General features: G+C 51.9%; 5 protein-coding genes across 11 annotated transcripts in view; 4 read left to right on the top strand and 1 right to left on the bottom strand.

Moving 5' to 3' along the window:
- The window catches only part of C2 (complement C2), an 11,643-nt gene extending 8,622 nt beyond the window's left edge, over positions 1-3,021 (bottom strand). The window contains exons 1-3 of the mRNA XM_029241914.1: positions 2,882-3,021; positions 2,511-2,720; positions 1,077-1,262 (exon numbers count right to left, since the gene is read on the bottom strand). Of these exons, the coding sequence (XP_029097747.1) occupies positions 1,077-1,262; positions 2,511-2,720; positions 2,882-2,927 (442 nt within the window). The 5' untranslated portion in view covers positions 2,928-3,021. The remainder of the gene's footprint in view (positions 1-1,076; positions 1,263-2,510; positions 2,721-2,881) is intronic.
- Positions 3,022-20,011: 16,990 nt separating this feature from the next.
- ZBTB12 (zinc finger and BTB domain containing 12) lies at positions 20,012-22,459 on the top strand. Its single transcript, XM_029241919.1, has 2 exons — positions 20,012-20,248; positions 20,756-22,459. Exon 2 carries the CDS (start codon positions 20,776-20,778, stop codon positions 22,153-22,155), a length of 1,380 nt encoding a protein of 459 aa, XP_029097752.1. The 5' UTR covers positions 20,012-20,248; positions 20,756-20,775; the 3' UTR covers positions 22,156-22,459.
- Positions 22,460-23,749: 1,290 nt separating this feature from the next.
- Positions 23,750-38,879, top strand: EHMT2 (euchromatic histone lysine methyltransferase 2). 6 transcript variants are annotated; one of them, XM_029243570.1, is made up of 28 exons: positions 23,750-24,412; positions 25,059-25,125; positions 25,222-25,440; positions 25,536-25,789; positions 26,469-26,553; positions 26,642-26,682; positions 26,845-27,000; positions 29,069-29,206; positions 29,327-29,441; positions 29,600-29,701; positions 29,922-30,070; positions 30,160-30,303; positions 30,390-30,625; positions 30,706-30,888; positions 31,012-31,094; positions 31,569-31,675; positions 31,756-31,878; positions 31,966-32,067; positions 33,879-33,983; positions 34,082-34,236; positions 34,322-34,489; positions 34,893-35,037; positions 35,415-35,492; positions 35,868-35,983; positions 36,088-36,174; positions 37,674-37,752; positions 37,896-38,071; positions 38,398-38,871. In XM_029243570.1, exons 1-28 carry the CDS (start codon positions 24,263-24,265, stop codon positions 38,576-38,578), a joined length of 3,744 nt encoding a protein of 1,247 aa, XP_029099403.1. In that variant the 5' UTR covers positions 23,750-24,262; the 3' UTR covers positions 38,579-38,871. The 6 variants fall into 6 exon arrangements, 5 of the variants coding, with proteins under 5 accessions (XP_029099403.1, XP_029099404.1, XP_029099405.1 ...); XM_029243571.1 differs by lacking the exon at positions 29,600-29,701 and having other exon boundaries at positions 24,347-24,412; XM_029243568.1 differs by lacking the exon at positions 23,750-24,412 and having other exon boundaries at positions 24,843-25,125; positions 38,398-38,879.
- A 498-nt stretch (positions 38,880-39,377) lies between these two features.
- SLC44A4 (solute carrier family 44 member 4) lies at positions 39,378-52,920 on the top strand. 2 transcript variants are annotated; one of them, XM_029243023.1, is made up of 21 exons: positions 39,378-39,411; positions 41,003-41,051; positions 41,518-41,591; positions 41,726-41,804; positions 42,754-42,853; positions 42,936-43,061; positions 43,217-43,277; positions 44,813-44,897; positions 44,981-45,064; positions 45,342-45,577; positions 45,667-45,766; positions 46,265-46,357; positions 46,627-46,729; positions 50,604-50,857; positions 50,930-51,024; positions 51,144-51,247; positions 51,359-51,432; positions 51,641-51,711; positions 51,810-51,904; positions 52,020-52,104; positions 52,701-52,920. In XM_029243023.1, the coding sequence occupies exons 1-21, from the start codon at positions 39,378-39,380 to the stop codon at positions 52,817-52,819; spliced, it is 2,121 nt and encodes a 706-aa protein (XP_029098856.1). In that variant the 3' UTR covers positions 52,820-52,920. The 2 variants fall into 2 exon arrangements, with proteins under 2 accessions (XP_029098856.1, XP_029098857.1); XM_029243024.1 differs by lacking the exon at positions 42,936-43,061.
- Positions 52,921-53,209: 289 nt separating this feature from the next.
- On the top strand, positions 53,210-57,184 carry NEU1 (neuraminidase 1). Its single transcript, XM_029243186.1, has 6 exons — positions 53,210-53,513; positions 53,952-54,144; positions 54,869-55,131; positions 55,744-55,926; positions 56,114-56,336; positions 56,442-57,184. Exons 1-6 carry the CDS (start codon positions 53,352-53,354, stop codon positions 56,666-56,668), a joined length of 1,251 nt encoding a protein of 416 aa, XP_029099019.1. The 5' UTR covers positions 53,210-53,351; the 3' UTR covers positions 56,669-57,184.
- The last annotated feature ends 10,304 nt before the right edge of the window (positions 57,185-67,488 follow it).

Raw genomic sequence — 67,488 nt, 5'->3', positions numbered from 1 at the left:
GAATAAAGGAAGACAGATGCGAAAGAGCACATTCTGTATGATTCCACTTCTGTGAGGTGTAAGAATAAGCTAAACGAATCTGTGGAGACAGAAGTCCGAAGAGTGGTTACCTTGTGGGAGGGGACAGGAGGCAACCTCCTGATATAATGGACCCTCGGTCTTGGGTGGTGATTACGTGGGTGGATACACGTAAAAGGATACTTGTGGGTATAAAAGTTCATCAAGCTGAATACTTAAGATTTGTATGCTTTAGGTAGTTTAAACCTCAATTTTCAAATGAATTATATTTATGTTTGAATAAATGGCTATTGTCAAAGAATCAAGGACGTAAATATGGAGCCAACAGCTGGGCACCAGGTGAGGGTATGGTCCTGCCATCTCGTGGACTCTGAACCTTCTGTATTGTGTATTTAGAACTGTGATCCAGGAAGCTTCCAAAGCCCACAGGCCAATGTGGCTCCAGGGAATCCCAGGAACCCCACTTCTGTCAAGCAGAGCCCCCCCCATCTTTCACAGGGGCAGTAATGACCATGACAAAAGTATATGTGACGCTTAGTACATTCCAGGGGCTGTTCCAGATGCAACTCACTTGATCAACACGGCAACCCCATGCAGTCAGTACTCTTACCATCCCCATTTTACAGATGTGAAAACTGAGGCACAGAAAGGTTAAATAACCTGCCTAAAGGCTGTCAAAATCAGAGCCAGGCTTGGAACCCAAACTTGCTCCTGAGGCAAGGCACCTAAGCGCGACACTTGATCCCCTTCATCATATCTTCCCTACAATAGCCCAGGGCGCCCAAATACCAATCTGGTTTTGAGGCATTTGGAAAAGCTGGACAGAGTATTTGGAGCCTTTGTGTTGGATCTGAAGCTTAGCACCAACTTCCTTGAGCCAGGATCCCCACAGGCCAGAGATGTGTGATTATAGACCTCAACTGACCAAAATCTAGGAATATGATTTTGGCACCAGAAACACCAGGCCCTGTCCCCACAGAGGCTCCCTAAACACATATCTGGTTCCAGGGCTCCTGGGAGACCCCTGCCCCCATGCAGCCATCTGTCAGGGCACTCACCGCCGTTGTCACACACAGCTGTCTCCCCATCCCACATGCCATTGGGGCGACAGTGCCGCACCGGCGAGCCCCGCAGTGTGAAGCCATCCTCACACTCGAAGCTCAGGTTGCCGCCCACAGGGTGGGACCCCAGCCGTGGGGTGTATACGCCGTTCTCAAAGGTAACAGGGGCTGGACAGCGAACAGCTGGAGGGAGAGAAGGGCATGAGAATATAAGGATGGAGGGATAACAGCTGGGCTGGACACTAACTGGGTGAAGTTCAGCTTGGATGCATGGGTAGAGCCAGCTGGTTGTCAAAACATTAGGTTGATGCCTGTGAAATTGCTACTTTGGGCAGTTGGTTGAATATTGACAATTTCACACAGTTCAACCTAATAGATTGAGAAACAGCCACTTCTGTCAGCCCCCTGAGGGCCATGTCCACCCCAGCCCCTCCCCTGGGGTCCTCAGACGTCCCATGAGTGGATAACTAGATGGGTGACTCCTGGTACAACAGGGGATGCCAGGACCATTCAGCATCCATCCCGAATGGTCAGTACTGTGCAGTTAATTGTTCAGTATTCTAACAATCATCCCTGGGCTTCCCTGGTGTCACAGTGGTTGAGAATCTGCCTGCCAATGCAGGGGACAGGGGTTCAAGCCCTGGTCCGGGAAGATCCCACATACCACGGATCAACTAAGCCCACGTGTCACAACTACTGAGCCTGTGCTCTGGAGCCCGCGAGCCACAGCTACTGAAGCCCGCGTGCCTATAGCCTGTGCCCTGCCACAAGAGAAGCCACTGCAATGAGAAGCCCGCGCACCACAAAGAAGAATAGCCCCCGCTCGCTGCAACTAGAGGAAAGCCCGCGTGTAGCAACTAAGATCCAATGCAGCCAAAATTAAATAAATAAATAAATAAATTTATTTTAAGAAAAAAGAGTCCGCCCGCCAATGCAGGGGACACGTGTTCCATCCCTGGTCTGGGAAGATCCCACATGCCACAGAGCAGCTAAGCCCCTGAACCACAACTACTGAGCCTGTGCTCTAGAGCCCGCGAGCTACAACTACTGAGCCCACGTGCCACAACTACCGAAGCCCGTGCACCTAGAGCCCGTGCTCCGCAACAAGCCACCACAGTGAGAAACCCGCGCACCGCAACGAAGAGCAGACCCCACTCACCGCGACTAGAGAAAGCCCGTGGGCAGCAACTAAGACACAACTCAGTCAAAAATAAATAAATTTATTTTTTAAAAAATCATCCCTGGCTTTGGTACCCCACAATCTACATCAGAGCCTGCCTCCGGTGCCTTGCTATTGGGCAGTTGACATTTTCCCACTATTTTGAAAAGCCCTGTGGAAAAGAAGCTTTGCCACCCCATCTAGTCATATTAAGCCCCACCCTGAGTAAACTAAATAGAAGTCCTGGGGTGGCCGCTGGTGGGAAGCCTCACGTTTGCAGACCGCCTTTGTCCGCTGGGTGGATCTCGGGAAATGCCACCGTCCGTTGCTCTTGCACAGGCTTGTCGCCACCGGGTACGGGTAAAAGCCCAGGGGGCAGGAGTAGGTGAGGATACTCCCAGGGGCCCAGCCGTTGCTGAGGGTGAAAGTGCCCCGAGAGATATTCACGTTCTGAGGGCAGGAGGGAGTGGTCGTAGCCAAGCCTGTGGGCATGGGGACACGACACAGAAATGAAGAAAAGAAGGAAGGCACGGATAAGAAAAGGAGAGCAGAAGAGACAGTCCGTTTCACACATGGAAACTCAATCTGGGTAGCACTGGCCTTGCCCCACAGGACCCCAGCATCCCCCCTCCCCTGCTCCTACCTGGGTACAGGGGCAGCAGGCAAAGGACGGCCATCAGTGGGTCCATGGTGTCTACCCTAGGGGCACGGACAGGCAGAGAGCCGGGAGAGGGAAAAGGTCATCTGACTTCCCGAAAACCAGAGCTGGCCCAGCAGCTGCTTTGTCTGCTGCCAGAGAAAGAAAACTAGGGAGTGGCAGAAGGTAGGGGGCATGTTCTCTCGTTAGGGGAAAAATAATCAGGGATTGGGGACTGAGCTGAGGGCGTGAAGCTTCCGGTCTGTCTCCCTAATCCTGACACATCCAGAGTCAGTTGATCTGCACCACAGGCTCTGTACACTGCTCCCCACTTCCACCGTCTCACAGACACAAGTGCACGCATGCTCTCACATGAAGAGTCTAAAGCACACAAACCCACAAACCAACCGAGATATTGCAAAACGTTTTATTTAAGTAAAGTTTCAGTTTTCTTTTGGGTTTTCCCAAGTGGATTTTACTTCCTCAGAGTCTAGAGTCGTACTGTCTTCTTGAACATAAACTCCCAAGGGATTAAACTAGAAATTCTTAGAAATTCTTGATACTTAGGAGGATTCACCATCTTTTTCTTCGCTGCAGTCCTTCCGCAGAGAGAATCTAGGGAGAAAAATGAAATCAACACTTAGTTTTAAGAGACTGGGAAAAATATTGAGAATGTTTTTACGGGAAGTCCAGTAGATAAAATCCCCAACTTATAAAATAAATAAATCTGGGGTTGGTGATTCAAAGGAATGAAAGTATTTTTGGAATTGGGATGTGCCTTTAAATTACAACTGGCCTTTTGTATGAAATGCAGAAAGCAAAGAAACTCTAAGCTAGTGTGTTAGCCTCCCCATCCCACAGAAGTCTCTTTAATATTTGTCAAACAATGTGGGGTGTAAGTAAATAAGATCAATCAAAGATGAAGATGAAACGTCTCTGAAGTGATCAGTTAAGTTTATGAAAACTCTTTTGATTTACAAATAACTTCTCAGAAACGCACATACACAAAGTGAACATACACAAAGTCAGTTCCTTGGACAGAATCGACTGAATGCAGGAAGACCATGACACCCCTGGTGTTGGGGGTCCCAAAGCTGCCTCTGCGACTGAGCTGCTGGTGCCTCCCTTGCACCCAGTATCTGTTCTCCCTCCTTCTACAGTAAGAGATGTTTAGCAGAACACACAGTCACCCAGATAAAGACTACATTTTCCAGCTTCCCTTGCAGCTAATGGCCAGGTGACAAGACTCTGGCCAATAGAATGTGAGTAGAACTGATGTGTGTAACTTACAAGTAAGGTAAGTAAAGTAACATCCCCCCACACACACTCCCATGGGCTGGAATATAAATCTGATGGTGACTCAAGAGCAATATCCTGGAGATGATAGAGCAAAGAGACAGAGGAGCCTGTGTCCGTGACACTGTGTTGATGTCATACCAGCCCTGCCCACCTGCTCGGATTTTTACAAGAGAGAAATAAACTACCTTCAGAGCGGTGAGTATTAGAGACGTTCTGGCTTCATCTCCTTTCAATCACATAGTAGGTTTGAACTTCCCCATCCACTTGCTTTGGCCAATGAAATGTGACTGTAAGTGACATGGACTACTTCTAGATGGAAGTTTTATGAGCCAATGCAGTCTTCCTCGTGCTCTCTTTCCCTCTTTATGGCACGTTTGAGATGGTGGCTGCTCTGTCAGCCCTGGGTGACTCCAAAAGCAGAACCTTTGCTGACCCTCAGCAGGTATGCAATGTGAGCAAAAAATAAACCTTTGTTGTTTTAATCCACTGCATTACCACTGCTGTAGGAAAAAAAAATACCACCCCAAATTTAGGGGCTTAAAAAGATGATTTATTCTTTCTCATGATTCTGTGGGTTGGCCAGGCAGTTCTGGGCTGGGCTCACCCACGCAGCTACAGTCAGCGGAGGGCTGAGTTCAGTGGGAACAGGAGGACCCATGGTCTATCACCCATAGCCCCTCGCAGCATGGCAGTCTCAGGACAGCATTCTAAGAAATCCAGAGCATAAGCTGCAAGGTCTCTTGAGGCCTGTCCTCAGAAGTCACATGACATCACTTCCACCATGTCCTATTGGTCACAGCCCAGATTTAAGGTTAGGGGAAACTACCTCTTGATGGGAGGAGTGGCAGAGTCACATTGCAAAGAGGCATGCACACCAGAATAGGAGAGATTTATAGCCATATTTTGCAAGGTACTATGGCAACCAAGATTGGGGGGCTGTCATCAGGACATAATCAATCCTCACCTGACTGAATACTTAAACCGCTGAATTTTGGGTGCCTCTTAAAGCTGCTGCTATGGACTGAATTGTATCCCCCCCCAAATTTGTATGTTGAACACCTAACCCCCAACGTGACTATATTTGGAGATAGCACAGCCTGTAAAGGGGTAATTAACCTTAAATGAGGTCATAAGTGTGGGGTCCTGATCTAACAGGCTAAGTATCCTTTAAGAGATACCAGAGAGATTTCTCTCCCTCCCTCTTTCTTCCTCTCTCCCTTCCTCCTTTCCTGTCTCTCTCTCTCTCCACACACATAATATCCCGCCTGCTCGCATGCAGAGAATTGCCTACAAGCCAGGAAGAGAGCTCTTACCAGAAACTGACCTTGATCTCCTCCTTCCAGTCTCCAGAACTATGAGAAGATAAATTTCTGTTTAAGCCACCCAGTCTGTGGTGTGTTTTTTTAATTAATTAATTTATTTATTTATTTTTGGCTGCGCTGGGTCTTCGTTGCTGCGCGCAGGTTTTCTCTAGTTGTGGCGAGCGGGGGCTGCTCTTTGTTGCGGTGTGTGGGCTTCTCATTTCAGTGGCTTCTCTCGTTGTGGAGCATGGGCTCTAGGCACACGGGCTTCAGTAGTTGTGGCACGCAGGCTCGGTAGTTGTGGCTCACAGGCTCTAGAAGGCAGGCTCAGTAGTTGTGGCGCACGAGCTTAGTTGCTCCGCGGCATGTGGGATCTTCCTGGGCCAGGGCTTGAACCCGTGTCCCCTGCATTGGCAGGCAGATTTTTAACCACTGAACCACCAGGGAAGTCCCTTTTTTTTTTTTTTAATGGCAGTCCAAGCAGAATAATACATCAGCCCAGCTCATATCTAATAGCTGCCTTGAAAAGAAAGGGCCTTTCTTTCATGAATTTCTCCCAATATTGGTTGAGTTAAATAAACTCTGCAGAGCATGTCAGAATCCACTCTCCCTTCTTTTTTTTTTTTTTAAGATTTTTTTGATGTGGACCATTTCTAAAGTCTTTACTGAATTTGCCACAATATTGCTTCTGTTTTTTTGTTTTGTTTTGTTTTGTTTTGTTTTGATTTGCGGTATGCAGGCCTCTCACTGTTGTGGCCTCTCCCGTTGCGGAGCCATGGCTCACAGGCCCAGCCGCTCCGCGGCATGTGGGATCTTCCCGGACCGGGACACGAACCCGTGTCCCCTACATCAGCAGCCGGACTCTCAACAACTGCACCACCAGGGAAGCCCTTGCTTCTGTTTTATGTCTTGGTTTTTTGGGCGCGAGGTATGTGGGATCCCAGCTCCCTGATCAGGGATCAAACCCACATCCCCTACATTGGAAGGTGAAGTCCTAACCACTGGACTGCCGGGGAAGTTCCTCCCTTCTTTCTTAAGTAGTAAAACTCTCAAGTTTTTTGCTGGACCCATGGAGTATGCTCTTGAGAAAGGGGTGTGCTCCTCAATTTTTCTTCTCCCCTTCCCACTGGCTAGCTGGAATACAGACAGACTGGTGGAAGCTGGAACAGCCACCCTAAACCACAAGGTGGAAGTCATGTTGATAATGACAAACAATAAAGTTCCAGAAGCCCTGCTCCCCAGTCCTCTAGAGCTCTCATAAATGCCCCGGAATTCTTATGCTCAGACCATTTAAGCCATTGTTATTCTAGCCTTTGTTTTAGCAGCCAAACCTTTACCTAACTCATATTCTTAGCCAGAAATCAACATGGGAGCCAAAGGCAACACCCAGAGACATGTGTTTATCAGGATATAATCTAAACTGCTGCAGTAGGGACTTCCCTGGTGATCCAGTGGGTAAGACTCCGCGCTCCCAATGCAGGGGGCCTGGGTTCTATACCTGGTCCGGGAACTAGATCCCGCATGCATACCACAACTAAGAGTCTGCATGCTGCAACTAAAGATCCCACATGCTGCAACTAAGACCTGGTGCAGCCTAAATAAATAAATATTTTTTTAAAAAAAATAAACTGCTGCAGTAAAGAGAACTCAAAATATAGTGACTTAAATAAGACAGGGGACTTCCCTGGCTGTCCAGTGGTTAAGACTTCACCTTCCAATGCAGGGGGTGCGGGTTCTATCCCTGGTTGGGGAGATAAGATCCCACATGCCTCGCGGCCAAAAACCCAAAACATAAAACAGAAGCAATATTGTAACAAATCCAATAAAGACTATAAAAATGGTCCACATCAAAAAAATCTTAAAAAGAAAATAAGATAGAAGTTTACTTCTCTCTCAAAGAAGAGCCTCAGTGTAAGCAGGCAGGGCTGATACGGCAAAGGGTGGCCCTGGCTGGAAGGGCAGTGCCTCTCATCAGCAACATTCAGGACCCCAGGGCTCCTTCCATCTTGTGGCTTTGCCATAACCATTGATAACTGTCCTTGTCTGTGTGGCTGAAACACGTTTCCATCAAGTCTGCATTCCAGTCCCAAGGAAGTGCCATGAAAGAAGAAGCAGGAGGCAAGTAACGATATGGAAATTCACTTAACTCTTCCACTCATATTCTGTTGGAAAAAACTTGGTTAAAGGGGAGGCTGAGAAAGGTGGTCTCTAGTTTGTCTATCATGAGCTCAACTAGAACTCTGATACTATATAAGAAGAGAATGGATTTGGGAAGACAACAAGCAATGTGCAAGAGGAGGTCAACTTTGATGGGAAACTGTCCACGGGAGCATCACATTGCACGGTGGCAAATCAAGGTGAACAAAGGGAAAGTGAGTCACCAGAGTGGGTCCACTGGTCCAGTTCTCCATGGGGCCCAGTCCAATGTGGAAGGGCCATGACCTGAGAGCCCCTGGGGCTAAAGACACTAGATCTTTATTCCCCTCTCTAGGCTCCTAAGTAGATTTTCAGTAGACCCCCATTAGGTGAAGGTGGCTTATCTATTTTTTTGCCCCATTAAAAAGCCTGGCAAATGGGCTTCCCTGGTGGCGCAGTGGTTGGGAGTCCGTCTGCCAATTCAGGGGACGCGGGCTCATGCCCCGGTCCGGGAAGATCCCACATGCCGCGGGGCGGCTGGGCCCGTGAGCCATGGCCGCTGAGCCTGTGCGTCCGGATCCTGTGCTCCGCAGCGGGAGAGGCCACAACAGTGAGAGGCCCGCGTAAAAAAAAAAAAAAAAAAGTGTCTTTGGTTTCTATTCCTTCCATTTCTTTTTGAATAAAAAGATTTACTTTGGGTCAGTCCCCACCCTCTTCTTCTAACACACCCTACTGTCAGAGCACTAGGCACACAGCCACACCCACGCTACTGTGCATCAGCCGACTTACTTTGAACAAACTGCCCAGGTGGGACCTGGAGAAACCTTTCACATTAATCACCCTTAGAGAACCCAGAAGAGGGCTACGCCCAGCCCCTGGCCCCTCCCCCATCCCCAGGGTCCTCCAGGCCCCTGGGCCCAGAGGCCACCCTACAAGTTCAGACTGTAGGTCGGGACCCTACACCTCCTCTCCTCACCCATCCATTGCACAAACAATGCCTGAGAATTAAGCAAGTGGGGAAAGGGGACCTCCCAAGAAACAGAAAACCTGTCCCAGACCTCTATAAGGGGCCACATCTCCTTCAGATGAAACTTAGCCCATGGGAACAGCTAGGCCTGGGCTCTGCCAGTGTGCCTGTCTGCCCACAACACAGCCCCTGCCTCACCCATGTCCGTCCCACCCCTCTGGGGTCTTCCAGTCCTGGGGTGCCAGTGGTGCCTGTCATCCCCCCTCCCCCACTTCTTGCCGCCTACGGGGAGGCTGCCCTGTGTAGCCCAGGTGAGAGGGTGATCATGGCCCATGTAGTCAGGGGTCAGCTGGAAAAGGGTTAGGGGAGGGATGGCCCCTGGCTATAACATCCCTGGCTCCTCTCTTATCAACCCCACAATCCTCCCCCCTTGTCTGGACTGAGCTTTGGTGGCAGGGGAGACCTAACTGCAGTTCCTCTGCCCTTTCATTCAAAATGCCTCTCTAATGTTTTCCTCTGTATCCTGGAGTGTGGGGAGGATGATCCGTTTCCTTCCCGGCCCTGGATACCAGGTCCCTCCCACCAAAAGGGCAGCCCTGGGCTTGGAAGATGGGCAGCCTGCTGCCCCCACCCCGCAGTGCTGCCCAGGGACAGGGAGAGAACTTTCCAGTGTAACAGGACAGACATTCACGCCTTGCTGTCCTGCCAGACTCAGATGAAAGTTCGCAGCCCGGCAATCTCAGGTTCAGCTTGGAGAATCTATTAGCTGTTTCATAACCTTACTCACCCTATTTTGTCACCTATCACACACAGCAGAATACACTGCCCTTAAGAGTACCTCTGAGAATTAAATTAGGACTAACGAAATGAGAGGATCTTCTCCCCTACAGGTGTGGAAGGGTGAGGTACAAAGACAGCCACTGCAGCATTCACTGTGACCAAGAGGAAAAGTCTGAGACTAACCCACGTCCATACCAGAGGACTGACACACAGTATGTTGTGGTTTGGAAAATGGAAACTCTGCAGCCTCTGAAAGCTTAAGGCTTATCTGTACATACGAAGTGGAATGTCTCAGGATATTATATGTAATATAACATATACTTTTTAACTAAGTAGACATTCAAAACCATGTGTATGGGATGCCACCTTGATTGCAAAAGGGGAGAAAAAGAGGATGTAGCCATATATGCTCTTTATATGTGTGGAATTTCTCTGGAAGTTTCGACGGGAAAGTAGACAGGAAAGCTGCCTCTGGGGAGAACTGGGGGCTGGAAAATGGGGTGTGGGACAAGGAGAGAGTTTTTGTTTTTTTGGCTGCGTTGCATCTTTGTTGCTGTGCGCTGGCTTTCTCTAGTTGTGATGAGCAGGGGCTACTCTTTGTTGCGGTGCGCGGGCTTCTCATTGCAGTGGCTTCTCTTATTGGGAGCATGGGCTCTAGGCGCGCAGGCTTCAATAGTTGTGGCGCGTGGGCTCAGTAGTTGTGGCATGCAGGCTCAGTAGTTGTGGTCTGCAGGCTCAGTAGTTGTGGCGCAAGGGCTTAGTTGCTCCGCGGCATTTGGGATCTTCGCCGACCAGGGATCGACCCTGTGTCCTCTGCATTGGCAGGCGGACTCCCAACCACTGCGCCACCAGGGAAGTCCCCTGAGATGATTTTTTTTTTTTTTTTGGTCGCACCTCCTGGCTCGTGGGACCTTAGTTCCCCAACCAGGAATTGAACCCGGCAGTGACTGTGCGGAGCCCTAACCACTGGGCAGCCAGGGAATTCCCAGAGATTTACTTTTCATTAAATTCCCTTTATTATTCTTTGAGCTTTTTGTTGGGTACGAATAGTTCCTATTTAAATAGATGGAGGGAAACACAGGGAGGCCAGGAGAAAGCTCTGGAACCGGGCAGGAGGTTTCTGAGGGAGTTGGCACCTTCTGTGTCCTCAATCTGTGTCTCCAGTGGAAGCCCTGTAAAAGCCTTTTACAGGAAAAAGCAGCTTGAATATCTGCCTACATGTAACCAGGCAACAAAAGAAGCACCCTGCTGGACTACTAACAGGAGAACCTGATGCAGTCTCTCTGCAGACTTTTCAAGTTTTATTTTGTAAAACTTCAAACATATGCAAAAGTAGAGAAAATAATATAATGAACCTCCAGTGTGCCTATCACCCAGCTTCAACAATCATCAACCTACAGCCGATCCTGGTTTATCTCTGCATACCCACCCACTCCTTCCGGGATTATTTTTAAACAAACCCAAGACATCATATTACAGTTTACCTGTAAATATACATCAGTATGTACCTCTATAAGATAAGGACACTTTTTTGAAAACACAATCATAATACAATTCTCACATTTTTTAATATCAGCATTATCAAATCTATTTTTTTAATTTTTTTATTGTGGTAAAATACACATAACATAAAATTTACCATCTTAACCTTTTTTTTTTTTTTTTTTGCCGTACACGGGCCTCTCACTGTTGTAGCCTCTCCCGTTGCGGAGCACAGGCTCCGGACGCGCAGGCTCCAGACGCGCCGGCTCAGCGGCCATGGCTCACGGGCCCCGCCACTCCGCGGCATGTGGGATCCTCCCGGACCGGGGCACGAACCCGCGTGCCTTGCATCGGCAGGCGGACTCTCAACCACTGCGCCACCAGGGAAGCCCCATCTTAACCATTTTTAAGTGTGCAACTTAGTGGTATTAAATACATTCATAATGTTGTGGCATCCACAATCAAAAGGGGTGGGGGCAGAATTAGAAAGGAAAGAGGTTTTGTATGTTATTGAAGGTAAGCTGGTATAAATTCAAACCGGAGTATTATAACTTTAGGATATTAAAAGTAATCCCCATGGTAACCACAAAGAAAATAGCTATAGAATATACACAAAAGGAAATGAGAATTTAAACAGTTCACTATGAAAAATCAACTAAACACAAAAGAAGACAGTAATGCAGGAAATGAGGGATGAAAAGTCAGAAAGCCTATAGAAAAGAAATAGCAAAATGGTAGGAGTGCCCCTTACAGTACAATGGTGACACTGTGGGCTTTTTTTTAACTTAAATATAGTTGACATACAATATTATGTTAGTTTCAGGTGTACCACATACAAATAACTATTTAACATTTGCATACATTATGAAATGATAGCCACGATAAGTCTAGTAACCATCTGTCCCCATGCAAAGCTATTACAGTGTTATTGACCATATTCCTTATGCTGTATATTACATCTGCACGGTGATACTGTTTTAAAATTCTTTTGATGTTAGGTGTGCAAACAGCAGTATTTACACATTAGTTGTTACGATGTCTGGCATTTGCTTTAAAATTCTCTAGTGGGAGGGGGAGGCCAGATGAAGCAAGGTTGGCAAGCTGTTGAAAATTGTTGAAGCCAGGTGACTATACACGAGAGTTCTGTATACTATTCTCCCTACTTTTGTTATGTTTGAAATTTTCCACAATAAAAAGTTAAAAATAAAATATTTTTAAACACTATTTGACCATTAAGTGACTAAGATTAAACACAGAACTAAAAAGACCAGACAAGACACCAAGACCCTGGCACACAATAGGCACTGCCGAAAATATCGAATGAATGGCTGATAAATGTAACTCAGGGAACATAAGTATTGAATCATCTTGCAAGTTACATCTACCACTGAAACTAGTAAATGAGCCATTCACACGTCTTTCGTGAGTTTTACTATCATGAGTCGGTTCCCTGGGGACCAGGCATTCTGCGGACATTTTAAAAATCCCCTTTCTGAGTTCATAAAGCCCTTTGGAAAATGACCATAGAAAAGTAAAACCACCCTGCCAGGGTCACCTGTTGTCCTTCTCCAGATGACATGCTACTGTCTTTCTATAAATTACCACAAAACCTACCTCATAAGGCTGCTGTACTAAGTGAGGGTAAAATGTACTAAATTAGCACCTAGCACAGCAACTGACAGGAAGCCGTCATGCAACATCAGGCCCCTGTAGCTGCCACTTCCGGTACCCTGCGTCTCCTCGCCCACCTCTGTTTTCCACACTGGCTGAGGTGTGCAGTTCTTTGCAGCTCAGTTTCACCTTGTGCTAATCATCCCAACCTGGGCCTTCTCCGGTGCTTCGATGCCCAAAGGGCACACACGAGTGGGAAAGGCAGGGGCACTAAGCCCCAGAGTCAACCTGCAATCAGTTGAAGAATGGAAATGGGGGAATAGATGCTCCTGCTTTCATCGTCCTTCAGGTGGACAATTTCTGGAGACATTCTGTTTCTCTCCTCAGAAAGTTCCAGTGGAATCGAATCGCTGTCACTGTCCTAAGTTGGCTTTTCGTCCTTCATGATCTCACACTCCCTCACTTCTGCTTTCGGGAATCATCTAAATTGACTGCCTACACCTCTGTCTCAGGCTCTGCTTTCAGGGAACTCAAACTAAGACAGTCCCTTTCCGATCCTTCTCTCCCATATCCCATCGCTCTTCCTTCATGGGCTCCCCCACCAACACCCCAGTCACCCCTGGACTGTAACATTAACACAGAGAATTAGGATCCATCGATTTACTGGTCTCTCCACATTGCTGCAGCACAAACTGCTCAAGGGCAGGGACCCTGGGACATGCCTGGGATCCCTCTGTGTCCCCAAGGAGAGAGACATGTAAGCTAGTCAGCACTGCACACGGCCATGGTAGTCATTGAAGCTGTTCACCAGTCTTGCCATTTTCTGCCTTCCAGGCACATAGTAGATGAATTTCTCAGCGCTCTTGAAGTTAGCCATAACCACAGAGCTTGCTTTCACCAACAAGGCATGAACACAAGCCGAATGTGTTGTTTTCTACTGGCAGAAGCGGTCATTGCCAATGCAGTGTGACACACTGCAGCGCCCTCTTCTGACAGAGCCTCCTTTAATCTGGACACCGAGCGACTATGACCATCAGAGCCCCCCAGCACCACTCCACTGACCCAATAGGTAGCGTTAGTAAAAATTCAGGGCTTCCCTAGTGGCGCAGTTGGTAAGAATTCGCCTGCCAACTCAGGGGACACAGGTTCGAGCCCTGGTCGGGGAAGATCTCACATGCCGCGGAGCAACTAAGCAGGTACGCCACAGCTACTGAGCCTGTGCTCTAGAGCCTGCGAGCTACAACTACTGAAGCCCGTGCACCTAGAGCCCTGCTCCATGACAAGAGAAGCCACCGCAATGAGAAGCCCGCGCACCACAACGAAGAGTAGCCCCCCGCTCTCAGCAACTAGAGAAAGCCCACGAGCAGCAACGAAGACCCAACGCAGCCAAAAATAAACAAATTAATAAATTTTAAAAAACCATAGTGTTATCAAATTGATAACCAAAAAGGACCTACTGTAAAAATGAATTAATTAATTAATTTTTAAAAAATTAGGTATGTCCCTGGTGGCGCAGTGGCAGAGAATCCGCCTGCCAATGCAGGAGACACAGGTTCGAGCCCTGGTCCGGGAAGATCCCACATGCCGCGGAGCAACTAAGCCCCTGCGCCACAGCTGCTGAGCCTGCGTTCTGGAGCCCGTGAGCCACAACTACTGAAGCCTGCGCACCTAGAGCCCTGGAGCCCGTGCTCCTCAACAGGAGAGGCCACAGTAAGGAGCCCATGAACCACAACGAAGAGCAGCTCCACTCGCTGCAACTAGAGAAAGCCCGCGCACAGCAATGAAGACCCAATGCAGCCAAAGAACAAAACAAAAAAAATTAGGTTGTGTGAATTTCACCTCAATAACATAAAGGGTAGAAAAAAGTAACCAATCGGCTGACAATCAGTGAAGCTTCCTTCAATTTTGTTGAAAGTTAAGAAAAAGTATCTGACTTGCAAAATTAGGTCACTCACTTTCTCAGTGAGATTTTGAAACTGTCCCTTTGGTGCCTGGCATTTTTACCCTCCTGGATTCCCCCTTGGGCCTTCTTTCCGTGGTAAGGAAGGGTTGGGCAAGGGGAGGGGAAAGGGATACCTACTCCTTCTTAGGGGCCCTCTCGGGCCCACCAGCGTCCCAATTCATGTGGGAGTGTCAGACCTGAGAACAGTTCCCTTATATCAGGTCCACCTGACCCTTGGACAGTCCTCTCACATCAGAGATACACATGCCTAGTTTGAAGGCTGTAGCCCTGGAGAAAGTTACCCAGAGAAAAGAGGGCTCACAGCAGCATTGTGGTGATAACCACCAGTTTAAACAAAAAGAATTGTCCATTGACAGGACAAGGGATTTATAAATTGCAGTGTAAGCATGCAACAGAAAGAAAGTGAATGAATTACAGCTACACAGTCAACGCAGTCATAATGTTGAGTAAAAAAGCCAGCCTCAGAAAAACACATGGAGTATGATTCCTATGATTCTATCCCTGTGAAGATCAAACAGGCAAAACTGAACAGCATACTGTTTAGGAATACTTACAACATGCATAGATAGTGGAACTATGAAGATAAACAGAGGAAGTGAACCTAAGGAATTCAGAGTGGAGTTCACTCTCCCAGGAGGGAGAGGGATGCAGTCATCGTGGAGCACATGGGACATCTGAGGCCCTGGGAATTTATTTCATTTTGTGTGTGTGTATGTGAATTATGATTTTTTAAAATCTTATATTGGAGTATAGTTGATTTACAATATAGTGTTGGTTTCAGGTGTACAGCACACTAATTCACCTCTAAGGGAATTTATTTCTTAAGCTGCGATCAAATACCCAGGGGTTCTGTTACATTCATCCTTAACTATACATGTTCATTCTATACATGCTTCTATGTGTATAATATGTTCACAATAAATATTTTTAGGAGAGAGGATGAGTGTGAAGAGAGAGTGAAGACGCTGAGTGAGGAACTCAGAACGCTGGCTGTGCTGGGAAGAGGGGAGGAAGCTGGAGATGGTCCAGGATGAAGAAGCAAGAGCCTCAGTTAAGAGACAGGGCTGCTTGCTGAGCGGGACGCCTTCGGAGAAGGGGATCCCGAGTGCGGTGGGGGACTCAGGAGAGAGGACAGGGTTGGAAGGGAGCTGTGGGAGGGGGAGGGGCTCTTCCAGGTGCACAGAGTGGCACCCAGAGCCCAGCTGAAGCGATGCACTGTGAGTGGTACCTTGGCTGGACAGGGAAGGAAGGGAGGGAGGGAGGGAGGGAGAGAGGGAGGAGGGCCTGAAAGAAAAGGAAAGACCTGGTGACTGGAGGTTCCCCTGGGGAAGCGAAGCAGGTAAACTCACTGCCCTCTAGGAGGGAGCAATCTGAGGGCTACTCAGAGAATGGTATGCTGGCATTTTAAATTTCAGAGAGGATGTAGTTCCAGGTGCTGATATTCGCCAGAGTATGATTCTGGGAAGAAAGTGGATGAGACGGAGTCAAGATAAAAGTTGTTGGAAGGAGGTCAAGAAGCTTTGAAGAAACCAGTAACATAGGGATGGGGTCTGGGTGGGGGTGGGAGGGAGGCCTTTGACAATGTACCCTTTTATACTTTTTGAATTTTGAACCATACAAATGATTCTATGAAAACATAAACAAAAAGAAATTTTAATTGGGGTGTGGATTAGGTCATTTGCATGGACACTGGCAGGCCTGGAAGCCAGTTGCTCATGGCAACAAGCAGAGGCAGGGAGTAGCAGAGGAGGACTCTTGAGGCTGGAAGGAAAGGGTGTTTGGCATGAAGTGGAAGAGTCCTGTTCCTGGGGCTGACAAGCAGCTAGGAGAATCCGCCATGGCCATCGTTTCCCCAGACCTAGTGCTGAGCAAAGAGGGGGTGGGGGGAGGGAGGAGGGGAGGTGGGAGTGTGACTTGGAGGAGGGGGAGGATCATGGGCTGCAGGGAGAACTAAATTCCCTCTAAAGCAGGAGGGGGAGGGAAGAGTATATCAGGAGGCTGAGGCTGTGAGAGGGTTCCAAAGAGTGGAGGGAACAGGTTATTGGAGAAGGTGCCAGCATTGAGGAAAGGTCGAGGAATGGAGTACGCTGCAGGAGACGGAGGGGAGTTTAGGAAAGGTGATTTTACAAATAGAGGGGACTGGTGTGGGCCTTCTGTTTTCGTAGGGTTTCTTTTCTCAAGCTGTGAGCCCCTGTCACCATTGCCTGAACAGGCTGCCATTTCGCCAGGATTCCTACAGTGAGGGCAGAGCTGAGTGTGGGGCAAAGGAGAAAGGGGGAAAAGTTGGAGCTTTTGTTGTAACACAGGAAAGTCTTATCAGCCTATGGATTAAAAAACCCAGGCTGGGGCTTCCCTGGTGGTGCAGTGGTTGAGAGTCCGCCTGCCGATGCAGGGGACATGGGTTCGTGCCCCGGTCCGGGAGGGTCCCACATGCCGCGGAGTGGCTGAGCCCGTGAGCCATGGCCGCTGAGCCTGCGCGTCCGGAGCCTGTGCTCCGCAACGGGAGAGGCCACAGCAGTGAGGGGCCCGCGTACCAAAAAAGAAAAAGAACCCAGGCTGACTTCCCTCCTCCTTTCTCTTGGTTGCTCAAGGAATATAGTTATTTCAGTCTGGGCGAAGTACAATTGTAAAAGTAAACCCACTGCCAAAAATACTTTGAATGTCACAGGGAAATGTCTAAGCTTTCCTACTGCTTAGACATTTCCTACTAGGCCACTGCTCACCTCCATTAGTAACCAAGAGTGGTGCTCTAAGCCCTGAGTTCGCTAGTCCTTGACCTCTTCTCCCAAACATACACACAAAAATACATACACCTCTTTTCAGGTTGAAATTTTGTGGACTGACAGGGCTGGAAGAGACTTCAGAGGACAAACCTCCATTTCATTGAAGAGAATACTGAAACCTCTGGGGCCTTGAGGACTTCAAACCTGGACTAGAACCTAGATCTTCTGTTCCCTAGCTTTTTTTTTTTTGGCTGCACTGGGTCTTCACTGCTGCACGCGGGCTTCCTCTAGTTGCAGTGAGCGGGGGCTACTCTTCATTGCGGCTTCTCATTGCGGTGGCTCTCTTGTTGCAGAGCATGGGCTCTAGGCGCGCGGGCTCAGTAGTTGCAGCACGCAGGCCCTAGAGCATGTGGGCTTCAGTAGTTGTGGAGCGTGGGCTCAGTACTTGTGGAGCGTGGGCTCAGTAGTTGTGGCGCACAGGCTTAGTTGCTCCATGGCACGTGGGATCTTCCTGGACCAGGGCTTGAACCCATGCCCCCTGCATTGGCAGGCGGATTCTTAACCACTGCGCCACCAGGGAAATCCCCTTAGTTTTTTCTTGAATCCTTAGTCAGATTTTATTTCTCAGTCCCACTAAGAATCCTGAATGTATCTGTTCTTGACACTATGCCAAGGCGTTTGGTACTGCCACCCAAGGACGGGAGGGCCTCTCCTTTTACATTGGCAGAAGTTGGAGGCCAAAGGCCAAGGATCTAGACATCCCTGCATGGGGTATGTGGGAAAACAGCCCTACAAGATCTCCCCACCAGACTGTACAGGAAGAGACAGCCTTGTGCACTACAGCTTGTTTCCATATAAAATGGCAACTGGGTGGGCTGGGCATTTGAAGGATTCAGCAGCTGTCAACTCTACCTGCCACCTAGGACCACCTGTCTTAAACTCTAAACTGAGATAAGGACCCCTGTCCCATTCATACTCCCAGAAAGGAAAAGCAGCAAGAAAGGGACAGGATACAAAACTTTACAAACTTAAATTCTTACCTTGACAACTTTTAAAATTTCTGCTCTCACTGGAGTGTGAACAATTCTTCTGAGAAGTTTGGCAATGAGGGAAAGAAGAGATAAGATAGGGGAGCAGATTTTTAGTTAAAGTTCTTTTGAAATTTCAGTCTGTCCCCCAATTAGGCAAAGGAGAAGGGAGCTCTCATTGATTCAGCACCTACTATATGCCAGGCTCAGTTAAACTTCACATTAGCCCTGTGAGGAATCAGGGCCCCTCCAATTCAAAGATAAAGACTCTGTGATTCAGAGAATTAAGTAACTTTCCCAAGGGCCCTTTTCACAAGTAGTGGAATATGGCTTTGAGCCTAGGTGTTGTGTCCAACACAAATGCCTGACAACAAAGATATTTCTACAAAGAGGGCATTTTAGAATAGAGAGAACGAGATGAAGGCAAAAAAAGTCAGAGAATTTAAAAGGGAAAGGCAAAGAGTAGAGGCACCATCTAAACACTGCCCCCACTCCCCTACCAGAGGGCATCCCCTGAGTTCGGGATTCAGTTTAAGTCAGGAACAAACTTTTTATGGGTGGATGCTGGCTGGACTGAAGAGGAATGACTTCAACAGTCTTTTATTGTATGACTTTTATTTGCAAAACATAACCCAGGACATAATTCATGCAATCAAGAAGTTTACAATCCAATGGGGAAACCAGGTATTGAACACATTCCACCAAATTTGATGTGTAAGGAGAATGCTCTAGTCTCCTGGAGAATGTAACAAACAAATCTAGTTGGCAGGAAACAGGGGCTTCTTCACCTGGACTTGGTTGGGTGGGGAAGTGAGGGTAGGTATGAGAGGTGCAAGGAAGAGGGAGGGAAGGGAGCCAGTCTTCAAGGCTGGTGATGAAGCCATGGAGACTGCAGCTCAGTTTGGGAGTGACAGAGAAAGAGAAGGCAAAGGTGCAGAGTTGAGGGAAAGTTTTGTTTAGGGCAGTGGAGCTCTGACCTTATCAGTCTGGTGGAGGGGGCAAGGATGGGAAGGATGCTAATATAAATATCATACTAATATAAATATTCACATAATTAGAAGAATTAGTACTAGGTCTATTTATATAGTAGGGGTGAAATAGTCAAGGTCATCGAACTTACGAGGGCGTTTGCCTTGGCAAGAAATTGGGATCAATTCTGAGAATGGGGGGAAGGGGAGGATAGGTGTGATTTCATAAAATTTTGAGACAGAGGAGAGGAAGTTGAGGACACTGGATTGTTGGGCCTTGCAGAAAGTTAAAATATCTTTTAGGCCGGGAGTGCTGAGTTGGTTACTAGCTTCAGAAGAGTTGGAAAAATCTGGAAGTGTGGCTGGAGGAACTGTGAACATAATCAACAAGGGATGCAGGCGTGGGCAACAGCAACCAACATCTCGATAGCCACGGGGCGGTCTGGGACCCCGGGAGGGGCGGTGGCTGCAACTCCGGCCCCGCTCCGCACAGCTGGGCCAGAGCAGCACCACTCCCGCGAGCAGGTGGCAGCGCCGCCCGCGGGGAGCCAGGCAGGCGGGGAGCGCCGGGGGCGGCGGCGCGCATTGGGGGCAGAGGAGCAGGCTGCGCCGCGGGCAGCCGGGAGCGGGAGGCGGGCCCGAGTGAGCGGGCCTCCGCGCGGTATTTGGCACGCACGCGCAGACGGGCCGCGGGGCCCCGAGGCACAGAGGAGGGGGAGCCAGAAAGAGGGGGGTGCGGAACGTATTTCCGCTCTGGCGGACAAATAATACCGGCCAAAGGAGAGGCCAGGCCGTCCGGCCCTTTAACCGTGTGGGGGGGGCTGGTGAAGAAAGGGGGGTCGGGAAAGGGGGAATCCTGCTCCTTTAATTCCCTCCCCTCTTCCTCCTCCCCGAGTTCTCGCCGACGCCGCCGCGCGCGGGACCTGGAACACACGCCACGAGCCGCCCCCGCCCCTCCCCCCTTACGCCCACGCGGAGCCGGCCCCGCGCGCGCGCCCCGTGCACCCCCGCGCCTGCGCGCTGCCCAGGCCCTGCCCGTGTGTGGGGGCGCAGCCGGCCCCGGGGGGGGTGGGGGAAATAGGGGGGGAAAAAAACAGCGCGCGGAACCCGGCCAGGTGAGGGGCGCGGGCGGGGGGGGGGGGGGGGGGGGGGGGGGGGGGGGCGTGCCACGGAGTTCTGAACGTTGTGGGGGGGGCCGTGCACGATGCGTGCAGGCAGGCAAGAGACGTGAAAGTCGCGTGCAAACGTGCAAGGGGGGGTCGAGGAATGAGGCAGCGGGTAAAGGGGGCGGGGTGAGAAGAGGCTGCAACCGGGGCCACCCTAGAATCCAGGCCTCTGCTCCCGCTTCCGCCTGCCTTCCCCCGTGGGCGCGCGGGCTCGCCCCATCTTCGCGGGCTGTCGGGCTGGGGGGTGTGGACGCCGCTGCCCCGCCCCCGGGAACCACGCCTCCCTCCTTTCGGAGGGACAGCGCCTCCCCGGGGGCTGGGGAAACTGAGGAAGAGGCTTGAAAACTGGATGATCTGATGCTGGGAGGGCCAGGCAAGAATGGGGGTGCGAGGCCTGGAGCCTTGGCCTAGGAAAGCCGGAGACCTTTGTCTCTGACCGGTTTCCTTCCCAACCAGGGTGGCCCACCCCCGCCACAATGGCCTCTGGGGTGGAAGTCCTGCGCTTCCAGCTGCCCGGCCACGAGGCCGCTACGCTGCGGAACATGAACCAGCTCCGCGCAGAGGAGCGGTTCTGCGACGTGACCATTGTGGCCGACAGCCTCAAGTTCCGCGGCCACAAGGTCATCTTGGCCGCCTGCTCGCCGTTCCTGCGGGACCAGTTCCTGCTGAATCCCAGCTCTGAGTTGCAGGTCTCCCTGATGCACAGTGCACGCATAGTGGCTGACCTACTCCTTTCTTGCTATACGGGCGCCCTGGAATTCGCAGTCAGGGACATTGTTAACTACCTGACGGCCGCCTCCTACCTGCAGATGGAGCACGTGGTGGAGAAATGCCGGAATGCCCTCAGCCAGTTCATCGAGCCCAAGATAGGCCTCAAAGAGGATGGGGTCAGCGATGCCAGCCTTGTAAGCAGTGTCAGTGCCACCAAATCCCTCCTCCCTCCCGCCAGGACCCCGAAGCCAGCCCCCAAACCCCCACCCCCACCCCCTCTCCCCCCTCCACTCCTGCGGCCTGTGAAGCTGGAGTTCCCGCTGGATGAGGACCTAGAGCTGAAGGCCGAGGAAGAGGATGAGGATGAGGACGAGGACGTGTCTGACATCTGCATCGTCAAGGTGGAATCGGCCTTGGAGGTGGCACACCGGCTCAAACCTCCCGGAGGCCTGGGAGGAGGCCTGGGCATCGGAGGCTCTGTGGGCAGCCATCTTGGGGAGCTGGCCCAGAGCAGCGTGCCCCCCAGCACTGTGGCTCCACCGCAGGGCGTGGTGAAAGCCTGCTACAGCCTGTCCGAGGACGCAGAAGGGGAGGGCCTGCTGTTGATCCCAGGAGGCCGGGCCAGTGTGGGGGCCACCTCAGGCCTGGTGGAGGCAGCAGCGGTGGCCATGGCTGCCCGGGGGGCGGGGGGCAGCCTGGGGGCGGGGGGCAGTCGGGGACCCCTGCCCGGAGGCTTTTCCAGTGGCAATCCCCTAAAGAACATCAAGTGCACCAAGTGCCCGGAAGTGTTCCAGGGCGTGGAGAAGCTGGTCTTCCACATGCGGGCGCAGCACTTCATATTCATGTGCCCGCGCTGCGGCAAGCAGTTCAACCACAGCAGCAACCTCAACCGCCACATGAACGTGCACCGCGGCGTCAAGTCGCACTCGTGTGGCATCTGCGGCAAGTGCTTCACACAGAAGTCCACGCTGCACGACCACCTCAACCTCCACTCGGGAGCGAGGCCCTATCGCTGTTCCTACTGCGATGTGCGCTTCGCTCACAAGCCTGCCATTAGGCGGCACCTCAAGGAGCAGCACGGCAAGACCACGGCCGAGAACGTGCTGGAGGCCAGCGTGGCTGAGATCAACGTCCTCATCCGCTAGCGCTAGCGTGGCAGGCGCTGGGTCCCTGGGCTGGGGGGGAAGGGGTCTCCTTGGTCCAGGAGAATAGGGGGGTGTGGGGGGCAGGGGCAGGCAGGTACGGTGGGGAGCCTGAGCAGACACACACATCCTGAGGGAGGGGCCGAAGATTCCTTAGAGAGAAGACCCTGCCTCTTCAGAAGAAAAGGATGGACAGGGAGAGAGTTCTTTGAGAAGGCCAAGGGAATAGGGGGTCCCAGAGAAAGATTTTCTTCTCTTGGAGGTGCATGGATATGTGGAGGGAGGGAAAACGTCCTATGGGATGAGGAGGGAAAAAGACTGGAAAATATTTTATTCCTGGCTACGGCTGCCCAGGAAGAGGTTCTGGCATTTCGTGAGATAGTGGGTGGGTGGGTGGGAATTGGGAGGGAATTTGGCAGGAGGCAGCTTACCTGCTCCTGCTTGGACTAGATCCTTGGGAGAGGGAGTGGTAGGGGGAAAGGATTATTGAATTCCGGAAAAGGAAGGGGGAGACGGTTCTTGCATGCTGGGGAAATGGGATGGATACAAGGCTCACCAAAATTCTAGGGAGAACAAAGGAAGATGGCAGGTAAGAGAATACGGGGGTGAGCATCCTGGGTAGATACTGGGAAGGGGGGTACAATAGCAGGAACTACGAATAGTGGTGGGGGTGGGGGGTAGGGCACTGAGATGAGAGGCGGCAAGGAGGGCTGTTGCGGTGGGGGAGGGAGAGGAGTAGAGACTTATACAGTATTTTTAAGAAAACAAAACGTATTTTTTAGGATTTTTTCTGGAGTTTGGGGTTTTAGTTTTTCTGCTTTTGTTTTCCACAAAATAAAAAAAAAACAACTTTTTTTTCTTTATACTCAATCTGGCAACTGCGTGTAAATGTCTATCCCACCCTAGACCACCTCACCCTCTAATGCAATTTTCTAAGTACCCAGAGGACACAACTCATGCAGGTCTCATGCCTGAAGGAGCCTTGAGAGGGGAAGGGGAGTGTGACAAGTGGGCTCCTCTGGCCAGAGACCCTCCCAGTTCTGCATCCTCAACTCCTGGCAGATACCTCACAGCCCAAGTGTTCCGTGATTGTTTGGCGGAGGTGTTAACAAATGACCTACTCTAGTTGAGTTTGGTATCAGGGCTAGGGATGGGGTGTAGGCGTGATCATTGTGCCCACCAAAATTGTAAGCTGGAGCCTGTGTTTGGGCGTTTTTGGTCTGGGGAACGGGTTCCTGTCCTGAAGAAAGATAAAAACTACTGGGTTAAGATGCGGAGAAGACTACAATTCCCAGAAAGCTCTGGAATAGTTCTTAACCGAAGAGAACTACAGTTCCCAGAAGGCCTTGATTTGGCCTCAGGTGCCCTATACCCTATCCACTTGCCTGTGTCAAATATCGCATGTGAGATACAGCCATTTTCCAAACTTTGACCAGATGTAAATACCTAAAGAGATGGTACTCTAAATACTGCTTTCAAAGTTGTGTGTCCTGGTGTAATATCACTCATACTTCCACTGTCAGCTGGGCTATGACCAACGGAGTGCCTGCTATGCTTGTGAAGTGTTTGGCAAAAAAAGTACTTATTAGAGTGTTACCAGACAGTAATGACTCGGGCCTCTAGGGGCTTACCTGGATCTCTAGTGCATGTGGTGGCGTGACATGTCTGGCATAAATGGAAGAGACATTTAGCCCCAGGTTTTCAAAAGGGATCGCTGCTCCAGGGGACACTTGAAACTGCATGCTAGAACCAGCCAAGAGTAAAGGTGTCCTCCGCGCGTCCCCATCGCCCCCTTCTTGCTCGTTAGAGAAGCAAGGCCAAAACTGAGGCCGAGTCTTCTATCTAGTGACCGAGAAGCTAGAAAGCAACCAGAAGCGGGAGAAGCACACATGGGCAGGACTGGAAATACAGCCACTGCCGAGAGCCGGGAGGCTCAGTCGCTCCGCTAGTTACCTAAAGCCAGGTGGCAGATGGAGTAGCCACACCGGGACCCAGGCGTGCCTCGCCTTCGGTTCCCAGCTAAGCTGAGGCCAGGAATGGCAGGAATTCTCCCGTGCAGCCCCCAGCTTAGTACAGGAACTGCCATCTCTGAGGCCGCCCTCCGGGGAAAATGGCCAGAAAGTGCGTAGTGGCTCCTTTAAGGCTCCTCCTAGCCCGCCTACTCGCCCACGTGACCCGGGGCGGCCGCGCGCCGGCTCGGCCCCCAGCGCAAGCGGCGATGGCGGCGGCGGCGGGAGCTGCAGCGGCGGCGGCCGCCGAGGTGCGGAAGGGGAGGGGGAGAGGCGGGTGCATGCCCGCGCGCGCGCCCGGGGGAAGCGCGCGCCCGTGCAATGCTCCGGGGGTGCATCGGGGCCGGGGGGCCCGGGCGAGACTTGCAGCAATCCGGAGGGCCAGCACCGGGGGCGGATGGGGGGACGGGGGGGGGGGGGGGGGGGGGAGTGGGCACCGAGGCGCGCGTGCAGCCGCCGGCTGCCCCCGAGTGGGCAGCGGGCGCCGGCGCCCCAGGAACACGCGCGAGGGGCACGAGGGGCCGTCCACCGGGCTGGGGGACAGCGGGTGCTGGAGGGGTTGGTGCCCGGGGTCCCCGCGGCCTGGGGGACAAAGGGGGAGAGGCGCGTGCAGCCGGGAGGAGGGGGCGGGGCCGGGGTGCGGAGGCCCCGCCCCCTCCCCCTCCTCTCTTCTCGGTCCCTGAGATGCGGGGTCTACCGAGAGGGAGGGGGCTGATGCGGGCCCGGGGGAGGGGTCGTGCGGCCCCTCCGGGCAGCCGTGGCCGCGGAAGGGGGGGGACCCATAGAGGAAGAGGTAGGCCCCGGAGCCTCCTGTCTCTTCCCAGGGCCCAGGCGTCCTGGGCCCCTCAACTTCCTACGGGACTGACCAGCTCTCCTATCCCTTGTGTCCCCTCCCAGGGGGAGGCCCCCGCTGAGATGGGGGCGCTGGTGCTGGAGAAGGAGCCCAGAGGAGCCACCGAGAGAGGTGAGTGCAGCCGAAACAGGCCCCACTGGACCTTCACCTCCGCCAGCACAGGATCTCTTGAGCCCTTAGCCCTGAACTTTTTCTTTTCCATTACAGTTCATGGCTCTTTGGGGGACACCCCTCGTAGTGAGGAGATCCTGCCCAAGGCCAACCCCGACTCCCTGGAGACTGCTGGTCCCTCATCCCCAGCCTCTGTCACGGTCACCGTCGGCGATGAGGGGGCTGACACACCTGTGGGGGCCACACCACTCATTGGGGATGAACCTGAGAATCTCGAGGGAGATGGGGACCTCCATGGGGGCCGCATCCTGATGGGTGAGAGGCCAGGGAGCCTGGGGGTGAGGTGGGGCATTCTCTGACTTTGTCTTCCCTCTTATCTTGTCTCCTGCCTGCTTGCCTGTGTTTTTCAGGCCATGCCACGAAGTCATTCCCGTCTTCCCCCAGTAAGGGGGGTGCTTGTCCCAGCCGAGCCAAGATGTCAATGACAGGGGCCGGAAAATCACCCCCATCAGTCCAGAGTTTGGCTATGAGGCTGCTGAGTATGCCGGGGGCCCAGGGGGCAACAGCAGCAGGGCCTGAACCCCCTCCGGCCACAGCCAGCCCGGAGGGGCAGCCCAAGGTCCATCGAGCCAGGAAAACCATGTCCAAACCAGGAAATGGACAGGTGAGGCTTAGGGGGAGGTTTGTGGGGGTGGGAGAGGCAGGGTAATTAACTGTAAAACTCTTGTGGGCTGCTTTTTTACAATTTACCTTCAGGTCTTTTCTTCTCCAGTCACTGCTTCACATATTTACCAAGGCGCCACTGTGTGTCAGTTTCTCTACTGGGGCTTAATCTGGAACAGACAGGTTTCTATCTTCCTGGGGTTTACATTCTTAGGCAGAGGGGAGTAGAAAACACTAATGTTAAAGAGTTAATTATGTAGTTAATGTCTTAATTACTCTTATAATAATGACTAGAGAAACTTCAAACCACTTTTCCTTTCTACCTCAAAGCAGGCCCCAAGGGAACTTCTCCCTTCTTTGAAACTGCCCCTGCTGTTTTAAAGGTTTTACTATGAATCTCTACAGGGAAGGAGCTGAGGGCCACAGAAACATCCGAGGAGGGAAATGACAAGAGCCCCAGAATCTCAGAAGCTTTATGACAGTGTTTTTAGGGCTCTTGGCATCAGTGTTAGATGTGGGATGTGCTTGACACAATTCTTATTATTGGCACAGAACTTCAGATGGCATTTTTTGAGGGTGTGGCTCACCACCCCACCCCGACCTGGGGCTTGGCTCTAAGCTAATCCAGGCAGAACCATAGATGCTCCCTGACCCTAAGTGTGCTCCCTCTCTGCCCCCAGCCCCCAGTCCCTGAGAAGCGGCCCCCTGAAGTGCAGCATTTCCGCATGAGTGATGACCTGCACTCGCTGGGGAAGGTGACCTCAGGTCAGTCCCACCCCCCACCTACCTGCGGCTTGCTATGGCCTGTGCTAAGGGTTTAGAGTACGGGCCTCACTCCTTTCTCTCTTTCCAGATGTGGCCAAAAGGAGGAAGCTGAACTCAGGAGGTGGCCTGGTGAGCCAGGAGAGACAGGGAACAGGGCCTGGGCCTCTCCACCTGGGGGGGGCTGCTCTGAGGGATCCTAGGAGCTGGGGCTCCATCTCGCCCTCAAGGGAAATGGGGTGTTGGTGAGGGAGTGCCAGCAGCTTTAATTTTTTTCTTTAAATCTCTTTCTAGTCAGAGGAGTTGGGTTCTGCACGGGGTTCGAGAGAAGTGACCCTGGAGAAGGGGGACCCCGGGTCCCTGGAGGAGTGGGAAACGGTGGTGGGGGATGACTTCAGCCTCTACTACGATTCCTACTCTGTGGATGAGCGGGTGGACTCTGACAGCAAGGTGAGAGGGAGCCAGCCGCCCTCCCGGCCAGTGCTCCCCCACGTCCAGGGCTCGCTCTCCAATCTTTCCTGCCCCACTTTCTTCTCTCTTTCCTTTTCTGAACACCCACTAACTCACTGCCCCATACTGTCTGTAACTTATTTCCAGCGTGTGCTCTACCCCATACCATCCCCTTGCCCCTCTCCACAGTGATAATCACCATCCTGGACTTCGGGTTTAACATCCCAGTTTATGGTTTATTTGTTGTTTGTTTGCTTGTTTATTCCTTTGCTCCTTGTTTGGTTTTATTTCACATATATGTTTGTCTATGCAGCAGAATGCTTAGTCTTGCCTGTTTTGCTTTTCATTCGTTTTATTGTGGAAACTTTCAAATATACACAAAAGAATGGAATAGTGAGCCCCCGGGTAGCCATCACCCAGCTCTAAGGATTGTCAATACACAGCTGACCTTGACTCATCTCTTCCTCCCCAACACCCACACTTACTGGATTATTTCAGAGCAAATCGCAGATACCATATCATTTTATCTAGAAATATTTCCACAAGTATCTCTAAACATAAGACCTCTTTCTGTTTTTAAAAAATTTACAAATAATTTTTTTTTTCCGCCATGCGGTATGTGGGGATCATAGTTCCCCAGCCAGGGATCAAACCCATGCCCCCTGCAGTGGAAGCGGGGAGCCCTTCCACTGGACCACCAGGGAAGTCCCTACAAATGATGCTTTAACACCATCACCTTGCGACCAGTCAGTCTTCACATTTTCTCAGTTGTTTCATAAATGAGTTTTCGTCTGTCAGGTTTCAGTGGGGTCCACACATTGATTTGATTATTTTTCTTAGGTCTCTCTTGATGTATAGGTTCCCTACTTAAAAAAAAAACAAACTTGCCATTTATTTATTGAAGAAACCAAGTCGGTTATCCTACAGAATTCTTCACATTTAGGAGTTGGCTGTTTGGGTGGGGATTAACACATAACTCTCTGCCCAATGTTGCATCACATCAGGCGTGGAACATTTGGTCTTTTATTAGTGAAGTTAAGATCAGTGGATTCAGGGGATATCAGCCTGACTTCATTATAGCGTTTCTAGTTTTTTTTGTTTTTTTTTTAATCTTTGGCTGTGTTGGGTCTTCGTTGCTGCGCGTGGGCTTTCTCTAGTTGCGGCGAGCGGGGGCTACTCTTTGTTGCAGTGCGTGGGCTTCTCATCGCGGAGGCTTCTCTTCTTGCAGAGCATGGGCTCTAGGTGCACGGGCTTCAGTAGTTGTGGTACGTGGGCTCAGTAGTTGTGGCTCACGGGCTCTAGAGCACAGGCTCAGTAGTTGTGGCGCACGGGCTTAGTTGCTCCTCAGCATGTGATTTCTTCCCGGACCAGGGCTCGAACCCATGTCCCCTGCATTAGCAGGCAGATTCTTAACCACTGCACCACCAGGGAAGCCCCTCTAATTCGTTTTTCGTTTAGTGTATTCAGTCTTGCCTCTTTATGAGCTTCATCAAGAGTCTCCTACTATACGTGTGTTATCTAGAACGTATTCCTTTCTTTTCCTGTTTACTATTATGTTGCAAAGATTCATCATGTTGTTGCATGTCACCATAGCACCTTATTTTTTTAATTTTTATTTATTTATTTTTTTGCGGTACGTGGGCCTCTCACTGTTGTGGCCTCTCCCGTTGCGGAGCACAGGCTCCGAACACGCAGGCTCAGTGGCCATGGCTCACGGGCCCAGCCGCTCCGCGGCATGTGGGATCCTCCCGGACCGGGGCACGAACCCGTGTCCCCTGCATCGGCAGGCGGACTCTCAACCACTGCGCCACCAGGGAAGCCCCAGCACCATATTTTTTATTACAGTATAGTATGCTACACCCCCTCTCCGTATCCAGCCCTTCCCTGTTCACACTCATCATCACCAGGGAGCCATCCGTGGAGAATTGTTGTTTTCTTGATCCCGCCTCATTCTCTGAGTCCCGGGGGTCGGATGTGTCCTGCTCTGCCTGTCTCCCATGTTCCCCCCAGCAGACAGCTGTGGCCTGGGGGTCACTGTTTCTTCAGCCTCACTTTGCCTCTCTTCCAGTCTGAGGTCGAAGCTCTGGCTGAACAACTGAGTGAGGAAGAGGAAGAGGAGGAGGAGGAAGAGGAGGAGGAGGAAGAGGAAGAGGAGGAAGAGGAAGAGGAGGAGGAAGATGAAGAGTCAGGCAATCAGTCTGACAGGGTAGAACTGGAAGCTGGCGTCCCCGGAGGAGTGGGGGCTCCGGGGACAGCGGTCTGAGTCCTCAAAGGAGGCGTTTATGGGCTGGGGGCCGGGCTCTTTAACGCTCTTCCTCCCCCCCAGAGTGGTTCCAGCGGCCGGCGCAAAGCCAAAAAGAAATGGCGGAAGGACAGCCCGTGGGTGAAGCCATCACGGAAACGGCGGAAGCGGGAGCCTCCGAGGGCCAAGGAGCCACGAGGTGAGAAGGCTCCTCTGTTTCGGGGTCCCCTCCTGCAGCCCCCTTCCAGTCCCCAGAGAGCATGCACGCACACACACGCTCAGCATGCACGCCCGCATGTACCCCCGCATCCAGGCACCTGTGAGCTCGCACTCTCACTCTCTCTGTCTCTGTGTCAGGAGTGAATGGTGTGGGCTCCTCAGGCCCCAGTGAGTACATGGAGGTCCCTCTGGGGTCCCTGGAGCTGCCCAGCGAGGGGACCCTCTCTCCCAACCACGCTGGTAATTTCCAATTGCCGGGATAGGGAGCCACTAGGGGGCGCCCTCGGGGCCGGAGGGAATGGGGAGGAGGGGAACCCCGCTGGAGCTGGGGTGTCCGTGGCCAGACTTTGGGGGTTCTGGAGCACGGAGGGAAAGTCAGGGCGGGGGTGAGAGGCCCCAGGAGGGGTCCCGGTGGGTGAGAGGCTGGGCCTCCCTCAGCTCCCTCTATCCTCCATCCAAGGGGTGTCCAATGACACATCTTCGCTGGAGACAGAGCGTGGGTTTGAGGAGTTGCCTCTCTGCAGCTGCCGCATGGAGGCACCCAAGATAGACCGCATCAGCGAGAGAGCGGGGCACAAGTGCATGGCCACGGAGAGCGTGGATGGAGAGGTGGGCCTCTGGGCTGGTAGGCGAGTTGCCAGGGCATCCAGCCCCAGAGCCCAGCCTCACCTTTTGTCACCCATCCTCACTGCACACAGCTGTCGGGCTGCAACGCTGCAATCCTGAAGCGGGAGACCATGAGACCCTCCAGCCGCGTGGCACTGATGGTGCTCTGTGAGACCCACCGTGCCCGCATGGTCAAACACCACTGCTGCCCAGGCTGTGGCTACTTCTGCACGGCGGTGAGTGACCAGTGGGGCAGACAGGCAGCATGCCCCGTGGGGGTAGGGGCTCCCAGAGCCTGGCCACATTGTTTTCCTGCCCCCAGGGCACCTTTCTGGAGTGCCACCCCGACTTCCGAGTGGCCCACCGCTTCCACAAGGCCTGTGTGTCCCAGCTGAACGGGATGGTCTTCTGTCCCCACTGTGGGGAGGATGCATCTGAGGCCCAGGAGGTGACCATCCCCCGGGGGGATGGGGTGACCCCACCGGCTGGCACTGCAGCCCCTGCCCCCCCGCCCCTGGCCCAGGATGCCCCTGGGAGAGCGGACACTTCCCAGCCCAGGTACTGGCTTTGCCCTTCCCTTCTGTCTGCTCCCTGCCCCAGTCCCCGTCTCCCCTGAACGTTCACACCTTCTCCCACAGCGCCCGGATGCGAGGACAGGGGGAGCCCCGGCGTCCACCCTGCGACCCCCTGGCTGACACCATCGACAGCTCGGGGCCCTCCCTAACCCTGCCCAATGGGGGCTGCCTCTCAGCTGTGGGGCTGCCACCTGGCCCAGGCCGGGAGGCCCTGGAAAAGGCCCTGGTCATCCAGGAGTCAGAGAGGTGAGTAGGGGTTTCCCTCGGGCACAGCAGCTAGGACTGGGGCTGGAAGTGTGGAGCTGCAGGTGTGGGGACCGATGCTTGAATCTGGGGAGTCAACCCCCTCTCCCTCCCTCACCATGGCAGGCGGAAGAAACTCCGTTTCCACCCCCGGCAGCTGTACCTGTCCGTGAAGCAGGGGGAGCTGCAGAAGGTGATCCTGATGCTGTGTGAGTATTCCACTCCTTCGTTCAGCAAACCCTGCCTGAGCACCGATTATGTACCAGTCACTGGACTCGGGGCCAGGACGGCAGCAATGAGGGACATCGTCCTTGCCCTGAAGGACTTCGTGTGGTGGGGGAATAACCCATGATGATGGGGACTGGGGACTGTTCTGAGTGCTTTGCACGTTCACTCACTTAAATCTTCCCAGCGGAGGCCCAGAGAGGTTAACTACCTTGCCCAGTGCACAGCAGTACTAAGGGGCAGGGGCAGGGCCGTTTGAACTCAGGCAGAGCTGGTGCTCTTAACTTCTTACCCTGATCAGTGCCGTGCTGCAGTGCAGGTGAGCACAAAGAAGGCCCAGGAGGGCCCCTGACTCAGGTTGGGGCCCTGAGAAACCTTCCTGGAGGAGGTGCCACCCGCCCCCTAGCTTGCTTACCACCTGTCCCTCCCTCTCCCGGTGTGGCGGGCCCTCCCCGCAGTGGACAACCTGGACCCCAACTTCCAGAGCGACCAGCAGAGCAAGCGCACGCCCCTGCACGCGGCTGCCCAGAAGGGCTCTGTGGAGATCTGCCACGTACTGCTGCAGGTCAGCGCGGGCCCAGCCCTAGGACGCCCTCCCCTGCCCAGCCCCTCCCTGGTGCCAGCCTGCGTGCCCTCTCCTTGCAGGCTGGGGCGAACATCAATGCTGTGGACAAGCAGCAGCGGACGCCGCTGATGGAGGCTGTGGTGAACAACCACCTGGAGGTGGCTCGCTACATGGTGCAGCGCGGGGGCTGCGTCTACAGCAAGGTGCGCGGCCGGGCAGGCCAGGGCCAGGGCTCAGGGCCTGGGCTTGAGGTGCCAGCCAGCCGGCTCATCTGCCTGCATCGCCCTCAGGAGGAAGACGGCTCCACCTGCCTCCACCATGCAGCCAAAATTGGGAATCTGGAGATGGTCAGCCTGCTGCTCGGCACGGGACAGGTGGATGTCAACGCCCAGGTCAGCGGCCGGGCTTCCGGCCCAGCCCCCGGGGTCCTTGCCTCAGCCTCAGGCTTTAGGTCCCCTTTCTCCCTCGTCTGACCTCTGACCCTTTCCCTGCATTTCACACTGTTCCAGTCTGTCCCCGTCTCTTTTTCCCCCTTCATTTGTATTTCTCTTCATTCTCTTCTGTTTTCTTTTTTCTCCTTATCACTTTTCAAAATGAGTTGTGGCCTTAATCTCTGGAACTGTCCAGTGAGATTCCTTACTAAGTCAGTTTTTCATGTGTTGGAGGTGTTTTAGTCTGTGTGTCATTCTTCTTGATCTTTGGGTTTTTTTATTTAATTAATTTTTATTGGAGTATAGTTGCTTTACAATGTTGTGTTAGTTTCTACCGTACAGCAAAATGAATCAGCTATACATACACATACATCCTGTCTTTTTTGGATTTCCTTCCCATTTAGGTCACCACAGTGTGTTAGGTTCCCTGTGCTATGCAGTGTGTCCTCATTAGTTGTCTATTTTATACATAGTATCAATAGCGTATATGTGTCAATCCCAATCTCCCAGTTCCTCCCACCCTCCCCTTGGTATCCACACATTTGTTCTCTAGGTCTGTGTCTCTATTTCTGCTTTGCAAATAAGATCATCTCTACCATTTTTCTAGATTCCACACATATGAGTTAATATACGATATTTGTTTTTCTCTTTCTGATTTCCTCCACTCTGTGTGACACTCTCTAGGTCCATCCGTGTCTCTACAAATGACCCAATTTTGTTCCTTTTTATGGTTGAGTAATATTCCATTGTATCTATGTGCCACATCTTCTTTATCTATTTCTCTGTTGATGGACACTTAGGTTGCTTCCTTGTCCTGGCTGTTGTAAATAGTGCTGCAGTGAACATTGGGGTGCCCTTCTTGACCTTTGAATTGTTCTGTCCCTTGTCCAGAAGAAGCCCCTTGCCATAGGCTCCTGTGACTTTTGAAATGACCCAGTGGCCTTTGAGAGCATCCTTTTCAGCACCTATCCTGCCCCCGACTCAGGATCTACCATTTCTCTAAGAAACTCTGGTTCCTTTAAATGGGAAATATTTTTTAGAGACTACAATTTGTGTACCTAGGGGTGGTCATTGTTGTTGGGTCCCTGCTTCTAGGACTTTTGAGTGGGCAGATCGAGGAAATAATGTATTTTTTCTTTTTTCTTTTAATTTTTTTTAAAATTCATTTATTTATGTATTTATTTATTGGCTGTGTTGGGTCTTCTTTGCTGCACGCGGGCTTTCCCTAGTTGCGGCGAGCGGGGGCTACTCTTTGTTGCGGTGTGCGGGCTTCTCATCACGGTGGCTTCTCTTTGTTGCGGAGCACGGGCTCTAGGCGCGTGGGCTGCAGTAGCTGTGGCTCGTGGCCTCAGTAGTTGTGGCTTGCGGGCTCTAGAGCACAGGCTCAGTAGTTGTGGCGCACGGGCTTAGTTGCTCCGTGGCATGTGGGATCTTCCCGGACCAGGGCTCGAACCTGTGTCCCCTGCATCGGCAGGCGGATTCTTAACCACTGCGCCACCAGGGAAGTCCCAAGGAAATACATACTTTTTAAAAAGAGAAAAATCACTTCGCGGCCTTGAGCAATAGACACTTACTAGTCCCATTTTGTAAACGAGGAAACTGAGACCCAGAGCCGTTAAATGATTTGCCCAGGGTTCCACAGCCTGTGAGTGGTGGAGCTGGGACTCTGAGTGTGAGGCTAGCTCCGGAGCCTGTGCTCTTGACCCCATCTGTTTGGGTGAGCAGGGCTGGAGCTGCCTCTCCACGCTCCTCCTTCCCCCCCCCACCCACAGGACAGTGGGGGGTGGACGCCCATCATCTGGGCCGCAGAGCACAAGCACATCGAGGTGATCCGCATGCTGCTGACACGGGGCGCCGACGTCACCCTCACAGACAATGTGAGAGTTTGGTCGGGATATGGGAGGTGGGTTCAGCCCCCCCGCCCCTGAGCAAGGTGCCGGCTGGGTTCACACCTCTCCCCCTGCCACCTCCACAGGAGGAGAACATCTGCCTGCACTGGGCCTCGTTCACCGGCAGCGCCGCCATCGCAGAGGTTCTCCTGAATGCCCGCTGCGACCTCCACGCTGTCAACTACCATGGGGACACGCCCCTACACATCGCAGCCCGGGAGAGCTACCACGACTGCGTGCTGTGAGTCTCCACCCCTCCCCCACCTGGATACCCCTTTGCCCCCTCTCACAGCCCCGGACCCCACAGGCTTCCCGTCCCCTCCCAGGTTGTTCTTGTCACGCGGGGCAAACCCTGAGCTGCGGAACAAGGAGGGGGACACGGCGTGGGACCTGACCCCTGAGCGCTCTGACGTGTGGTTTGCACTCCAGCTCAACCGCAAGCTGCGGCTCGGGGTGGGAAATCGGGCCGTCCGCACTGAGAAGATCATCTGCCGGTGAGCGCGGGCTCTCTTTACCCAGAGCGACCTCCGCCCCTCCCCTGGCCCCTAGGATCCTCTGAGCCCCCCAGCCACCTGCCACACGCACACGCCAACTAGATGCACCAAATAAAAACGGGGAACATCCAGCTGAATTAGGATTTCGGGGTAACAGTGCATACTTTTTTAACGTTAGGAGGGTCCCATGCAGTATTTGGGACATACCTGTACTAAAAAAATTGTTCCTTGATACCCTGAAATTCAGATTTCACTGAGTGTCCTGCCTTTGACCTGGGAACCTTACTCCCCATGCCCCAGTGAACCCCCAGAACCACCCTCTTCCCTCACCCAGCCCTCTCCCCACCTAGGGGAGTCCTCACCCCATGCTCTAGCCACCCAGCTCCATCTCCCCTCCTGCCAGGGACGTGGCTCGGGGCTATGAGAACGTGCCCATTCCCTGTGTCAACGGTGTGGACGGGGAGCCCTGCCCCGAGGATTACAAGTACATCTCGGAGAACTGCGAGACGTCCACCATGAACATCGACCGCAACATCACCCACCTACAGGTGAGTGCAGGGCCCTCCCTGGGCCCTCCTCCCAAAGGGACACCCAGAGCCACCAAGTACAGCTGGGCACACTGTGGGCCAACGAGGGCACCTGGCCAAGGTGGTGGGGCTGAAAGGGAGCTCCGGTGTGGGCTTGCATCCACCTAGGGAGGGGGTCCTTTTTCTAGGACACGTGAAGGTATCACATGGGCTCATGGTGGCCCTAGAGACACCCCCATCAGCAACATCTTGATTCCCCCTCATCCCGGGACCATCACCATCACTGTCCTACAAGGTGGACCCTAGAGAAAGGACAGCAGTTGTGGGGCAGGGAGCACTGGAAGCTGAGGGGCCGAGGCCGATTCTGGGGGGTGAGCTGACCCTACCTCCCGCCCCAGCACTGCACATGCGTGGATGACTGCTCCAGCTCCAACTGCCTGTGTGGCCAGCTCAGCATTCGCTGCTGGTATGACAAGGTACGTGCCCTCGCCCTGGCCGCACACACACTCATCCACTCCTTTGGGGGAGCTGGCCTCTGACACCAACTCCCTGGGACCTTGTCCCTCACCTTCTACCCTGTGGGGGAAGCAGCAAAGAGGGCAGGGCGAGACCTGGGGTTCCTAGGCTGTTGCCAGGACAGAGAGGGGCCTGGCCCAGGTACATGCAAACCCAGGGCGATGGTTGCGTGTTTCCTGTTGGATAAACTAAGAGCATATGTGGCCTCCCCCAGCCTGTCCTCCGTGTGTCTGAGTTGGGGTCAGCAGTGGATTTTTCTGTGAAGTCTTGGGAGTCCTGGGCAGCTGAGGTGGGCACCACACAGAAACCACTGTCCTCCCCTCCCTCAACCCCAGGACGGGCGGCTGCTCCAGGAATTTAACAAGATCGAGCCCCCGCTGATTTTTGAGTGTAACCAGGCGTGCTCCTGCTGGAGAAACTGCAAGAACCGGGTAGTGCAGAGTGGCATCAAGTGAGGCCCAGCCCCTCAGCTCCCCTCGCTCCCCTTTCTCCCTTCTCTGCCTCGGGGCGCTTCCAGGTCACGCCACTGAATATCACCCTCTCTCCCACCCCCAGGGTGCGACTGCAGCTCTACCGAACAGCCAAGATGGGCTGGGGGGTCCGAGCCCTGCAGACCATTCCCCAGGGGACTTTCATTTGCGAGTGAGTGGTGGGGAGGGGGTACTTTGGCTCCTGGGGGCGTGGGGCTGGATGCAGGGCACGGCTGACTCCCAGGCCTCCCTCTCTGCCCTCCTCCCTGATGGGTCCCAGCTCTTCATGCTACCCCCACTCTGGCCAGCCTCCTCTGACCCCCATCCCCAAGCCTCCGCCCTGGCCAGACCACAGTGCCTGCGTCTTTCCCTCCCCTTCGGTGTATTTCCAAGCCTGACACTCCCTCTCCCCTGCCCTTCCCAACTGCGGAAAGCCCCGGTTTTACAGACAGACAGAGCTGGGTGTCCTTGGCCAAGTTCACAACCTCTCTGAGCCTCATTTTTCTTGTCTGCAAAATGGAGGTGATAACAGCTACCTTTCTGTCCACCTCATCAGGGGCCTCAGGCCTCTCCATCCATCAATTCTTTCTCTTCCCAGTATCCGTTACCTCTTCCTGTCCCCTGGCTTTTACTCCATAGCCTTCAAACGTAATCTAGGTCTCCTTTGGCCTTAAAAAAAAGAAGAAAAAAAAAGAAAAAGAGTCATCCAGCCCCAATTGCCTATTTAAGAGACCATTCATTTTTCCTCCATCATGTCATCTCTCAATTTGACTGAGGCAAGCGACCCCTGCCTCCTGGGCCTCAGTTTCCCCATCGTCCACTCACTGCTCATCCCTGTCCAAATCTGCCTTTACCCTCACCCCTCTGCTGACGCCGCCTCTCAGCAGTCCCACTCCCTGACCCGTGTCTCAGTCCTCATTCTCTTGGCATCTGCCACCCCCCTCAGCTCTGGCTCCCATGACACCGTCCTCACCTGCGACCCATCCATTCTTCCTCTTCACCAGCTCCTCTCCCTCTACTTTCCAAACGTGGGTGTGCTCACCCCCAGTTCTTCGTAGCTCCTGTGGCTCCGTCCCCTCCCTGCTGTCCTCACCCCTCTCCTGTCCTCAGCCCAGCGTTGCCCCCATCTGCTGGGTGATCCCTAGTCCACAAACCCCCGTGTCTACGCCTGAACAGATTTCCCCACCCAGGCCGACTGCCCATAGATACTGATCCCTTCACCCCAGAGGCTGGGCGCCGCCGTGCTCACCCGAGTCATCCTCTGGTGCGGCTCGAGCCCCTTCCTCTAACTTCCCCACCACTGCTTCTCCAGCTCATCCCTGGCCCCACTCTGTCGGTCCTGCCTGTTGATCTAGTTGTCTGGTGGGACTCCAGCTGGCGGGAGTGTGTCCTGTGTGTACCCTCACGTGCCTGTGTCCCCAGGTTCCTCCTCCTGTACCCCCCTTCTGGGTGGGGGCCACCCACCCCTCCCTCCCAGATGATGTCCGCTATCCTTGGGGGCCCACTGTGCCTTGGGTCGCCCACCCCAGCCCCAGCTGTGCTGATCTGTGAGATTCACAGGCAGCTGACAAACGGTGGAAGAGGAATCCTGGGACCGTGAGGGGAGACAGGGCCTGGAGCCTGCTCCCGGTAACGCCTGCTCACCTCCGGAACCACCCCCCCGCCCAACAGGTATGTCGGCGAGCTGATCTCTGATGCTGAGGCGGATGTGAGAGAGGATGACTCTTATCTCTTCGACTTAGACAACAAGGTGGGCAGGAGACCCCTCTGCCGCCCTCCTCTCAGTCAGCAGATGGCAACCCGAGGAGGAGGGGCTGGGTGGTCAGGGGGGTGCGGAGGTTGGCCCGGCCAGCAGGGTGGCGGTGGATGTGATGGATGGCGCCCTCCCATCAGGATGGAGAGGTGTACTGCATCGACGCCCGTTACTACGGCAACATCAGTCGCTTCATCAACCACCTGTGTGACCCCAACATCATCCCCGTCCGGGTCTTCATGCTGCACCAAGACCTGCGATTTCCACGCATTGCCTTCTTCAGCTCCCGAGACATCCGGGCCGGGGAGGAACTGGGGTGAGGCGTCCTGCGGCCCGGCCAGGGTGTGGGAGATGCAGCAAGCCCAGGACCAAAAGCGGGCGGCTGGCGAGTGCCTGGTTTCCAGGCATGGATTAGAGCAGAGCTTGTCCGATGTCGCTGTAAACAGAGTCCTGAGCCTCACAGATTCTGAGTCAGTAGGTTTGGGATGGGGCCTGAAGAATCTTCACTTCTAGCAAGCTACCAGGCAGTGCTGGTGCCGCAACTGCATTGGAACAGAGGAGGGCTTAGAGCCCCTCCAAAGATGGGGGTGGATGCTTTGGAGTGGGTCTGGGTCCCACAGACCTCTTGTGCTTCTCTGACAGGTTTGACTATGGTGACCGCTTCTGGGACATCAAAAGCAAATATTTCACCTGCCAGTGTGGCTCTGAGAAGTGCAAGCACTCAGCTGAGGCCATTGCCCTGGAGCAGAGCCGCCTGGCCCGCCTGGATCCCCACCCCGAGCTGCTGCCTGAGCTCGGCTCCCTGCCTCCCGTCAACCCCTGAGAGAGGACCATGACCCCCACCCCAAGCCCTGGACAGCCAGCTCCGCCACTTGCTGCCCACACCTGGGGGTGCTACCGTCTCCTCTCCCCCTACCCCTTCGCACATTCCTCAGTTAGATCCCAGCCAGGCCCTGGAGGTCTGACAGCCCCTCTCTCCCAGAGCTGGTTCCTCCCTGGGAGGGTGACTTCAGGGCTGGCCACGCCCCTGTTTCCCACCCTCAGCTGAAGTCTAATGAATTGAAGTTGGGCCTCTGTGCTAATCGGTTTCCTTTGTTCTCAATAAATGTTGGGTTTATAATAAACTGGGTGATTGTTGGCGGAAAAGCACACACAGCCAGAGGGAATGTGGGTCCAAGGGGGAGAAAGAGGATGAGAAGCAGGCTGGACAGGTGTGGCTGGTGTGGATTACCCTCCAGGGGAGGGGGAGGGTTGTGAGGGGATTACTGTGGGGCAGGGTCTAGTCAAGGGCAAATCTCATCTCCACACTTAATCTTTGGCAGGAGGGTGTAGGCGTGACTACTATGATTGAAGTAGTTTGCAAAATTCTGAAGGGTTTTCTTAGAGCGTGGGAGTCCTTCAGGCCATGGTCCATGAGGCCCGAGGAAGCAGCCCTGACCTGACCCACGTACCAGGCTTGCCTTCCAGCTTCCAGCCCTCCAGCACGGAGTCTAGAAGGAGGAACTAGAGTGTGTCGGGGACCACAGGCAGGGGTGGGGCTGTGACGTGAGGGCGGGAGGGCGGGGCTGGTGGCAGGTGAGCTGCCAGGTCTCCCAGGCTCCAATCACTCTGGAGACTGAGCCATGGGGGGAAAACAGGACCAGAACGAGGTCTACGGTGAGGCTGGGGTGGGGGCCCAGGACCCGGCGAGGGAGGGGAGGCCTGCTCCGGGGAACGGTGGCTGGGCCAGCACCAGGGAGAGGAGCAGAGGGGAGTCGTGGTCCCCGAGGGGAGGGCCCAGGGAACAGCTGATGGAAGGAGACAGAGTCAGGGTCCTCGGAGGAGGATGGGGTGCAGGGGCTGGGAGCCATTGCTGAGGAGCCTTTGGGGTGTGAAGCTGAAGTCTGCGTGAGGAGGGGCGCTGGAGTCCCTGGGACGAGGGGGTGATGCCACGCCTGGACTCTGGGCACCTCAGGACAGGGCCCCGGGAAGCAGAGCCTGAAGGAGGCAGGGTCAGGGTCCTGAGCAGAGGAAGGGGCTCAGGGGCTGGGAGGAGTGAGCTGGGCTCTGGGCCGCTGTCAGGAGGAACAGCTTGGGGTCCCTGAGAAGGAGGCGGACTTTCAGCCTGGACTCTGGGTCTCTGAGGGGAAAAGGCGCTGGGGATCTGCCTGCCGGGGTCTGTGAGGAGTGGCGGCGGAGGGGGTTCTGCTGGGGGTCCCTGAGAGGAGTAGGGGCTGCAGATCTTGGTGGAGAGAGAGGGCTGGGGACCAGCCCCCCAGGTTCTCTGCTAGGAGGGAGTCTATCTCAGAGTGGGTTAGGAAGAGAGGCAGCACAGGGGCTCCTGTGAAGGGTAAGGCCTGAGGAGAAGGAGCGGGCAGCCTGTCTCCAGCATCTCTGTGAGGGGCAAAGGCTGGGGGGCTGCCCCGAGGGGTCCTGAGGACAAGGGCAGGGGGCAGGGTGAAGGGGTCTACAGGGAGGGGGAGCTGGGACCAGCCTCTGGGATCCCTTTGAGCATGAGGGCTAGGGAAGGAAGGAACCCCAGGGGAGGGACCTTCCAGAGGCGAGGCTTGGTCCAAAGGGAGTCAGGGGAGGGAGCAGTGGGGACACCCCACAGACTTCCTGGAACAGCTTTGGGTCAATCATCGACATCGCGTCTGAGAACCACGGAGGGACAACAGTCCAGAGCACCTGGGAGAATGGACCGCACCCCTTTCCACGCTCTGGCTCAGCCCTCTGTCCTCCCTCCTCCCTGCCCACACGGGACCCTGGCTGCCTGGCCTCACCTCCTTCCTGTGTGTACTCAGGGAGGACCAGGAACAGGACGGGCCACAAGCTGCCCGGCTCAGGTGTCACCCTGACTGCTCTCCCAGAGACTGGCAGTAGCCTGGGGACTAAGCTCCCTTCCGGGTGGGGGTCTACAGCCCCCCCCAGTCCCTGCGGGAATTGATGACTTTGGCTGAGGGCCTTGAGGTGTGACCCATAAATGACCCATAAAAAGCTGCCCTTTCCCCTCCCTCCAAGGCCGCCTGGTTGGAGTTCACAGTGATCAGTGAAGCTGCTGACCAAGCCTTGATCCTACCTTTCCTGTTCTCTACTTTCCCCTCCTGCCAGCCCTGCCCCTGTCTATCTCCCCCCAGACTCCTGAGGGCCAGGTAGGACCCTGGTGCAGGGTAGCTCCTGCTGTGGGGAAGGGTTTGGAGGGACTGGAAATGGGGGGAGAGACCCCTCTCAATGCCTCACTCTCCACACTCCTCCCCATGCCCTTCAGGGAAACCAGCCAAATATGACCCCTTCTTCCGAGGCCCCATCAAGAACAGGTGAGTTCTGGGCGCTGTGCTGCTGGGGTGGGGGGGCGGATGGGGGCAGTGTCTGGGTTTTGCTTCGTATTTGCTGAAATATTGGTAGGAAATTTGTGAGGAAAAAACCTCCTGCCCCAGGAGGGTGGTGGCCCTGGGGAGACTGTTGTGTGTGGAGGGGGCACAAGGGGGCCTCCCGGCTGCTGGTGATGTTCTGTGTCTTGGCCTGGGAGCTGGCTACACAGGCATGTGTCCTTTGGGAAAATTCATCCAGCTGAGCACTTCTGAACTGTGCCCTTTCCTGTTTTAAACTTCAGAAGAAAGTTTACCCACCCAGAAAAAGGTTTTCTTAAAGAGAATAAAATGAAAGCTACCTATGCCTACTTTCCAGCATCCCCCAACTCTCCAGAAAACGACTCCTCCAGACCATGCTACCCCCCATGCCCCAGTATCCCCTCTCCAAAGGTTTCCCCCATTTCTCTCCAAGGAGCTGCACAGATATCATCTGTTGTGTCCTCTTCTTCCTCTTCGTTCTGGGTTACATCGCCGTGGGGCTTGTGGGTGAGTTTCTGGCAGTGCAGAGCTGGGCAGTGGCTGGGGGACATTATTGTCCCAAGGAGGGACCACACCCACAGCCTTTCCCTCTTAAGTCCCTGCCGCACTCCGGTGATTCATCTGTGTGTCTCTGTCTCCAGCCTGGGTGTATGGAGACCCCCAGCAAGTCCTCTACCCCAGGAACTCTACTGGGGCCTATTGCGGGATCGGGGAAAACAAGTGAGTATGAAGGCAAGAAGAGGGGGCAGGAGGGAGATGAGATGGGGGATGGGTAGGGGACCACTCCACCTCAGCCTCCCTGAATCTCACCAGTCCAGGCCACGTAGAACAGCCTCCACTGCTGGCCAGTGGCTTCTGAATCCTCCTAGAATTAGGAGGCAGCAAAGAGTCATGGTTAAATGCACGGGCTTTAGGGTTCAGAGATGGTCATTTGAATCCCCAACTGGGCTAAGTAAGTTTTGGTTTGTGACCTCCGGCAAGGTACTTAATATCTCTGAACTTTGATTTCTTCTTCTGAAACACAAGGCTGATTCCAGAAGCAAGGCTATCAGTCCCAGCATGCAGGAAACGTTCAGTAAATAATAAAACCACTAACCTTTATATGGCATTCCAGGCAGGCAGTGTACTCTACACACACAAACTCATTTAAACCTTGTGAGGTAGGTGCTATAATTTTACATGTGATGGAACTGAGGCAGTGAGTGGTTAGATGACTTATTCAAGGTCATAAAGCTGGCTCCAGAGTTCAAGCTCTTAACCATTTTGTTAGCAGTGGAGATGCTGAATTACTCTGGGCAATCTTTCAGGTGTCTCCCATACCTTCCCAGCTGAGCTGAGCTTCCAGAGGCCAGGAACTGGGCCCATTGCACTCTTTTTTTTGTTTTTTTGGTGTTTTTATGCGGTACACGGGCCTCTCACTGTTGTGGCCTCTCCCGTTGCGGAGCGCAGACTCAGCGGCCATGGCTCACGGGCCCAGGCGCTCCGCGGGATGTGGGATCTGCCCGGACCGGGACACGAACCCGTGTCCCCTGCATCGGCAGGCGGACTCTCAACCACTGTGCCACCAGGGAAGCCGCCCATTGCACTCTTGAGGCACAGCCCTGGCAGTCCCTCTCTTTCCCCAAGGCTTGACCAAGCCCTTACGCATACGCTTCCTTCTCTCCTACAGAGATAAACCATATCTCCTATACTTCAACATCTTCAGCTGCGTCCTAACCACCGACATCATCACGATCACCCAGAATGGCCTGGCGTGCCCCACACCCCAGGTCAGAGTCTGGGACCTGCCTCTGTCCCCAGATCTCCCCCAGGGTCTGGATACCAGCCCCTCAGCACGCTCTCTGCCCCCAGGTGTGTGTGTCCTCCTGCCCAGAGGTCCCATGGACTGTGGAAACGGACCAGCTCTCACAGTCGGTCGGGCAGGTCTTCTATGCAGCAAATAGGAACTTTTGTCTGCCAGGGGTGCCTGGGGACATGGTGAGCGCTGTTCCCAATGTCATTGCTAAGGAGGGTCCATAATGAGGGAGGGTGGGAGGGGGAGTTGGGTAGATGATCGTGGTGATAGAAAGGGGACTCACTCCTTCATCTTGCTCTGTGTCTGTGTGTCTGTCTGTCCTCCCCCCACCCTCCAGCAAGTGCTCCAAAGCCTGAGACAGGAGCTCTGCCCCAGTTTCCTCCTCCCTTCCACTCCAGGTGAGAAGCCACATTCCTTCCTCAGACATCATCCAGTCCTAGATTTTTTTCCCTCAAACAAGGGAACCAGGCTCAGAGAGAGGCAAGTCACACAGCTTGTCTGTGACAAAATCAGAATGAGCACCAGGTCTTCGTTTTTTTTCTCTGCTGCATGACCATCCTACAGTCAGATCACCAGTGCTTATTATGTACCTGCTGTGTGCCAGGTACCGGGGACAGGTGAAGCGAAGATGAAAACTGCTCCCCTTTTGGACTACATCCTAGGTGGTGAGATCAGAGATGTTCACGAAGCGATTGCATGAGATTGCCACGAGAACATACGTGGGTGAATGTACACACATGCATTTATGTGCAGGCACAGGAAACAGACTGGAAGGATGTTCACCCAAATGTTAAAGTGACTGTGCTGGGTAGTGGGATCACAGTTGACTTTTTTTTTTTGCTCTTTTTCCCAATTTTTTTTTTTTTTTTTTTTTTTGCGGTATGCGGGCCTCTCACTGTTGTGGCCTCTCCCGTTGCGGGGCACAGGCTCCGGATGCACAGGCTCAGCGGCCATGGCTCACGGGCCCAGCCGCTCTGTGGCACGTGGGATCTTCCCGGACCGGGGCACGAACCCATGTCCCCTGCATCGGCAGGTGGACTCTCAACCACTGCGCCACCAGGGAAGCCCTTAAATGTTATTTTTAATAGAAAAAAAAAAATGTGACTATAGCATGAGAAAAGATATCCAGCTCTCAGTAGGTACAATAGGAAGTATCTCCAATGAGTGCTCCAGGGTCAGATAGATCTGGATTTAAATTCCAGCACTTTCCAGCTGTGTGGTCTTAGGAAAATGACTCAACCTCTCTGAGCCTTGTTTCCTCATCTTTAGAATGTAAATGCAAAGCAAGCCTGCCTGGCAAAGCTGTTGTGAGGGTTAAGATAAATGGCTCTGTAGGCACATAATAGGTGCCACAGGAGATAGGGGTGGGGCCAGAAGGCTTCCTGGAGGGGGTGAGATGGAGATGGAGCTGAACAGGGCATCATGGATGGGATTTCTGGAGGAGGAAGCGCAAAGGTAGAGAGGGGAGGGGAAAGTGGCTGGGCTCAGACGATGGGGCCTTAAAGCCTGGCCGTGAGCGTGGGCACTCTCCAGGGCAAGGCATCTGGAGGTGTCTGGGCAGCAGAGTGACCTAGAGCCCTGGAATGCCAAGGTCCGGGCTGTGCCGTGTCTCCCGGGCATTCTGGCAGGGGCTGGATTGAAGGGTGGCACGGGTGGGCGTGGAGGTGCTGTAAGAGGCAGGCCAGAGGACAGGAGGGTCTGAACCCAGGCAGTGGCAGGGTGGGGAGGAAGGAGCATTAAGAGACAGTGAAGGAAGCATGGGCTCCTGGGCCAGGAGCTCCCTTTCGGCTGTGGAATCAAGAGCAGCCCTCTGAGTGGGGCAGAGCCCTTCTCAACTCTGTCCCTAAGGGCACGACGGGCTGGGGTGGGGGCCAGAGACTTTCAAGACAAACTCTGGGCCCTCCCACGCAGTCGCCCGGTTCTCTCCCTCCAGCTCTGGGGCGTTGTTTTCCATGGTCCAATAGTACTGTGCCTAAGCTCCCAGGGATCTCCAACACGTCCATCGCCCAGGGCATCAGGTGGGCATTCCCTTGCCCCTACATCTCTGTCCCGCTCCCCCTTCCCACTCACAGCCCCATCTGACTCTGTCTCTCCCCACCAGTGGTCTTCTTGACAGCCTCAATGCCCGTGACATCAGTGTCAAGGTCTTTGAAGACTTTGCCCAATCCTGGTATTGGATTCTTATGTGAGTCACCACATTCCCCTGCTCTCTCGTCCTTCCCTTCCCCCGACTCTGACCCTCTATCCCTTAGCCCACTGTCTGAAACAGAGCCTTTGGGCAGGGTAGGTGGAGCCAGAGCTCAAAATGGATCCCAAGTCCAACAGGATTTATAAGAGAAAGCGTGTGGGGGGGCTCTGATCTGGGGACATTGGGGGTTTGAGGAAAGGTATTTGGGGGCCTCTGAAAGGGGAAAGATATGGGGGATGTGGGGTGACCCTCACCTATGTTTCCCTGCCCGCAGTGCCCTAGGCGTGGCTCTGGTCCTGAGCCTGCTGTTTATTCTGCTTCTGCGCCTGGTGGCCGGGCCCCTGGTGTTTGTGCTGATCATAGGGGTGCTGGGCGTGCTGGCATATGGCATCTATCACTCCTGGGAGGAATACCGCGTACTGCGGGACAAGGGTGCCTCCATCTCCCAGCTGGGCTTCACCACCAACCTCAGCGCCTACAGCAGCGTTCAGGAGACCTGGCTAGCAGCCCGTGAGTGCCCTGCCCACCCATGAACCACCAGCCACCCAAGGGCTGCCCTGGCCATGACCCAGGCCACTCTGCCCCCTGTCCACCCTCAGTGATCGTGCTGGCTGTGCTTGAAGGCATCCTGCTACTGATGCTCATCTTCCTGCGGCAACGGATTCGCATCGCCATCGCCCTCCTGGAGGAAGCCAGCAGGTCAGGGCCTATGTGGGAAGGAGAAGGAGCAGAGGGCAGGGGGGTGGGCCCAGGATGGGAGTGCTGGAAAGGTGGCAGAGCACTGGAGAAAGGCAGCATAGCACAGTGTTTAACATTGCTGTGTGGCTTAGCCTTTCTGCGCCTCAGTTTAACCATCTGTAAAATGGGGGTAATAATAGTTCCTACCTTGTAGGGTTGTCATAAGGATAAAGTTAATTAGTGTCTTGTCAAGTGCCTAAAACATGAAACAAGCCCTTACTCCCCCTGAAGCCGCCCCTGGTGGCTTCTCTGTGGCTCTAGTTTCCTCTAAAGTCCCCTTGAGCCTGATTTATTCAGTTCAGTTCTTTTAGGGAGCTCCTACTATGTGCCCAGCCTTAGGGGGAAGGAGCAGGCCCTGGAGAGGGCAGAGGTGTGGCCTGTGCCAGGGTCAGCACCGTGAGAGGATGGGTGGGGACTGGGGGGTATGTTCACTGGTGTGCTGCTCTCATCTCCCTGCAGAGCTGTAGGACAGATGATGTCTACCATGTTCTACCCGTTGTTCACCTTTGTCCTGCTGCTCGTCTGCATTGCCTACTGGGGCATGACTGCTCTGTATCCTTTGCCCACATGACTGGGCCCTCCTGGAGCCCTTGGGGGTGGGGGGCAGGGCAATACTTTTGTAGACAGTATGCCTTAGTGTGATTGGAAGAAGGCACCCCTTCCTCCCAGCAGACACAGCCCTGCCTTGAAAAAGCAAGCACAGGCTGAATTTCAGCCCCTCTGTGCAGTGAACAACCTGCTCAAGCACCTGGAAAGGGCTTGCTGAGGAGGGGAACTGTGGAGGCCCCCGTGTCACCATGCTTTCCTTGACTCCCCTCTGGGTACCTGGCCACATCTGGGCAACCCCAGTACGTGTTCTGGGCGCCCAATGTCAGCTTGTCCGGCTGTGAGCATGTGCCAATGAATACATCATGCAACCCCATGGTGAGGATTTGGGGTGGATGTGGAGGGGCACCAGTAGGGCTGAGGGGACCTTAGAGAACAACTGGTTCAAATCCCTCATTGTGCAGAGGAGACTGAGGACCAGAGATGGCAAGGGGCTCACTCACGGGTCACACAGCAGGCCCCTAGCAGAGCCAGAAAGGGAGTCTGTCTGCAGACTCCAGATCTCCCGCTGAGCCACCCATTGTGCTGCAAGAGGATGAGTGCTGTGCCCAAGGGCAGGACTATGCCCTGGGGCAGGTGGATCTCAGAACTTCTCCATCCCTCCCCAGGACATTTCTCTGCCTAGAGAACCATTAACCACTTCACCCTTTCAGTCTCAGTCTGCTCACCTGTAAAATGGAGATAATCTTAATATCTGTGCCTCAGCGTGGCCCTGGCCGTGGCCGAGAAAATTAAAGGACACTGGGCACATGAAAGTATAATGGCTGGCACCTGATAAGAGCTGATAACTGTAGATGGGTTTTGTTTAGGTTATCTTTAGTTAGGCTTCCTCAGAACACACTGTTCTAGGCGATAGGCAGGTGGGCTCCCTGGGGGCCTGGGAGAGTAGCTGCTACCCCAAACTCTCCCCTGTGAAGTTCCCAGGGAGTGAGGCCGCACTGCTGGGTATTCACTGTCAAAGCTTTCATGTGGCCACCACATCAGAACTGGGACCATGGGCTGTGCCCACAGGCGTTAGCCCCACTCTAAAAAAGGAGAGGGAGGTCGTTTACATTTAAGAAGGACCCATTATGTGCCAGGCACTGGCTATACAAAGCCCCAAATGAAGTACTTCTTGCTTTCAACTTGCTTATGACCTAGCGGTGGGGACTGACGCAAACCCACAATTACATTAAAGTGGAAAGTGGTCATAAATTCTTGTTATAAAATTTCAAACAGAGCAGTCCCTCCCTTAGGAAGCTTGCACAAGCCTCTTAGATGGCCTCATCCACCAGAGGGCAGACAGCAGAAGCAAGAACTACAGTCCTGCAGCCTGTGGAAGGAAAACCACATTCAGAAAGATAGACAAGACGAAAAGGCAGAGGGCTATGTACCAGATGAAGGAACAAGATAAAACCCCAGAAAAACAACTAACTGAAATGGAGATAGGCAACCTTCCAGAAAAAGAATTCAGAATAATGATAGTGAAGATGATCCAGGACCTCGGAAAAAGAATGGAGGCAAAGATGGAGAAGATGCAAGAAATGTTTAACAAAGACCTAGAATTAAAGAACAAACACCTAAAAAAAAAAAGAACAAACACCTAGAAGAATTAAAGAACAAACAAACAGAGCTGAACAATACAATAACTGAAATGAAAAATACACTAGAAGGAATCAATAGCAGAATAACTGAGGCAGAAGAACGGATAAGTGACCTGGAAGACAGAATGGTGGAATTCACTGCCACAGAACAGAATAAAGAAAAAAGAATGAAAAGAAATGAAGACAGCCTCAGAGACCTCTGGAACAACATTAAATGCAACAACATTCGCATTATAGGGGTCCCAGAAGGCGAAGAGAGAGAGAAAGGACCAGAGAAAATATTTGAAGAGATTATAGTCAAAACTTCCCTAACATGGGAAAGGAAATAGCCACCCAAGTCCAGGAAGCCCTCCAAGTCCATCCATGTTGCTGTAAATGGCAACATTTCATTCCTTTTTATGGCTGAGTAGTATTCCGTTGTATTTATGTACCACATCTTCTTTATCCATTCATCTGTTGATGGACACTTAGATTGCTTCCATACCTTAGCAATTGGAAATAATGCTGCTATGAACATTGGGTGCATGTGTCTCTTCCAATTAGTGGTTTTGGGGTTTTTTTTTTCATGTGTACAGCCAGAAGTGGAATTGCTGGGTCGTATGGTAGTTCTATTTTTAGCTTTTTGAGACACTTCTCACACTGCTTTCCACAGTGACTGCGCCAATTTACTTTCCCATCAGCAGTGTACAAGTGTTGCCTCTTCCTCACATCCTTGCCAACATTTGTTGTGTTCTTTTTGATGATGGCCATTCTGACAGGTGTGAGGTGATATCTCATTGTGGGTTTGATTTGCATTTCCCTGATGATTAGCGATGTTGAGCATCTTTCCATGTGCCTGTTGGCCGTCTGCATTTCCTCTTTGGAAAAATGTCTATTCAGTTCTTCTGTCCATTTTTTAAAAAATATATTTATTTATTTATGGCTGAGTTGGGTCTTTGTTGCTGTGTGCAGGCTTTCTCTAGTTGCAGCAAGCGGGGGCTACTCTTCGTTGTGGTGCTCAGGCTTCTCATTGTCGCGGCTTCTCTTGTTGCAGAGCACAGGCTCTAGGCGCGCGGGCTTCAGTAGTTGTGGCGCACGGGCTTTTGAGCACAGGCTTGGTAGTTGTGGCGCACGGGCTTAGTTGATCCGCGGCATGTGGTATCTTCCTGGACCAGGGCTTGAACCCATGTCCCCTGCATTACCAGGCGGATTCTTAACCACTGCACCACCAGGGAAGCCCCGTTCTGCCCATTTTTAAATCAGGTTGTTTGTGTTTTTCATGTTGAGTTGTATGAGCTGTTTTTACATGTTGGATATTAATCCCATATTGGTCATATCATTTGCAAATATTTTCTCCCATTCAGTAGGTTGTCTTTTCATTTTTTGATGGTTTCCTTTGCTGTGCAAAAGCTTTTAAGATTAATTAAATCCCATTTGTTTATTTCCTCTGCTTTAAGAGACGAATCTGTGTTTTTTACTTTTTATTAGGGAAATTTTCAGACACACACAAACATGGAGAATCCCTGTACTCAGATTCCATAACCTTCAGCCTTCTGTTCTTGTTTCATCTATTTCCCTACCCATCCCCCACCCCTTGCAATTTTAAAAAATTATTTATTTATTTGGCTGCACTAGGTCTTAGTTGCAGCACGTGGGATCTTCGTTGTCACGTGCAGGATCTTCGTTGCCATATGCAGGATCTTCGTTGCGGCATGCAAGATCTTCAGTTGCGGCATGCAGACTTCTTAGTTGCGGCATGCAGACTCTTAGTTGCAGCATGTGAACTCTTAGTTGTGGCATGCATGTGGGACCTAGTTCCTTGACCAAGGATTGAACCTGGGCCCCCTGCATTGGGAGCGTGGAGTCTTAACCACTGGACCACCAGAGAAGTCCCCCGTGCAATTTATTTTTCTTGAGTTTTTGTTTGTTTGTTTGTTTTTGCGGTACGCAGGCCTCTCACTGTTGTGGCCTCTCTCGTTGTGGAGCACAGGCTCCGGACGCGCAGGTTTAGCGGCCATGGCTCATGGGCCCAGCCGCTCCGCGGCATGTGGGATCTTCCCAGACCGGGGCACGAACCCATGTCCCCTGCATTGGCAGGCGGACTCTCAACCGCTGCGCCACCAGGGAAGCCCTCGAGTTTTTAAAGGCAAATTCTGAACATTGTGCCATTTCACCTTTAAATATATCAGGATGGATCTAAACAGATACGGACTTTTAAAAAGCATAACCACTACACCATTATCACACCAAACAGAATTAATGGTTCCTTAGCATCATCTGATACCCAGTCTGTTCAATTTTGCTAGAAAGTGCTTTGGTTGAAGTTGCAGAGGCTGCTCTGGGACGGGACAAGCTGTTCAAGTGCAAAGGAGAGCTAGGCATTTGTCACACTGCCTTCATACCATTAAGGCTTAGTCCACACGGCCTGGGAGCTCTTGTGCCGTCCAGAGACTGGAGACTGAAGGAAACTAATTACACTCACACAATAGGCAAGCTGAACCCTGTCTGAACCCAGAGATGGATCTCCTGGAAGGAATGGGCTTCCCCAGTTCTGGGGAGGCTGTTACCACCCTCTGCTCTGGGAGGGCAGGAGCTGGTTGGGAATGAGCCTCCTCTGCCTGCCTCCCCAGGACCAGCCGGTGAACTCCTCCTGCCCAGGGCTGATGTGCGTCTTCCAGGGCTACTTGTCCACAGGCCTAGTACAACGTTCTCTCTTCAACTTGCAAATCTACGGGGTCCTGGGGCTGTTCTGGACCATCAACTGGGTGCTAGCCCTGGGCCAGTGTGTCCTGGCTGGGGCCTTTGCCTCCTTCTACTGGGCCTTCCACAAGCCCCAGGACATCCCTACCTTTCCCCTGAGCTCTGCCTTCATGCGCACACTCCGGTAAGCCTGGGGCAGGGGGCTGGGAATTATGAACCCGGGAGTCCTCTGACTACCTCACTAACCCCTGTGCAGTTACCACACTGGGTCGCTAGCCTTTGGAGCCCTCATCTTGACCCTGGTGCAGATAGCCAGGGTCATCCTGGAGTACATTGACAACAAACTGAGAGGTGAGTCGAGGTTGGGGGCTGGGCAAGGCTAGGCTGATCAGCTGGACCCTTGGGCGCTGGAGCGGGGCCGGTGTGCTGTCAGGGGCCAGTGCCCAAACGTGAGCCCTCCTTACCCCCAGGAACCCAGAACCCTATGGCCCGCTGTATCATGTGCTGCTTCAAGTGCTGCCTCTGGTGTTTGGAAAAGTTTATCAAGTTCCTGAACCGCAATGCATACATCATGGTGAGCCCACTACATGAGCAACCCCTTGCTCTGGGGGCCCTGGATGCAGGTCTCCTACCCTGGCCTAGGTAAGCTCACCACAGGTAACCCTGAACTTTCCACCTCACCCAGATTGCCATCTACGGGAAGAATTTCTGTGTCTCAGCCAAAAACGCCTTCATGCTGCTCATGAGGAACATTGTCAGGTCAGGCTGTCGCCCCCCGCCTCCGTGATCTCCCACCCATAAGCATGCTGTGCTCAGAAGGGCCTTGAGCTTGGTTTAATCTCTGCTGCCTCCATCTTGAAATGTGAACAGTTTTTGTTTTGCACCTGTCATGGCAAATTATATAGCCAGTTCTACTCCCACCCCTGCCAGGCCTCTTACCCCCAACCTACCCCAACTCCTTGTACAGGGTGGTCGTCCTGGACAAAGTCACAGACCTGCTACTGTTCTTTGGGAAGCTGCTGGTGGTTGGAGGTGTTGGTAAGGACCAGGGCAGGGAGTTACAGAGGACAGGGGTGCTGGGCAGTTTAAGAGGTGACCTCAGAGGAGTGATGCTGACCTCCAGATCTCTCTCACAGGGGCCCTGTCCTTCTTTTTTTTCACCGGTCGCATCCAGGGACTGGGTAAAGACATTGAGAGTCCCCAACTCAACTACTACTGGCTGCCCATGATGGTGAGTGACACCCCCCAAACCCCCCAGCTCCACCCTCCACCCCACCCCATCCTCGATGCCCGCTTCACCCTCCAACTCTCCAAAGGAACCCTAAGGGAAACCTTGCATCTTGCAGACCTCCATCCTGGGGGCCTATGTCATCGCCAATGGCTTCTTCAGCGTTTTCGGCATGTGTGTGGACACTCTCTTCCTCTGTTTCTGTGAGTCACACCTCTACCTCCTCTCCTCAACTTAAAGGTACCAGATCATTCAGGCTTTTTTGGAGACTTGGTGCTTCTAGAAACAGCGACCTCGTGAGTTACAGGAGCCAGAGGCTCTTCTAACATCCTCAGGGCAGGTGTTTGGGAAGAAAGGAGGGAGTGAGCTCCCAGGCTCCTGGGCTCTCCCAAGAAGGAACATTCCAGGGGAGAGGCCTCTGGTATCTTCCCCTAGAAAATCTGGGAAAGAAGTTAGCCACAGGACTTTTCCCAGCAGGTGGCTGTAGTGAGTGGGGATTTTCTCACCCTACTGTATGCGTTCATTCAGGGTTTCATATGTACCGGGCTCTGCGCTAAGCAACTGACATGTGTTTTTTCCGTTAATCCTTATCACGCTATGAAATATTTTTGACACCCCCCCTTTACAGATGAGGAAACTATTACATAACCTACCCAGTAGGTTTCAAAACCTGCCCCCCAAAATCAGCCCGTGGTGGCGCAGCCTGGAAACCAGGGAGCTGTCTCTTAGTCCCTGGTTTTCCCGGGGAGTGGGGTTGGCTCCCAGCAGTGCGTTCTTATGAGTCTATGTCGTGCTATAGTGGAAGACTTGGAGCGGAACGACGGTTCCGTGGACCGGCCCTACTACATGTCCAAGGCCCTTCTGAAGATTCTGGGCAAGAAGAACGAGGTGCCCCCAGGAGACAAGAGGAAGAAGTGAGAGGCGTAGCTCTGATCCAGGACTGCACGCCGCCTGTACAGCCTCACAGCCTCAACCCGCCTTCCAGATCTCGATTTTGTAGTAAAAAGATTTTATTAAAAGACTGATATTTTGTTTTCTCAAAAACTCTGGGACTTTTATTTCCTCCTACATGCTGCTCTTTTTAACCTCGCCTGGCTCTTTAAAATAGATCCCGCCCCTATGACGCAACCCAGGTGCCTCGACCAATCAAAAGGCTCCTGAGGAGTAATGCACGCCCCCTTCTTCACCCCAGCCAATACGCTTCCGGCCGGGGTCACGCGCTCCGGCGCTTCAGTGGGGGCCAATTGGAAAGAGGTAGCTCTGAGGCGCAGAAGGGTCACGTGGGGAGTCGTGCCAGGGCCAAAGAGAGTCGCGGAAGCGTGGCGGGCGGGCTGGGATTGGGGCGGGTTTGAGGGTGACATCTGAGCGTTTAAAGGGCCGGGGTCAGTTGACGAATCCAGCCCGCGTCTAGTCCTGGGGGGGCCAGGGTCGCTGCTGCCGCGAGGGAGAGATGACTGCGGAGCGACCCGGCACAGTGCCCCCGGGCAGACCCGGGAGACCGCGAATGCTGGGATCATGGGGAGGCTGTAGGGTTCAGGTGTTTGCCGCGATCTTCCTGCTGCTGTTGTCTTCAGCAGAAGTCGGGGCCCGGGCAAAGGACGACTTCAGTCTGGTGAGTCACCCCTCGCATAGCCCCATCCCCGACTCACGCAGGCGGTCTGTGCCCAGTTGTACCCCGGGACCTAGGCTGCTGAGCCCCCTCTCCTCCGAGGAACTCTCTGACCCCGTTCCCTCCTTTCCCAGTCCCTTTCCCTCTCTGGGCCCTTGTCCTCTTTCCCTCTGAGTCTCCTCTTTCGAGCTCCTTACCCTTTTGAGGTCTCCCTGTCCCTGAGGGCTCCTTGTCCCCTCGTAGTCCCTCCCCCTCTCCGAGCCCCCAGTTTCGCTCCGAACTCTCCTCAGGGTTCCCCTTCCTTGTTCTGGGACCCCTTCTCCCACTCGGGATCCCCATCACCCTGCCTCTCCCAGGGGAACCTAACTCCGAGCCGCTGTTCATTCACCCTAAAACCCCAAGTCACGTTTGTTCTGTTGACCCTCCCTCCTCGCTTCGTAGGTTCGTCCGCTTGTGACCATGGAGCAGCTGCTGTGGGTGAGCGGGAAGCAGATCGGCTCTGTGGACACCTTCCGCATCCCGCTCATCACCACCTCTCCTCGGGGCACTCTCCTTGCCTTTGCTGAGGCCAGGAAAATGTCAGCATCGGATAAAGGAGCTAAGTTCATTGCCCTGCGGAGGTCCACGGACCAGGGTATAAAGATGCCTGGGTCACAAGAGGCTGGATGGGTGGGGAGCTTAACCTGCCTTAGGGCCCAGAGGCTGCTGGATCCCTGAAGAGTAGAGGGAACCTAAGGCAGGAAGGTGTCCAGGGCAGTGATCTGGAAATTGGGCTCACCAAGGAGTTGAACATTCATTCAGACATTTACTGAGCACTTACTATATACCTGGCATTGTTCTAGGTTCTGTGAATACAGTTATGAACAAAACAAAGCAAAATTCCTTGCCTTCACAGGGCTTGTATTCTACTGGGGTGGGGGGAGACAGACAATAAACATAATAAATAAGTAAATGTATTTTTTGTATTGGGAGCTGATACGTGCAGTAGAGAAAAATGAAACATGGCAAGAGGCATGGAGAGTGCCAGAATTTGACTGTAATTTTAAGTAGATGACATTTGAGCAGACTCAGAGGAGGTAAGTGAGCCTGGAAGAAGAGCCAGGCAGGTGTAACAAGCTTAGACAGAGTTCACTGCCCCCCCCCGCAAGGAGGGGAGTATTTGAGGAATGAGAAGCAGTTTGTGTGGCTGGATGGAGTGAGCAAGGGTAGAATAGATAAGGTCTGAGAGGTAAGGAGGGGCAGGTCTCGTGGGGCCATCGTAAGGCCTTGGGTCCCTAGCAGGAGGTGAAAATTGCAGCGAGTGGTGGAAAGGGAACCTCCAGAGTGCTCACCCTGGGTTTCTTCCCTGTTTTCTTTAGGCAGCACATGGTCTCCAACAGCTTTCATTGTGGACGATGGGGAGAGCCCAGATGGGCTGAACTTGGGGGCAGTGGTGAGCGATACAACAACAGGAGTGGTCTTCCTTTTCTACTCTCTCTGTGCTCACAAGGCTGGCTGCCAGGTGGCCTCCACCATGCTGGTGTGGAGCAAGGATGACGGAATTTCCTGGAGTTCTCCTCGGAACCTCTCCTTGGACATAGGCACTGAGATGTTTGCCCCCGGACCGGGCTCTGGCATTCAGGTCTCTGTCCTGAGATGGGTGGAGGGAGGTGCCTCATAGAGAGTCTGCCCCGTTATGGACTCCTTTGCAAAGAGAAGATCCTGTGAAGTCAGATTTTTCTGTCTTAGGTGGCATTCCTTGGAAGAAAGGGACATCCTGGGAGGAACACCCTGCCAAGGGAAGGTGGAATTTTGCCATTGGCTTCCCATCTGGGGGTTGTCAACAGGGCTGCACTGATCCATATGCAGATTAGAAAAAAAGTTAGAAAGTCCTGTGCAGATTAGACGAAAGCCCTCCTTTGGGTAGACACAAGCCTGTGCCATGGTCCACAGCTTGGCCTGTGAACACAGGTTGGGTTTAAGCTCCCATCTCCCCCTGTGGCTGGGCCCCCTTGTCCTATGCACAGCCTGTCCAGAGTACACCCTGGATGTCCCGAAGGAGCTTATTCTGCCAAAGAGCTTCTTAATTCAGACAGTGGGTGTTTGTAATGCTTGTGGAACCCTCAGCAAGCAAGGACAGAACGGAAGGGGACAAGGTGTGTCCTCACACTTAGGAGGTGGTGGGTTCCCCCCCCTGCTTCTGAGCCCCCTCGAGGTCTCCTCCGTCTGTGGCACCCCTGTCCTTTTCCCACAGAAACAGCGGGAGCCTCGGAAGGGCCGGCTCATTGTGTGTGGCCACGGGACGCTGGAGCGGGACGGGGTCTTCTGCCTCCTCAGCGATGACCGCGGCGCCTCCTGGCACTATGGGAGTGGGGTCAGCGGCATCCCCTATGGCCAGCCCAAGCGGGAAAATGATTTCAGCCCTGACGAGTGCCAGGTCAGGAGAAGTCCATGGGCTGTCCCCCACCCGCTCAACCTGCTCTGTCCTCCAGAGCACCGTTTCACTCGCGGACCCCGGGCCTGGCTGCCCAGCTCCGTGCCACCTAGCCTTGCTCCCTCAGGGACAGGGCCCTTTGCCCCGCCCCCACCCTGCGTCTTCCTGAAGCCCTCTTCTCTCCGCTCAGCCCTTTGAGCTTCCCGATGGCTCAGTGGTCATCAATGCCCGGAACCAGAACAACTACCACTGCCACTGCCGGATCATCCTCCGCAGCTATGATGCCTGTGATACTCTGAGGCCCCGTGATGTGACCTTCGACCCTGAGCTTGTGGACCCTGTGGTGGCCGCAGGGGCTGTGGCCACCAACTCCGGCATTGTCTTCTTCTCCAACCCAGCCCATCCAGAGTTCCGTGAGTATCTGCCAGGTGGGGTCGGCGAGGAGCCCCCGTGACCTAGAGAAGGAGGCCTTCTCTAGGGGGAGACCTTCCTTCCCCTGACTCTGCTGCTGTTCCCAGGAGTGAACCTGACCCTGCGCTGGAGCTTCAGCAATGGCACCTCATGGCAGAAGGAGACGGTCCAGCTGTGGCCGGGGCCCAGTGGCTACTCCTCACTGGCAACCCTGGAGGGCAGTGTGGGCGGGGAGGACCAGGCCCCGCAACTCTATGTCCTGTATGAGAAAGGCCGGAAACAGTACATAGAGAGCATCTCCCTGGCCAAAGTCAGCGTCTATGGGACACTCTGAGCTGTACACCTGCCAAGGGGATAGAAGGCCCTGGACTCAGCCTCAGGACCATGGGTCTGTAGAGGGTCTACTGGAGGAGCCTAGAAGACGGTTCCACCTTCCTTTAGAGTCTAGCGTTTTGCAAAATCAACTTCTCTTTGACAGGGAAATCATTCCTTAGGACTAAAAACCTGGCTTCTCCCACATAGGAAGAGCTGCCCACACGTGGGAGCACTTCTCTTCCACATTGCTGGGTCTGCCCTCTCAGGGCAATGATTGGTCCTTTTCTTGGACAGGGCTAGGTGGGCCTGTAGCATTAAATAAATATGAACTCAGGGAATTGGGGAAGGCTTACCTCTTTGGGGTAAGATACTGGCTTTGGAGAGGGTTGGTGAAAGTTCCAGAAGGGCAGGACATTTGGTTTCAAGGTAAGGAATGAGGTGCACCACCCACTTTGACTATGTATGAATCAAAATGTTTATAACTTAACGTTCTTAATGAAGGAGAATGAATATTTGCAGAGTCTCTGTGGTTCTGTCAGTGCACATCTTCATGTCTGTTTTCCTCGTGCACACTTGTGGGACTGGGAGTGAGTTTTGGGGAGGAAGCTGGTGTGCTTATTGCCTGTGAAAATCTGTGACTTTGGCAAATCAAATCCTCCTTTCTTTTTCTCATTCCTTCTTATCACAGAAGTACAACTTGCTCTTAACAAGTGTAATGAGGGGAAGGAGGAGGAGCCTCATAAGATAATTAAAAACTGGCTGTTTTGTATTTCTAAGGTGGGGTGAGATACTGTCCTCCATGAAACAGGGAGCAGGTGTGTAAAATGCAGATGAGAAGCCTCTCCCAGGCCAGCCTGGCAGAGAAATAAGCACTGTGGCAATTATGTGAGACAACAACATCTCATCCTAAAGGAGATGCTGTGAAAAGAAAGAACAGCTGAGTGGGACAGCCACAGCTTTTCTCCATATGGAAAGAAAATGCAATGCCTGGATGAGACGGTAGGAATGTTCAAGACATTCTTTTCTTTTTAAAAAAATATTTATTTGTTTGCTTGCTTATTTATTTATTTATTTGGCCGCGCCAGGTCTTAGTTCCCGTCCCGGCATGCAGGATCTTCGTTGTTGGTGTGGGATCTTCGTTGCAGCACCTGGGCTCCTTAGTTGTGGCATGCAAACTCTTAGTTGCGGCACGCATGTGGGACCTAGTTCCCTGACCAGGGATCAAACCCGGGCCCCCTGCATTGGGAGCGCAGAGTCTTATCCACTGTGCCACAAGGGAAGTCCCTGCACATTGCATTTTGATGTTTCTTAAATCTCAGTCTACGCCTCCTATCCCCTCTTCTTTCTCTCTCTTTTTTTTTTCTTTTTGATACCGTCTACACAGAAATATGTTCATTTGTCCTGTAGAACGTTCCACTCTCTGGATTCATCTGTTTCTTCCTCAGAGTGTCATTTAACTTTTTTCCTCCATCCCTTGTATTTCCAGTTATCAAACCTGAAGGTTTAATTAGATTCATATTCCACTGGGTGAGGGAGGCGGGGGACAAGATTCCTTCCCAGGAGCTCTGTGTTTCCTATTGTGCTCCCTCAGGAAGCAAGTGCTGCCCACTTGTCCCTCTCTGAGTGAAGCTGAATTGAGTGATGGGTTCAGATGGCCATAGCCTGACCCCTCCTTTGTAAGGTTTCCCCATCAACCTTCCAACTGACAGTTTCATCCACAGATGACTTTTGCCTGAATCAGTTATTTCATGAGGGGTTGTGAAATGTTGGTTTTTGAATTCTATTATTTTGTCCTCATTTATTAGCTGGAATTCTTTAGTAAAAAGGAACTGTCCCTCATCAAGGCTGTTGGGTTACCCTGAAGCATGATTTGTATGGGAAAGTCAGGATAAATGCTTCATTTCTCCCCTTAACTTGCCAGGTCTCAGAGCAACCTGATGTAGTATTTTACCTTGGCCAGTAAACCACATTGTTCCCACACAGGACACACAAACAGAGGCAGAATCTATGGGAGACGAACACAGGCAGCATGGCCGGGGAGGGCGGGCTCTGCTCTTCTAACACAGCTGGACGAATAGATATGACGCAGGAAGTGCGGTGGGGGGGTGGCATCTGCAGAAACTGGGACATCTGCTATCCACTGCCACTAAAAATGCACATCTGAGAAAGTCTTGCTAACAACTTTATCAGAAATAATGGAGGAGATAGAGAAAATGATACCATGAATGTCTGCCACATGAGCTACTGCCTCGTGAAGTAGACATGGCAGGGGGCTTGTAAGGAAGTAATCATGTTCCTTCTTCATAGCCAAGAACCCTCAGATAAGAGAGAGGCTCCTCAAGGAAGGATCTCCCCCCCTGGAGGGGGCGGAGTGGAGTCATTATAAACCAGAGTCCTGGCCCTACCCCAAACCTGCCTGTAGGTTCAGTGTCTCTAGAATCAGTCCAGGACCTTGCTTTTTTTTTTTTTTTTTAATGTATTTTATTGAAGTGTAGTTGATTTACAATGTTGTTAATTTCTGCTGTACAGCAAAGTGATTCAGTTATACGTTTGTATATTCTTTTTCATATTCCTTTCCATTATGGTTTATCCCAGGATACTGAATATAGTTCCTTGTGCTATACAGTAGGACCTTGTTTATCCATCCTATATGTAATAGTTTGCATCTGCTAATCCCAAACTCCCAATCCATCCCTTCTCCGCCTCCACTCCCTGTTGGCAACCGCAAGTCTGTTCTCTGTGCCTGGGAGTCTTTTTCTGTTTTGTGGATAAGTTCATTTGTGTCATATTTTAGATTCCACATATAATTCCTCTAATAATTGGCGATGTCGAGCATCTTTTCATGTCCCTGTTGGCCATCTGTACATCTTCTTTGGAGAAATATCTATGTAGGTTTTCAGCCCATTTTTCAATTGGGCTGTTTTTGTTTTGTTTATTTTGTTGTTATTGAGATATATGAGCTGTTTGTATATTTTGGAAATTAAGCTTTTGTCGGTCACATCATTTGCAAATATTTTCTCCCAGTTCGTAGGTTGTCTTTTCATTTTGTTTATGGTTTCCTTTGCTGTACGAAAGCTTGTAGTTTGATTAGGTCCCATTTGTTTATTTTTGCTTTTATTTCTATTGCCTTGGGAGACTGACCTAAGAAAACATGGGTATGATTCATGTCAGAGAATGTTTTGCGTATGTTTTCTTGCAGGAGTTTTATGGTGTCATGTCTTATATTTAAGTCTTTAAGCCATTTTGAGTTTATTTTTCTCTATGTTATGAGGATGTGTTCTAACTTCATTGATTTACATGCGGCTGTCCAGCTTTCCGAACACCACTTGCTCAAGAGACTGTCTTTTCTCCATTGTATATTCTTGCCTCCTTTGCAGGGCCTTGTATTTTTTTTTTTAATAAATTTATTTATTTTTGGCTGTGTTGGGTCTTCATTGCTGCACACGGGCTTTCTCTAGTTGCAGCGAGCAGGGGCTACTCTTCATTGCAGTGCGCGGGGTTCTCATTGTGGTGGCTTCTCTTGTGCGGAGCAGGGGCTCTAGGCATGCGAGCTTTGGTAGTTGTGGCTCACAGGCTCAGCAGTTGTGGCTCACGGGCTCTAGAGCCCAGGCTCGGTAGTTGTGGCACACGGGCTTAGTTACTCCATGGTATGTGGGATCTTCCCAGACTAGGGCTCGAGCCCGTGTCCTCTGCGCTGGCAGGCGGATTCTTAATCACTGCGCCACCAGGGAAGTCCAGGCCTTGCATTTTTAAAAGGAACTACAGGAGAGTCTAACACTGGGGTCTTTGGGCTGCACTTTGAGAAACTGTCTCTTAGACGTTTTAGCCTAGACTTAGGAAGACTAGATTTCAAAACATTGAAGAAAAGATCTCAAAAGAGAAACTGTTTCAACAGGAAGAATTTGTGTTTAAAAAACGCCAATAACCATAAAAGATGGCAGGGACCGAACCTGCCTGTTTACCTGGGCATCTTAAATCCCGCCACAACACCTAGCACATGGTGGATGCTTACTACAGGAGGAAAGACAAGTCCAGGATGGGTAAGGAGCTGGGCCAGTGTTTCTAAGTGTGGTTCCAGGTAGGTGACAGCCACTCCCTGGGAACATGTTAGAAACGCTTGACCTTCCCCCTATACTGACCACCCCTTTCCCCACCAGACCTGCAGAATCAGAAGCTCTGGGGGTGGGTCCCAGCACTCAGTGTGTTAGCAAACCCTCCAGGGGATTCTAATGCACATTCAAGTTTGAAAGCCAGGGTTAGAACACAAGTCAGGGGTGCAGAAAGGGTTGAAGAATTGTTGGTTGGTTGGCTTTTTTTCTTTTAATATAAAGGGGGAATTAGAAGGAGTGGCAGGAGACTGAAAGGGGAAGGTATGTGATTATTTGTACAAATAGGACAAAGTGGACTTTGAAAACTACAGCCTGGTGAGTGCCACCTGGATCAGCAGCGAAATTCCAGCATGGAGCCCTAACCCCCTAACACAGGCCCTTCTGCCCCCTTCGAAGCCTCTCACCCCTCCCCCCAGCCCCTTGGCTCGGCATTGAAAGGACTCTGGGCTCTCCCTGTTTATCAGGCTGCCCTTAAACAATAGAAGGAGCCTAACAGGTAATATTGAGCAGCAAATACCAGGGACCAGGCACCAGGTACAGTTTCTCACTAATTCAGTCCTCACAACCAGAAGTCATTATCAGGAAGGAGCAGGACGAAGTACATCATTTTTGCCCCAAAAAAAGGATTAGGAAAGAAGATCTAAGACATAGGCTTTCATTTCTTTTTGACAAAAAACAAAAACACACACACAAAAACAAAAACGGACTTAAATTTACCACAAGGAAAGGGTAGGTCTTCCCTTTCCTAATATTCTGGATAGAATATTTTTTTGAACATATTTTTAGGGAATTCCCTGGCGGTCCAGTGGTTAGGACTGTGCGCTTTCACTGCCGAGAGCCCAGGTTCAATCCCTGGTCCAGGAACTGAAATAGCGCAAGGCGCGTGGCTCGGCCAAAAAAAAACCAAACACATTTTTACTGTAGGGCTTAGTTGGTGAGAAAGTAAGGGAAATCTTCAAAAACCATAAATAATGGACAGCAAGAACCCAGAAAAACAAATGAGCCCTGGAGCTGGCATTTGCCCTGAGGACATCAGTCAATGCTCAGTGACCAAATCAGGATTACAGTGGATCACAGATTTGCAGTCAGGATATAAAGCCAAGGTCCTGAAAAGTTCTGGAAATTGTGAAAGGAAAATCAAAAGGAGTTGGTACTGCTAAGAGAGCTCTCTAAAATGGAGCTGGGAGGCCATTAAGGAAATGTGACTTATACACATCTCAGCCTGGATGGAATCTGACCTTTTGACCTTATGAAGTCATCCAGAACACCTGCTAGAAACTCAAGATACATATAAAGTAACTCGTGACAGTCTACTTATCAGACCCCTACCCTAAAACAACTTGTGATTCCCTGTGGACAAATATTTTCTGACTTAGTCAGTCATAATTCTCGCCAGGCAACTTTTAACAACCTTGTGGCTTTGTGTCTTTATAAGCCCCTGACTCTTTCTTTTCCTTGGAACACATTTTCAGGGTTACCCGAATCTGTGTCTCCCTAACTGCAATTCTTAAGACTCCAGATAAACTCTTTTCTTATTTGCAGCCTCCTGCACTATTTTTTTTTTTTAGTTGACAAAGTTAAAAAAGAGCATTTTTCCCACCCCCGCCCCGGGGTGGGAAAGCAGTACTGCCTTGGGTGCAAAATTTAAGAGAACAGCAAAAAACTCAGGAATCAAGATAAATCATGTTTTAGTGCAATTAAAAAAAAGTCAAATTGGCAAACTACAGCTCACAGGCTGACTACTCTTTGTAAATAAAGTATCAAAAGGCCGCATCTTCAGTGTGCGAACTGGCCTCCATCTTTGCTCTGGATGGGGGGGGGGAAAGAAAAGGAAAATAAATAAAAGTATCTGGAAAATTCCTAACAAAAAGTTCATACTCCCGTGGGATTAACACCAGAAGTCACATTTCCTGTGGCCTCCAAATCTGCCAGCCACACATTTAGCAGTACCTGGTCTTAAGCTCAGTGGTGAGTACATGTTGTTTATTAGTCTTCTTTAAATTGTACATAATTATTATATACACTTTTGTGTATAATAAGTAGAAGGAAAATTTAAAATAAAATAAAATGAAATAGAAAGAAATAAAAGGGACAAATAAATAAATAGAAGGAAAAAGATAAATGGAGACCTCTGGGTAACTTGGCAAAAATACAACCACAAAGGGACTTCCCTGTGGTCCAGTGGTTAAGAATCCGCCTTCCAATGCAGGGGACACGGGTTCGATCCCTGATCGGGGAACTAAGATCCCACATGCTGCAGGGCAACTAAGCCCACACTCCACAACTAGAGTGCCCACGCACCACAACTAGAGTGCCCACGCACCACAACTAGAGATCCCGTACGCTGCAACGAAAAATCCCGCATGCCACAACTAAGGCCCAACACAGCCAAAAATAAATTAATATATATATTTTAAAAAATACAACCACAGGGCTTCCCTGGTGGCGCAGTGGTTGAGAGTCCGCCTGCCGATGCAGGGGACACGGGTTCGTGCCCCGGTCCAGGAAGATCCCACATGCCGCGGAGCGGCTGGGCCCGTGAGCCACGGCCGCATACCGGGAAAAAAAAAAAAAAAAAAATACAACCACAAAGGTGGTGTCCAGAGCGAATGCCAACGTGCATCAAGAGAGGATGAGGTTGGAGGGAAGAGTGAAGATGCATAATGAGCTTTATGCTTCAGTATCTTAAGTCCACCTAACTTTGTAATGTTCCTATCAACCAATTTAAGGGAGGTGTGTTGTTTAACCTCCACCAAGCTTGGTTTTGGTATTTTGGAATCCCTGAAGCCGTTGTAATGCCCTTGCCATTGGAGGTGGGAGCCTGGTAGAGAGCAGCTAACACGTTCCTTGGCCAAGATTCTAAAAGGAGAGGTCAGGGGAAGGCCAGTGTCTCTGCACATCTGAGTCTCAGCAAGGCATTTGATAAGGTCAAGGGTACCACAGGGAAATTTCCTGGACCCATGTATACAAAAAAGAGGGAGAATTCATTTGCCACCCCTGGAGGACAATTTTACACCAACCCCTTACACACACAATACTGTAAATACAGGAAAAGAATGAATCATTTCTCCTGCGTTTGCAGTAGGAAAAAATAATTCAGATTAGACAAAGTACGAGTTGATGAGATGACTTATTACTTGTTTTACAGAAGAATGTCAGCAAATAAGTGTAGAAAGAATAATCAAATTGGAAAATCATCATTTTGCAAACTTGAGTGAAAATTCCCATTTGAAAGGTGCCCTCCCTGAACCAGGAGTACAAGAAGTTGGCGACCAAGAGAATTCTATACAAACAGAACTTGTTGGGAATTCCCTGGTGGTCCAGTGGTTAGGACTCAGCGCTTTCACTGCCATGGGCCCAGGTTCAATCCCTGGTTGGGAAACTAAGATCCCACCAAAAAAAAAAACAAACACAGAACTTGTTAAAAGTAATTCTTACCTTCTTCAGCCTCCCCCCATAGTTTAGACACTTTTCCACAATTGTCTCTTTTGTTCAACCTTACGTAAAAGCAAGTATGCCATGTCTTTGGGTTTTCATTTCTTTATGAAGTCTCGTGTCATGTAAAACTTAAATAAATGTGTATGCTTTTCTCCTGTTAATCTGTCTTTGTCAGGTTGATTTTTCAAACCCAGCCAGGGACCCTAAGAGGGTCAAGGAAAACTATTTCCTCCCCTACACAGGCAAAGATCATCAGTGGATGCCAAAATCATTAGGTGAAGGTTGATGGAGACTGGATATTCATTCACAAGATGCTGAAACCAAGGGTAGTCAGCCGTTAGCCATTAATAAATAATAAACTGTAACCTGCCTTCACTGATCAAGCTCACTCCATTTTTACAAAAAACTTGCATGTCCTCTGAGCATCACATAGCCTAAACAGTGTTTGCCCAAGTTGTTTTTTTGAGATTTGGAGTTGTCTGTGTCCAGTTCAAGATAGAACCAGTTAAGACTGGTTAAGACCACTGACCTTCCATCTGGGCATGCAGAGTGTCTAGGCACAGAGTGTCTGCTCCGTGACATTTTGACATCAGAAGGACAAAAAATTCACCCTCAGGGCATACTAACACAGCCATTTTCTGAACATAGGTCCCAAGAAGAAACCTGTAGCTTAGTTGTGTCTGTGCAGAACGTTGATTGAGCACCTTTCTCTTATCTCTAATTACCTTTCCCCACACCTCAGCTTTATCCTATGAATACCGCAAGCCCCTTGCCTTTTTGGGAAGAAAATTTGAGACTTGTTCTCTCATCCCGTCAGTTGGCTGCCTTGTGGATAAACTCTCTGCTGCAAACCTAGCGTTTGGCTTGCTGCGCGTCAGGCAAACAAACCTGGTTTGGTAACAGTGCCAAAGAATTAACCCATCTTGCCACTCACAAGGGTGGAAAGCACCTCTACAATGAAGAGATCCTGGGGGTCACTACTGTAACCGGGCGATCAGACTAAGGTCAAGAATAAAAAAAAAAAAGAATAATGGAACCGGGGTGGGATAGGGAGGGTGGGAGGGAGATGCAAGAGGGAGGAGATATGGGGATATATGCATATGTTTAGCTGATTCACTTTGTTATAAAGCAGAAACTAACACACCATTGTAAAGCAATTATACTCCAATAAAGATGTTAAAAATAAAAAAGAATAATGGAACAAGTAGACTTTATAATCCCCCTGACACAAGGCCCTGTGAAGTATATAGCACGTGGTAGACTGAAAAAATGATCCCCTAAAAGATATCCATGCTCTAACGCCTGGAACCTGTGAAGGCTATCTTATACAGGGATAAAGAGGGTCTTTACAGATTGATTAAATCAAGGGTCTTGCGATGGGGAGATAATTCTGGATTATCTAGGAGGGCTTTAAATGAAATCGCATATATCGTTATAAGAGGGAGGCAGAAGAGGATGCAATACACACAAGTGAAGAGGAGGAGGCAGCGTGACACAGAGGCAGAGATTGGAGTGATGTGGCCACGAGCCAAGTTATGCCAGCAGCCACCAGACGCTGGAAGAGACAAGGAACAGATTCTCCCATAGTGTCTCTGGAGGGGGCAAGGCCCTGTGGACACCTTGATTTTTGCCCAGTGAAACTGTTTTGAACTTCTGGCCTCCAGCATTGTGAAGGAATAAATATCTGTTGCTTTAAACCACCAAGTTTGTGGTAATTTGTTACAGCAGCCATACATGGTGTCATTCATGAAGTATTCTTGCCCAAACCATGTAATCAGAATCTAATTAGGTCTTTAAGGGAATTCCCTGGTGGTCCAGTGGTTTGATCCCTGGTTGGGGAGCTAAGATCCCGCAGGCTGTGTGGTGCAGCCAAAAAAAAAAATCTAATTAGTCCTTTAAGTATAACTTCCAGGTTAAAGAAAATGCAGAAAGTTGAGGAACAAGTTAAAAACACCAAGAGAGCACAGTTAGATGAAGCCAATATGTGGAATGTTCTACAAGACAACTGGCCTAGTCTCTTCAAAGGATCATTGTCACAGAAAGAAGGGGACTGTTCTAGAATCAAGAGACTAACAAGGGACTTCCCTGGTGGTCCAGTGGTAAAGAATCCACCTTCCAATTCAGGGGACACAGGTTCGATACCTGGTCGGGGAACTAGGATCCCACATGCCACGGGGCAACTAAGCCCGTGCACCACAACTAGAGAGAGAAAACCTGCATGCCACAACTAGAGAAAAGCCCGTGCGCCACAATGAAGAGCCCGCGTGCCGCAACGGAGACCCTGCCTGCCGCAACGAAGACCCAACACAACCAAAAATAAGAAAGTAAATAAGTAAAGATTAAAAAAAGAAAGAGACTAACAAGATATAACAGTAAAAGAAAGTGCTTGATCCTTGAATCAATTAATACTGGCTCTTTAAAAGAACAATTACCATAAAAGATATTTGGGGAACAGTTGAAAAAATTTGAGTATTGACTTAACTATTAAGTAATATTAAGAATTATTAATTTTCTCAGGTATAATAGTATTGTAGGACTTCCCTGGTGGCACAGTGGTTAAGAATCCGCCTGCCAGTGCAGGGGACACGGGTTCGAGCCCTGGTCCAGGAAGATCCCACATGCCACAGAGCAACTAAACCTGTGCGCCACAACTACTGAGCCTGCGCTCTGGAGGCCGCAAGCCACAACTACTGAGCCCGCGTGCTGCAACTACCGAAGCCTGCGAGCCTAGAGCCCGTGCTCCGCAACAAGAGAAGCCACCACAGTGAGAAGCCCAAGCACCGCAACAAAGAGTAGCCCCTGTTCGCTGCAACCAGAGAAAGCCTACACACAGGGAAAGACCCAACGCAGTCAAAAATAAAATAAATAAATAAATTTATATATTAAAAAAAAAAAAGATCCTGCAAGCCTCGCAGAAAAAAAAAAAAGTATATATGCAGGTAAACGTCCTTAGATTGTGGATATGCATGCTGAAATATTTAAGCATAAAATGTCATGATCTCTATAATTCACATTGAAATGAGCCTGCTAAATATATATATTTTATATTTATATGTATGTATATGTATATACGCACATATATAATTTAATATATATTTTTGCCATTTGCCATATTTTCAAATATGGAAAAATGTTGACAATTGTTGGATTAGGTGGTGGGTATGTGGGTGTTTACATTCTTCCTATTGTTTGAAAAGTTTCCTGATAAAAAGTTTAAAAAGCAATCTTTTGTAATGGTTGCTCAGCCTCCTGTAGAAGAAATCAACCCACTGTGGAGCAAGGCCTCTCTCTG

Source organism: Monodon monoceros, unplaced genomic scaffold (assembly GCF_005190385.1).
Source record: "Monodon monoceros isolate NGI ecotype Baffin Bay Population unplaced genomic scaffold, NGI_Narwhal_1 Super_Scaffold_3, whole genome shotgun sequence".
NCBI lineage: Eukaryota > Metazoa > Chordata > Mammalia > Artiodactyla > Monodontidae > Monodon > Monodon monoceros.
Note: the sequence above shows the minus strand (reverse complement) of the source record. Positions and strands in the feature narration are given on the sequence as shown.

What these genes read in the sequence shown, in the direction of transcription:
- ZBTB12 (XM_029241919.1), top strand. Translation starts at nt 20,776, where the DNA reads ATGGCCTCTGGGGTGGAAGTCCTGCGCTTCCAGCTGCCCGGCCACGAG.
- EHMT2 (XM_029243568.1), top strand. Translation starts at nt 24,846, where the DNA reads ATGCGGGGTCTACCGAGAGGGAGGGGGCTGATGCGGGCCCGGGGGAGG. An exon ending in GCTGGGGAAGGTGACCTCAG is followed by an intron (nt 26,554 to 26,641) that starts GTCAGTCCCACC and finishes CTCTCTTTCCAG; the next exon opens with ATGTGGCCAAAAGGAGGAAG. An exon ending in CCTCTCTCCCAACCACGCTG is followed by an intron (nt 29,702 to 29,921) that starts GTAATTTCCAAT and finishes CCTCCATCCAAG; the next exon opens with GGGTGTCCAATGACACATCT.
- SLC44A4 (XM_029243023.1), top strand. Translation starts at nt 39,378, where the DNA reads ATGGGGGGAAAACAGGACCAGAACGAGGTCTACG. An exon ending in CGAGGCCCCATCAAGAACAG is followed by an intron (nt 41,052 to 41,517) that starts GTGAGTTCTGGG and finishes TTTCTCTCCAAG; the next exon opens with GAGCTGCACAGATATCATCT. An exon ending in CACTCTCTTCCTCTGTTTCT is followed by an intron (nt 52,105 to 52,700) that starts GTGAGTCACACC and finishes GTCGTGCTATAG; the next exon opens with TGGAAGACTTGGAGCGGAAC.
- NEU1 (XM_029243186.1), top strand. Translation starts at nt 53,352, where the DNA reads ATGACTGCGGAGCGACCCGGCACAGTGCCCCCGGGCAGACCCGGGAGA. An exon ending in CAAAGGACGACTTCAGTCTG is followed by an intron (nt 53,514 to 53,951) that starts GTGAGTCACCCC and finishes CTCGCTTCGTAG; the next exon opens with GTTCGTCCGCTTGTGACCAT. An exon ending in CCCAGCCCATCCAGAGTTCC is followed by an intron (nt 56,337 to 56,441) that starts GTGAGTATCTGC and finishes TGCTGTTCCCAG; the next exon opens with GAGTGAACCTGACCCTGCGC.